The 72089-nt window shown below is 46.1% G+C and overlaps 1 protein-coding gene and 2 pseudogenes across 4 annotated transcripts; 2 read left to right on the forward strand and 1 right to left on the reverse strand.

Annotated features, from left to right (window-relative positions):
- Positions 1-27729: 27729 nt before the first annotated feature.
- Positions 27730-37579, reverse strand: LOC123157728 (pentatricopeptide repeat-containing protein OGR1, mitochondrial-like; annotated as a pseudogene).
- Positions 28203-29817, forward strand: LOC123157727 (probable aldo-keto reductase 1; annotated as a pseudogene).
- A 12206-nt stretch (positions 37580-49785) lies between the features above and the next one.
- LOC123160733 (protein BFR2) lies at positions 49786-52332 on the forward strand. 4 transcript variants are annotated; one of them, XM_044578578.1, is made up of 4 exons: positions 49786-50097; positions 50574-50780; positions 50915-51036; positions 52263-52332. In XM_044578578.1, exons 1-3 carry the CDS (start codon positions 49906-49908, stop codon positions 51017-51019), a joined length of 504 nt encoding a protein of 167 aa, XP_044434513.1. In that variant the 5' UTR covers positions 49786-49905; the 3' UTR covers positions 51020-51036; positions 52263-52332. The 4 variants fall into 4 exon arrangements, with proteins under 4 accessions (XP_044434513.1, XP_044434514.1, XP_044434515.1 ...); XM_044578579.1 differs by having other exon boundaries at positions 49787-50097; positions 50933-51036; XM_044578580.1 differs by having other exon boundaries at positions 49801-50073.
- The last annotated feature ends 19757 nt before the right edge of the window (positions 52333-72089 follow it).

The raw sequence follows: 72089 nt of genomic DNA on the forward strand, positions 1-72089 counted from the left end.
TTCCCATTAGCAATCATATGAAAGAATTGAGTGTTATCCTCTCCTTGGACGATTTTGCGAACCTTAGCTCGCAGCGCCCATTTCAATTCCTCCTCGCGGAGGAGCTCTTTCAGCTGCAACTCAGCCTCCATCTTAGTTTCCAGCTCGCTGGTATCTAAAATAGAAGTTTCAGCTTTTACTTCTACGGTCTGATTAAGTAGAAGGAGTCGTTCCTTCTCCGCCTTATAAATCCCATGCATATGCTTAGCCCATCCACGAAGGAACCTTCGAAGATGACGAATCTTGCATTGCCATCTTTCAATTGGTGACCTTCCTCCTGAGTCTTTAGCCCACTCTCTAGCTAACAACTCGAGGAACCCTTCTCTTTCAAACCATGCAAGTTCAAAAGAGAAAATATTCTTGTTACCCACATGGGTTTGAGCCCCCGAGTCAACTAGTAGTGGCGTGTGATCTGAGATACCTCGTGTCAGCGCCTGCACAGTTATCAGGGGAAACTTTTGTTCCCATTTGACACTAGCTAAAACACGGTCTAGCTTCTCAAAAGTCGGGATTGGTAACGAGTTAGCCCAAGTGAATTTCCTACCCGAGAGCTCTATCTCTCTGAGATCCAAGCTCTCAATGATGGTATTGAACACAAACGACCATCTGCCGTCAAAATTCTCATTATTCTTTCCTCCCTTCTTCGAATAATGTTGAAATCACCCCCCACTAAGATAGGGAGCTGCTCGTTACCGCAGAGACGGACCAGATCGGCCAAGAATTCTGGTTTGAGTTCTGGTTGCGCGGTGCCGTAAACCGCCACCAAAGCCCAATCAAATCCATCGGCCTTAGTTCTGACCCGAAACTTTACCGCAAACTCTCCCAGAACTACACTCCGAACTTCCAATGTATCACACTTCACCCCAAGTAAAACCCAACCGGACAGTGCCAGTCGAAATCTACCCCCCCCCCCCCCGCCTGGATAAAGTGCTAAGAAATTGGGAAGTGAAGTTGTCTCTTCCAGTCTCTGACAAAGCAATAAAATCCAAATGATGTTCAAGAGAAGCATCCACTAGAAACCTTCTTTTAGACAAGTCTTTAAGACCTCTGCTATTCCAGAAAATGCCTCTCATATTTCATCATGAAATTTTTTAGACGTACGGATCCTAGCACTTCTACGCACAGCCGACACTGGATAAATCTTCTGTTTCTAAGTCCGTTTAGGCTTAATGCGATCTTCAGATCAGTCACCACACTCAGGCTCTGCCACAATCACCAAAGGCTCATCTACATTGTTAGAGGTTTCGGGATAGGCCAAACCCTCCTCCTCCTCCGTCTCCGGTAACGCAGGGTCAAGATCGGCACACAAACCATCAAGAACCCTAACCCCAAGAGCATCAATTTCCGACTCATACATAGGTTTAACATCAGCTATGTTACGAATCATTTCCAACGCTCGTTCCGCTTCTAAATCAAGAATGTCATTAACAGACCTAGAGATCTCCATATCATTACTACCAAGTGATACTCCTAGTTGATTTGCATTGTGGACAATCTCATTATTGGTAAAATGCAAAATGGAATTTGATTTATTAACAGACATACCAGTGGAGAACTCGACGTCATGCAGCTTGACCGCCCTCATAGCACACCTCAGCTGCATGTCGTCCATGTATGGCTGCTCCTGCAGCCTCCCACTGATCCGCCTCCCCTCAGAGACAAGATCCGGAATCCCACCAAAAGCGATGATCTCCTCGCGCTAAGCTCTGCTAGGGGAAGGGCCTCATGCCCGTCCCCCAACCGCAGTGACCCGTGTCGGGACCGCCGGTGCAGCCCCAATAGATGACAACAACTCCCGCAGCCTGTCCAAGGGAGTCCCGCCGAAAGCCGGAGCGGCCAAAGGACCCGAGATCGGCGAGGCCAGCCTAGGGGGGCGATTCGGGGAGTGGGCGATAAGAGGGCCACGCCACCCTCCCCGCCCTCCATGGCAGGAAGCGGCCTGGCAGGAAGGGATGCGGCGGCCTCCTGCACGCCCACTGAGGGAGTCCTGGACTAGGGGGTGTCCGGATAGCCGAACTATCATCATCGACCGGACTTCAAGACTATGAAGATACAAGATTGAAGACTTCGTCCCGTGTCCGGATGGGACTTTCCTTGGCGTGGAAGGCAAGCTTGGGATACGGATATGTAGATCTCCTACCATTGTAACCGACTCTGTGTAACCCTAGCCCTCTCCGGTGTCTATATAAACCGGAGGGTTTTAGTCCATAGGACAACAACAATAACAACAATCATACCATAGGCTAGCTTCTAGGGTTTAACCTCCTTGATCTCGTGGTAGATCCACTCTTGTACTACCCATATCATCAATATCAATCAAGCAGGAGTAGGGTTTTACCTCCATCGAGAGGGCCCGAACCTGGGTAAAAACATCGTGTCCCTTGTCTCCTGTTACCATCCGCCTAGACACACAGTTCGGGACCCCCTACCCGAGATCCGCCGGTTTTGACACCGACATTGGTGCTTTCATTGAGAGTTCCTCTGTGCCGTCGCAATCAGGAAGGATGCCTCTTCCCGTCTTTAAAGATGGTACCATTGCCAAAGGAGCTTTGGCCACCGGCCAAACTGTCCGGCTAGGTGGTTTTCTTATGACCGCCTGTTCGGCCGCCGCTCCGACGGTGACCTCTCGGGTCATCAAAAGTGATCTTCACGTCAACTCGGAATTCGCCGAGCAGCTAGATCTGATGGAGCTCTCCTCCGTAAACGAGCTCTTGGATCGCTTCGCCGCCCTGGGAGTCGCTACAGACTACAAGCATATTGGGCTTAAAACCGATCTGAGAGAGATCAACTCTCCCTAGGCTACCCACCACGTTGTTGTGGTGGAAGAACAACGCGGCGACTCCTCACCCATATTAAAGACCAGTTATGTCCGGATTCCGGATCCCTCCATGCCGGACTCCCGTGGAGGGACGGATGCCAATCAAGCACTAAACCTAAAGTCAGGCAGCGGACCAGATCCGTTGGACGACATCCGGCAATCCAAGCTTCCAAATTCAGAAACTTCTTGGCCTTTGAGCCTCAAATTGGGCAGGGTTCCGGACTTAATTCCACCCGCCCACCCAAACATAAGCGATCTATCTCAAATCCGGCAAGAACCCGCTGAAACAGTACATCGTTACTAGGCCAGATTCCTCCTGGTTATGGATAGGATAAAGGACTGCCGTGAGGAAAACGCAATCTCAATTTTCTACAACAATTGCACGGACAAGGGAATCTTGAACGTCGTAAGTCGTCGCGAAATTACACACTTCGCCGACCTAGCATCCATAGTACGAAAGTACTATGCAATGGAGAGTGTCTGGAAAACCGAAACTAAGTTTTGGGACAATCCGGCTTCGAACACAACCCTAGTCCGAAACAAAAGGGTGCATCATGCTCAGGCACCCGGGACAAAAGCCAAAAAGTAAAAACCCCCTAAAGGGCACGGAACCGTACTGGAGGGATGGCTCAGCAGACCCTATAAAATACATAGTACAGAGGGCGCCACTCCAACACATAGCCTTCGAGCATGTTGGATACTGCGGCAGGTAGCAAAAAGTGGTGAGGAGATTCTAGCCCCGGAAACCAGCCTAGCAGTACCAGTACGGTATTAACAGTCTTTGAGACTTTCGCATCAAACAATATGCGGAAACGAACAATCCGTAGCCTCGCCGAAGTCTATCAAGTAGCAACAACAGATCCATGGAACGACACGGCTATCACCTTCAACGCCAGCGACGAACCAAAATTCCGAACAGCCCGAGCACCAGCCGCATTGGTCCTCAGTCCAATAGTGGACGGCTTTCGTCTTACCAAGGTACTCATGGATGGCGGCAGCGGATTAAACCTCATATACGAGGAAACCCTTCGAAAAATGGAAATAGACTGGAGCCGCATTGAGCGAAGTAGCACAACCTTTAGAGGAATAATCCCTAGTCGGGAAGCACGCTGCACAGGAAAAATCACACTGGATGTGGTGTTCGGCGCGCCGGACAATTATAGGTCCGAGGAGGTCACATTCCAAGTGGCCCGTTCAGCAGTGGATATCACGCTATATTAGGGCGAGAGGCATTCACAATTTTTCAAGCTATACCCCATTACGGGTACATGAAGCTTAAAATGCCCGCGCCCAATGGAATCATCACTCTTGTCAGTGATCCGGACATAGCACTCCGCGCCGAAAACAAGACAGCTGCACTAGCCCTAGAGGCACTATCCGAAGCCCTAGCAGTAGAGGAACTCACTACGCTGCGCTCCACGGTGAACAGGGACGATGTGATACTCGATAAGAGATCCAAGTCCACCTCTTTTAAACCAGCGGATGAAATAGTCAAGTTCCAGGTCCATCCAACAGACCCCACAAAGACGGCCTCCATTGGGGCACAATTAAACCCCGATGTAGACGCCGCACTACGAGAATTCCTTCGGGAAAACTGGGACATTTTTGCCTGGCACCCTTCAGATATGCCAGGAATCCCACGCAGGCTGGCAGAACACAGCCTAAACATCCTCAAATGATTCAAGCCAGTCAAACAGGCTCTTCGGTGATTTTTCGAACCCAAAAGACATGCAATGGGAGAGGAGCTAGCCAAGCTTTTAGAAGCCGGATTCATCAGAGATATAAAACATCCGGACTGGCTAGCAAACCTGGTAATGGTACCAAAGAAGGACAAATCCTGGCGCCTTTGTGTCGACTTTAAAGACCTTAACAAGGCCTGTCCAAAGGACCCTTTCCCCCTTCCCCGCATCGACCAAATCATCGATGCTACCGCAGGACACGATTCATTGTGCTTCCTCGACGCATACTCCGGATACCATCAAATCAAGATGGCGGAAGCAGATCAGGACGCAACGGCATTCATTACTCCATATGGACCATTCTGCTTCAACACAATGCCCTTCGGGCTCAAGAACGCCGGCGCAACATATCAGCGCATGATTCAGACATGTCTGGCAACCCAGATCGGCAAAACAGTGGAGGCATACGTAGACAACGTAGTCGTCAAGACAAAGCACGTCGAAACCCTTGTAGACAATTTGAGGCTCACATTCGACAACCTCCGAGCATATGACATTAAGCTCAACCCAGATAAATGCGTTTTCGGCGTACCAGCCGGAAAGCTCTTGGGCTTCATTGTATCCGGTAGAGGAATTGAAGCAAACCCAACCAAGATCCAAGCTCTGTCACAACTGGATATCCCAAAAGATCTCAAACAAATACAAAAATTAACTGGATGCGTGGCAGCTTTAAGCCGCTTTATCTCCCGCTTGGGAGAAAAGGCGTTGCCCCTCTATCGCCTCCTCCGGCGCACCGAACACTTCGAGTGGACGGACGCTGCCACAGCCGGACTCGAAGAAATAAAGGCCATATTGGCAACAAATCCGGTCCTGGCCGCGCCCAACTTGGGCGAACCAATGCTGTTATACATCGCGACAACACATCAAGTTGTAAGCGCGGTGCTCGTCGTCGAACGAGAAACAGAAGGGCACAAATTCCCTCTTCAAAAACCAGTGTACTACGTATCCACTGTCTTAACCCCATGCAAGTCCCGGTACCCACATTATCAAAAGATAGCGTACGTGGTGTTCATGGCATCCCGGAAGCTGCGACACTACTTTCAAGAGTGTTCGATAACAGTGGCCTCCGAAGTACCTCTCAATGACATTATAAACAACCGCGACGCGATGGGCAGGATTGCAAAATGGGCCATTGAGCTCTTACTATTCGACATAAACTACAAACCACGGCGAGCTATAAAGTCACAAGTTTTGGCGGACTTCATTGCTGAATGGACTAAATCCGAACTCCCTAAAGAGTACGGCGCATACTCCAATTGGATTATGCACTTCGACGGCTCTAAAATGTTGGCCGGCTTGGGGGCTGGCGTCGTCTTGACGTCCCCAACCGGAGATACAGTCCAATACGTACTTCAAATAATGTACACGGACTCCAACAACGCAGCCGAATACGAGGCCCTTCTACATGGTCTCCGGATGGCAATCTCCATGGGCATTCAACGCCTAGAGGTCCGCGGGGATTCAAACCTCGCAATATCCCAAGTAAATGGAGATTTTGATGCCAAGGATCCGAAAATGGCAGCTTACCATAACGCCATCTTAAAAATGTCAGCTCGGTTCGAAGGACTCGAATTCCACCATGTAGCCCGGGACAATAACCAGGCGGTCGACGTGTTGGCACGCATCAGCACAAAGCGCGATGCTGTCCCTCCAAACATCTTCCTGGAGCGGCTCTTCAAGCCATCCGTAGTATGGGAAGAGGAGTCCGGAAACAACAATCCGGAAACAACCGCACCGCCCAACACCAAACATTCTGACACAACCGGTGGCTTAGCCAATGAAATAACACCTTCAGCCCACGAAATAATGGCAGTCATTGCCCCATGGACGGAACCATTCCTAGCCTACTTAATTAGGCAGGAACTTCCCGAAGACCAAAATGAGGCCCGCTGCATAGTACGGCGATCTAAAGCCTACAAAGTCCATGAGGGAGAGCTTTATAAGAAAAGCACAACCGGAGTCCTTCAAAGGTGCATCTCCGAAGAGGAAGGGCGAAATCTTCTGGCTGAAATTCACGCCAGACTCGGCGGGCACCACGCTACAGCCCGGGCCCTCATAGGCAAGGCCTTCCGTACAGGATTCTATTGGCCAACAGCTGGGGCAGATGCTTAGGACTTAGTCCAACGATGCGTCGGTTGCCAGCTCTTTGCTAACCAGAGCCACATGCCACCCACCGCCCTCAAAACTATACCCATCACCTGGCCGTTCGCGGTCTGGGGGCTTGACATGCTTGGACCCCTTAAAGGGGGAACCCACAAGCAAAAGTGAAAGGATCGATATGGTTGACTAGAGGGGGGGTGAATAGGCAACTAACAATTTTTAGACTTTTCTTTAACAAATTAAAACTTGTAATGAAATAGGTTGTCTAGATGTGCAACTACGTGGACAACCTATATGATGCAAAGACAATAAGCACACAAGCAAGCAATGGATATAACTCAAGTAAGCTTGCAAAAGTAAAGGGACAAGATAACCAAGAGTGGAGCCCGTGGAGACGAGGATGTGTTACCGAAGTTCCTTCCTTTTAAGGGGAAGTACGTCTCCGTTAGAGCGGTGTGGAGGCACAATGCTCCCCAAGAAGCCACTAGGGCCACCGTAATCTCCTCACGCCCTCACACAATGCGAGATGCCGTGATTCCACTATTGGAGCCCTTTGAAGGCGGCAACCGGACCTTTACAAACAAGATTGGGGCAATCTCCACAACACTTGGAGGCTCCCAACAACACCACGAAGCTTCACCCAATGGAGTATGGCTTCGAGGTGACCTCAACCGTCTAGGGTGCTCAACACCCAAGAGTAACAAGATCCGCTAGGGATAAGTGGGGGGAATCAAATTTCTCTTGGTGGAAGTGTAGATCTGGGCCTTCTCAACCAATCTCGAGCAAATCAACAAGTTTGATTGGCTAGGGAGAGAGATCGGGCGAAAATGGAGCTTGGAGCAACAATGGAGCTTTGGGGGAAGAGGTAGGTCAACTTTGGGGAAGAAGACCCCTTTATATAGTGGGAAGAACAATCCAACTGTTATCCCACTTACCAGCCCCGCACAAAGAGGTACTACCACTGGGGAAGGGCGGTACTGCCGCACTGCCTGGGGCCCTGACCCCAGGGCGGTACTACCGCCAGGGAAGAGCGGTACTACCGCTCCGGGCGGTACTACCGCTTAGACCCAGCGGTACTACCGCGCTGCCCAGGGCCCTGTCACCAGGGCGGTACTACCGCTAGGGAAGGGCGGTACTACCGCTTAGAGCGGTACTACCGCCCCTACTACCTCCCTTAGTGCCGCAAAACCCGACACGAAAAATTCGTTCGAGAATCGAGGCGGAAGTAGCCCAGACGCACAGCGGTACTACGGCCGAAACACCCAAGTGGTACTATCGCTCTGAGAGAGGTACTACTGCTTGGAGTGGTATTACCGCTCTGAGGGCGGTACTGCCGCTGTGGAGTTTCGGCGGTACTACCGCTGTGGACGCGGTACTACCGCTAGGGCAAAGCAGAGCATAGTAAGGGAAAAACAGCAGCTCCAGAGATGCGGAAGGAAAGACGACGGGTGTGATAATGATGTGTGCGTGTGATTCCACCCAAGTCTTACCAAAATGGATCCCCTCTTGATAGTACGGTGACTCCTATGAAACTAGTCCACCAACAACGAAACGAAGGAGCTACACCGTCTTGAATTACAACACCGAGGGGAGGAAATCGTCTCGTGCCAATGGATGAATCTCTGAAAGAACTAACGCACACGATTAGTCTGCACAAGCATTGTCATCAATCACCAAAACATATTGGGAATAAATATTCCCTTACAATCTCCCCCTTTTTGGTGGATTGATGACAATACGGGATTTGCACAATATGAAAGATATAGGATAAGCGCAAAAGTACAACCGTCCTAAAATGTAGAAGGGCTCCCCCTGGATGTGTGCTACCTAGAAAAGTGCTTTGGACTGCACGGCACAGATGCCAGGAACAATGCTCCCCCTACATTTTAGAGACCAACTACCTAAGCATGATATGAGAGCAACATATATATAACAAGATAAGCATGGAACTCATAAGCTAGATAGACATAGATAAAGATACGAAGAGATAAGGTAGCATATGTCTCACACCATATGACTCGAGCTTAGGTCTTACTGACAGAACCAGAACTTAGGTCTCACAGACACAAACCAAATAAAACAACAAGCGAAAGCACAAACACAAACGACGGAAGACACAAAACGCAAATCCCTAAACTCTCTCCCCCTTTGGCATCGAGACACCAAAAAGGAGAGGGAGTGATGCTACGGCTCCAGGTGAAGGTAAACGATGGACACCCATCAGATCTCAGAGGGATCATCTGCGGTGCCATCGTCAGCCGGGAAGTGCTCAGCATCAGAATCAGTCCAGGGGCAGTGCTGCTGAATCCACTCCTCCTCCTCGGTAAGCTGATCCTCAGAACCACTAATCACAATAGCACCCATCTGACGCATGAGCTCCTTGTGGCGACCTCGGGCCTTCTTCTCAGCCACATGAGTCATGTACTGACCATGAGACTCCATGCAGAACAGCTTCTTCACCTTGATCTTGAGCTTCTTGGCCCAAGAGGGCTCTGCCTCAGAAGGCACGTAGTCATCATCTTCATCCTCAGCCTCAGCCCCAAACTCCTCCTCAGTCTCCATGGCAGCAGCAGATGAAGGAACTCCAGTCCTAGGGGCCTGAGTGCCCCAGTTATCCTTCTTCCTCAGACGCTTGACATCGTGAGAAACCAAGTCTCCAATCTCCAGCACCACCTTGGGATAGACACGATCCCAGGCCTTCTCAATGAGCAGCATAATGAACGGACCATAAATCGGGCACTTGCGCTCGGAGATAGCAGAAACCAGCTCAGACCACATAACATGAGAGATATCCAAGGACTCTCCGGTGCTCTGCCCCTTCTCCCGCTGACAGAAGAGAAGCATGTCCACGAGATAAGAGTGAACCTGGTCCAGATTCCCGATGCGAGGGAAAAGAGTTTCTCTGAAGATACGGTGAAGAATGTCCAGATAGGCAGGCAGCTCATAGGTCTCCTTCTTCGTCTCATGGTTGATCCTCAGAGTGCAGTAGGGCCACAGAGCTTGCTTGTGAGTGGCATTGGCTCGACGGTGGGGGCGAAAGCCGACAGCAGACTCAAGTCCAAGATCTTCCACCCCAATCAACTGCATGAAAGCTTTCCACTTGACTGACAGCAACTTGCCATTTGTCATCCAAGTCAGAGTCCTGTCCTCATCGGTCCCAAGGTGAACCGTGGCATAGAATTGGGCCACAATATCAGCATCATAGTCCTTGTTGAATTGCATGATCCCGAGAATGTTCAGCTGAGTGCACATCTGAAGAGCTTCACCAAAGTAGTCAGGATCATTCTCCATATGCTCGGTGTCGATGGAGTGCACGTTGACATAGAGATTCTTCTTGGCTTTGAGGACATCAAAATAGATGGCAAACTGGAACCTGTTCCAGAACGGACGGTTGACCAAAGTGGGATCTTGGTCGACCTCATACAGGTTGCGGCGGCGCCTTGCCCAGAACTCCTTGGGCGGCATTTCTGGCACGGTTTTGCTTGGCTTTGGCTTGACCCCAGGCTTCTTCTGCAGTTGGGAGGAGGTGGAGCACTAGAAGATCCTCCGGCAAGCTCAGTGGGCTCAGTGGTGCGGTAGCGCTTGGACGAAGCACGACCGGGGTTGACACGACGAGCCTGATGCTCAGGAACCTCATCACCTGGAACCACACACACAAACACGCAAACAACCAGAAAGAACAAGCGTAAGCCACAAACACGAACAAAGAGATCACTGATAGGTTGGAGGATGATGGAACTGGGTAGAGGGCGGTAGTACCGTGACCCTTGAGTGGTCAGCGGTAGTACCGCTCTGGGAGAGCGGTAGTACCGCTCGAGGCGGGGAAACAACAGTTTCCAACTACCGTGGTCAGATCCGGTACTACCGTCCTACCAAATTCAAAAATACTCCAACCAAACACTAATCCAAACAGTCTAGAAGCATTCTCCATCCTACTCAAGCCTAGATCTGGACAAAAATCTAGAGATGCAACTGCTATTGCCCCAAGAATGCTAGATTGGAAATCTAGACAAAAGGAAACAGGGAATGGGGGCAATACCGGCATCCATGGCAAGAGGACAAGGTGGGGATCGATTCCACCGAAGGAAACGGAGAGGAGCGCCCCGGAGAGGGAGATCCGCCGGAGCCCTCCCACGGCGCCGGTTGCTGAAGAGAGAGACGAACAGGGCGAAGGGGTGAGCGAATGGGTATGGGGGAGAAGAAACTCCCCCTGCCCCCGATATAACCCCCAGCCCGCGCCTCACAGCGGTAGTACCGCTCTGTAGGGCGGTAGTACCGCTCTGGAGGGCGGTAGTACCGCTTCAGCAACCACGCTGCTTCTAGACCAACAACTAACGCTCAAAAAGAAACGGAAAGCAAAGCCAAAAGAACGAGAGAACCGACGCGACAACACACACACACACAACAAACCAGAAACAACTCAAACACAAACAACCACACGAAACAGAGCAAGCTCTGGCCTCTCTCAGGAGAGGGCGGTGGCCGGAGCCACCTATGTTAGAGTCAAATGGTATGGCACCGCGAAGAATTATCCTTGGGCCCATGACCAAAACTCGTCTTTGAAGCACAAGTACCATCAAAAATGGCTATTGTGAAAGAGTTGATCGTTTTATGCATAATGGGGGGAGGGAAAGTTCATTGAGAGAACAACACTCCCCCTATGTCCATGCCTACATCTAAGCAGGATACCAAGTTGAGTGGGGTGGGGTGTGCCAGGGTTCAAGTCACATTGCTCGAATCAATGATATTTAGCTCATGCCTTAACTCGCGAAATCTTGCTTCATCCAAGGGCTTCATGAAAATATCTGCAAGGTTATCATGAGTGTTGACATACTTGAGCTCGATCTCTCCTCGCCTAATGTGATCCCGGATGAAGTGATACCGAATCTCAATGTGTTTCGTCTTGAAGTGTTGCACCGGGTTGAGAGAAATCTTGATGGCACTTTCGTTGTCACACCAAAGAGGCACTTTGTCACAAATGACACCATATTCCTTTAAAGTTTGCCTCATCCACAAGAGTTGTGCACAACAACTACCGGCCGCCACATATTCTGCTTCGGTGGACGAGAGAGACACACAACTTTGCTTTTTGGAAGACCAACTCACCAAAGAGCACCAAAGAAACTGGCACCCTCCGGAAGTGGACTTCCTATCCACTTTGTCTCCCGCCCAATCGGAATCCGTAAACCCTTCAAGCTTGAAGTTTGCCCCTCTTGGGTACCATAAGCCAAAGTTTGGGGTATGAGCCAAATATCGAAAGATTCACTTGCCGCCACATAGTGACTTTCCTTCGGTGCAGCTTGAAATCGTGCACACATCCCCACACTCAACATGATATCTGGTCTAGATGCACAAAGGTAAAGCAAGGAGCCAATCATGGAGCGATATACCTTTTGATCCACCGCTTTACCATTGGGATCAATGTCAAGTTGGCACTTGGTGGGCATTGGAGTAGAAGCCGGCTTGACATCACTTAACTTGAATCTCTTGAGCATGTCTTGAGTGTATTTGGCTTGGTTGATGAAGGTTCCTTCTCTTTTTTGTTTGATGTCAAAGCCAAGGAAGAACTTCAACTCTCCCATCGAAGACATCTTGAACTTGGAGGTCATGAGAGCGGCAAATTCCTCATTGAAAGCTTTGTTAGGAGAACCAAAGATAATGCCATCAACATATAGTTGGCATACAAACAACTCACCTTTGACCTTCTTAGTAAAAAGAGTGGGATCGATTTGTCCTACTTCAAATCCACGATCTTGTAACAACTCGGTAAGGTGGTCATACCACGCACGTGGGGCTTGTTTAAGGCCATAGAGTGCCTTATCGAGTTGATACACATGATCCGGGAAGTAGGGGTCCTCGAACCCGAGGGGTTGCTTGACATAAACCAACTCATTAATGGGACCATTAAGAAAAGCACTTTTCACATCCATTTGTTGCAACTTAAAGTTGTGATGGGAAGCATAAGCAATCAAAAAACGAATGGATTCAAGACGAGCAACGGGAGCAAAGGTTTCACTGTAGTCGATACCCTCGACTTGGGAGTAGCCTTGTGCTACCAATCTTGCCTTGTTGCGAATGATGTTCCCATGAGCATCTTGCTTGTTCTTGAAGATCCACTTTGTTCCAATGACGTTGTGGTTCCCTGAAGGTCTTGGCACCAATCTCCACACCTTGTTGTATTCGAAGTTGTTGAGTTCTTCATGCATGGCATTGAGCCAATCCGAGTCTTCGAGCGCCTCATAGACCTTATGGGGTTCAACACAAGAGACAAACGCATGATGTTCACAATAGTTTGCTAACTGTCTACGAGTGCTTACCCCCTTTCTTAGGCTTCCAACCACATTCTCCATGAGATGACCTTTGGTGGTGAGTTTGGAAGCAATCTTCGCGGCACGACGCTCCAATTCCTCCTCGGATGTCGAAGGAGGAGGGTTCACTTGATCATCTTGAGCGTCGTCATGAGCTTGTTCTTGATCTTGAGCTTGCTCATGATCTTGAACTTGCTCGAGGGGAAGAACTTGACCTTGGGCATCATGAGGAGGTCCATCACCATCTTGTGATTGATCTTGCCCTTGGTCTTGTTCCTTAGGTTGAGGGCCTTCACTTTGTTCTTCGGAAGCGTGTGGGTCTTGGGGAGGTGATGGCTCCACTTGAGTGGAGCATTGTCCTTCTCCTTCGGCCACAAGGGGTTCCTCAATGGGTAGGATATGACCAATACCCATTCTTCTTATGGCTTGGGGAGGAATTTCATCACCTACATCACAAGTACCACTTTGCTCCACTTGGGAGCCGTTATTTTCATCAAACTCTACGTTACACGTCTCCTCAATGAGTCCGTTGGACTTGTTGAGAACACGGTAAGCATGAGAGTTTGTAGCATAACCAACAAATATGCCCTCATGAGCTCTAGCTTCAAATTTAGACAAACGAACACCTTTCTTGAGAATGAAACACTTACACCCGAACACCCGGAAGTACTTGAGATTAGGCTTGTTCCCGGTGAGTATCTCATATGTAGTCTTGTTCAAGCCTTTGCGGAGATAGAGCCGATTGGATGCATGACAAGCTGTGTTGATGGCTTCGGCCCAAAAGTTGTATGGAGACTTGAACTCCGCCATCATGGTCCTTGCCGCATCATAACATCCGGTTCTTCCTTCCGCAACCATTTGTTGAGGGGTATATGGTGCAGAATATTGATGCTTGATCCCTTCATCACTAAGAAACTCATCCAAGGTGTAGTTCTTGAACTCGGTGCCGTTGTCACTTCTTATTGTCAGATCTTTGCATCGTGTTGACGTTGAGCTTCATTTGCAAAGTCGATGACGGTTTGTTGAGTCTCACTCTTCCTCTTGAAGAAGTATACCCAAGTGTATCTTGAATAATCATCCACTATCACCAAGCAATACTTTCTACCCCCAAGACTATCAAAGGATGGGGGCCCAAAGAGGTCCATGTGGAGGAGCGCCAAGGGTCTCTTCGAGTAGATGATAGTCGTGGGAGGGTGAGCCGTCTCATGAAGCTTTCCTTTGATACAAGCACTGCAAACACGATCTTTGGCAAAACTAACATTCGTTAGTCCATGAACATGGTCCCCCTTGAGAAGACTTTGCAAAGATCTCATATTGACGTGGGCTAAACGGCGATGCCAAAGCCATCCCACATCAACTTTAGCCATTAGGCATGTCGCGGTCTTAGTGGGTTGCTCCGAGAAGTTAACCACATATAGACCGTTCTCGACATGCCCAACAAAGGCTACTTTAAGAGTCTTGCTCCACAAGAGGGCCACAGTATCAATATCAAAGAAGGTGGCAAAACCCATGAGTGCGAGTTGACGAACGGAAAGTAAATTGAACGCAAGGGACTCAACAAGCATGACTTTCTCGATCGTTAGATCATGAGAAATGACAACCTTGCCAAGACCCAATACCTTAGAATGTGAGGCATCACCCCATTCGACATTGGTGGGCATAGATGGGATATTGTGCACGTCCACCACCAAGTCCTTGCTCCCGGTCATATGATTTGTTGCTCCACTATCGAGCAACCATGATCCCCCACCGGAAGCAAACACCTACAAGAGATCAATGCTTGGTTTTAGGTACCCATTGAGTAATGGGTCCTTTGATGTTAGTAACAAGGGTCTTAGGAACCCAAATAGACCATTCAATGTACTCATAAGGAGAACCAACAAATTTAGCATAAACATGTCCATCACTAGCACGGCACAACACATAAGAGGGGTTAAAGTCACCGGCTTTGTTGGGAGAGATGGCGTTGCGCTCTTTGGCTTCACCACTCTTCCCATTGTTCTTCTTCTCCTTAGGAGCACCTTCTCCCTCCTTCACAAAGGTTTGCGTGAGCGGAGGAGGTCGATTTGTCTTGCTCTTCTTCTCCTTGTTCTTCTTCTTGTTCTTGGACTTGGGTGCGAACCCAACTCCCTCCTTGCCCACAACTTCCTTTTGATTGCTCAAAAGGTCATTTAGGTTCTTCTCGCCTTGTATGCATGACACAAGACCTTTCTCGAGTTGTTCCTTCAACTTGGCATTTTCCTCCACAAGATGCACATGCTCACAACATGGGTTAGTAGCATTTGCATTATCAATTAAGACCATGTGAGGAAATGTGGCCTTTTCCTTGGTTAGCTTAACTTGGAGTTGAGCATGAGACTCCTTGAGGGTGGCATGAGCACCTTTCAAGACCTCGTGGGCCTTGTCAAGTACGTCAAACTCCTCCGTGAGTCTAACATGATCAACCCCAAGTTTAGCCTTCTCGGAAGCTAGAACACGAGACACAACAAGAGCATGATCAAGATCTTTCTTTAGTTTAGCATGACCATCGTTGTGTGACTCCTCAAGAGCCAAACGATTCCCACGCTCTTCCTCAAGAGCATTAGAGAGATCCGATATCTCATCGGCATAGTCACGACTATGACTTTCCATCTTAGTGATGGTTTCTTCATGAGCCTCGATCATGTCATTGGCTTCACCAAGTTGTTCCAAGAGAGCAACGAAGTGCTTCTTGGATTTGCCTTTGAGCTTACTCATGAAGGACTCAAATTCATTGATCTCCTCATTAGACCCCTTACCATTATCAAAGTCATCCGTTGAAGGAGGGTTAGGAATAATGGTGGTTTTGATGTTGGGGGTTACCTTGTTGGTGGCCTTAGCCATGAGACACTTGGCGGTGATGTTCTCGTTAGGTGCATCGAAAAGAGACACCCGAGGAGTTGAGACAATGGCAACGGATGCCATGGCCATTGTTTCACCATCTTCATCATCATCGTCATCCTCACGGTATTCTTCTTGAACCACCAACCCGCGAGGAGGAATCTTCTTGGTGAAGTTGTTCTTGTTTGGGAAGGACTTGGCTTTGTCTTTTCGAATGAACTTGCCACCATTGTCTTCCCGCTTCTCGTAAGGACAATCCGCAACGAAATGGCTGACATTGCCACAGTTGAAACAAGTTCTAACTCGTTGCTTCCCCTTGAGGCCACTTGAGTTGTTCTTGTTGAAGTTGGGTCTTGTAGTCTTCTTACTCCAAAACTGTCTTGAGGCAAGAGCCATGTGCTCATGATAATCATACTTCGTGTCCTCGGGGTTTCTCTCCTCATCTTCCTCTTCTTCTTCTTCTTCCACACTAACCTTGGCCTTCAAGGCAAGATTTGGCTTCTTTGCCCTTTGGGAACGGAGCACCGCATTGTCGGCGGTCTTATCCAAGATGTTCATTGCAACAAACTCATCCAACACTTCACCAGAGGTCATGGAGTGGAAGTCCGGTCTTTGGCGGATGACGGACGACATGGCCTTGTTGTAGGGCATCATGGCCTTGAGGAACTTGCGCTTGATCCAGTTGTCATCCGTGTCCTTGCTCCCATGATCTCGGAGTGCGACCGCAAGTTTGGTCACTCTTAGAAAGAGCTCACGAGGTTCTTCATCCTCTTTCATTGCAAACTCATCGGCTTCATCTTGCACCACTTCATAGTTGGAGCGTTGAATGCTAGCACTTCCTCGATACATACGCTCGACACACTTCCATGCTTCTTTAGCCATGACATGAGGTCGAAGATGAGGGAGATCTTCGGGAAGGATAGCATCTTGGATGATGAAGAGAGCACTCTCATTGAATTGATTGTCCACTTCTTCTTGAGGGGTGAAGTTGCTTGGATCATGAGGATAGAAACCTTCTTCAATAATTCTCCAAAGGTTAGTATTCACATGTTTTAAATGACGCTTGAAGCGATAAACCCAAGAATCATAATCTTCATTTTTCACATATTTAGGATGAGGACCGGCATGATTCAAATGAGTAGAGGGGATCGGTCCTCTATACACCGGGGGTTCCACATGGGCATAGATGTCGGTGCCATTTCTACCACTAGTAGACGGACTCTTTTCACTATTAGCTTCCCCCTTGTCGGGGTTAGCATCCGTCACCTTGTTAATGGGATCACCCACTTTCATTGGCGAGGTAGATAGTTTGAGTCCCTCTAGGAATTCAGAAAACATGCTTTTAACCTCGGCCGTCATGGAGGTTTTCAATGTGTCAAAAGCCACATTGAATTCCTCACGAGAGACCGAGGTTCCCCCTTCGGCCGAAGACGAGATGGGATTCAAACCGGAGTGTTCCTCCGCACCGTCGTTGACGTCAACCATACTCTTCGGACGGCAAAGTCCTTAATAAAGAGACGAGGCTCTGATACCAACTGAAAGGATCGATATGGTTGACTAGAGGGGGGTGAATAGGCAACTAACAATTTTTAGACTTTTCTTTAACAAATTAAAACTTGCAATGAAATAGGTTGTCTAGATGTGCAACTACGTGGACAACCTATATGATGCAAAGACAATAAGCACACAAGCAAGCAATGGATATAACTCAAGTAAGCTTGCAAAAGTAAAGGGACAAGATAACCAAGAGTGGAGCCGGTGGAGACGAGGATGTGTTACCGAAGTTCCTTCCTTTCAAGGGGAAGTACGTCTCCGTTAGAGCGGTGTGGAGGCACAATGCTCCCAAAGAAGCCACTAGGGCCACCGTAATCTCCTCACGCCCTCACACAATGCGAGATGTCGTGATTCCACTATTGGAGCCCTTTGAAGGCGGCAACCGGACCTTTACAAACAAGATTGGGGCAATCTCCACAACACTTGGAGGCTCCCAACAACACCACGAAGCTTCACCACAATGGAGTATGGCTTCGAGGTGACCTCAACCGTCTAGGGTGCTCAACACCCAAGAGTAACAAGATCCGCTAGGGATAAGTGGGGGGAATCAAATTTCTCTTGGTGGAAGTGTAGATCTGGGCCTTCTCAACCAATCCCGAGCAAATCAACAAGTTTGATTGGCTAGGGAGAGAGATCGGGCGAAAATGGAGCTTGGAGCAACAATGGAGCTTTGGGGGAAGAGGTAGGTCAACTTTGGGGAAGAAGACCCCTTTACATAGTGGGAAGAACAATCCAACCGTTATCCCACTTACCAGCCCCGCATAGAGCGGTACGGGCGGTACTACCGCTCGACCCAGCGGTACTGCCGCGCTGCCTGGGGCCCTGACCCCAGGGTGGTACTACCGCCAGGGAAGAGCGGTACTACCGCTCCGGGCAGTACTACCGCTTAGACCCAGCGGTACTGCCGCGCTGCCCAGGGCCCTGTCACCAGGGCGGTACTACCGCTAGGGAAGGGCGGTACTACCGCTTAGAGCGGTACTACCTCCCTTAGTGCCGCAAAACCCGACACAAAAAATTCGTTCAAGAATCGAGGCGGAAGTAGCCCAGACGCACAGCGGTACTACGGCCGAAACACCCAAGCGGTACTACCGCTCTGAGAGCGGTACTACCGCTGTGGAGTTTCGGCGGTACTACCGCTGTGGACGCGGTACTACCGCTAGGGCAAAGCAGAGCATAGTAAGGGGAAAACAGCAGCTCCAGAGATGCGGAAGGAAAGACGACAGGTGTGATAATGATGTGTACGTGTGATTCCACCCAAGTCTTACCAAAACGGATCCCCTCTTGATAGTACGGTGACTCCTACGAAACTAGTCCACCAACAACAAAACGAAGGAGCTACACTGTCTTGAATTACAACACCGAGGGGAGGAAATCGTCTCGTGCCAATGGATGAATCTCTGAAAGAACTAACGCACACGATTAGTCTGCACAAGCATTGTCATCAATCACCAAAACATATTGGGAATAAATATGCCCTTACAAAAAGTATCTATTGGTCATGGTGGACAAATTCACCAAATGGATAGAGGCCAAGCCAGTTAAAACGGCCGAATCCGGACCTGTGATAGACTTCATATCCGGGGTAGTACACCGTTACGGCGTCCCCCACAGCATCATCACCGATAACGGCACGAACTTCACGGCCGACGAGGTTAAACTCTGGTGCAAAAACATGGGCATCAAGCTCGACTACGCTTAAATCTATCACCCTCAAACCAACGGTCAAGTCGAACGAGCAAATGGTCAATCATGAGCGGCATTAAACCCAGGTTAGTACGATCCCTTAAGGAATCTAACATACACTGGGTGGAGGAGCTCGACTCCGTACTCTGGGGGCTGCGGACCACGCCAAATCGTACTACCGGATTCACGCCATTCTTTATGGTATACGGCGCAGAGGCAGTCTTGTCCTGTGATATAATTCATGACTCACCTCGAGTGCGCATGTACGAAGAAAGAGAAGCCGAGTTGGATCGGCAAGACAGTTTGGACGCATTGGAGGAGGAGCGCGACGTGGCAAAGGCCCGTTCCGCATTCTATCAGCAGCAGGCTCGAAGATATCAAAGTAGAGAAGTACGGGCCAAAACTTACAATGTTGGCGAACTAGTTCTACGCCTGCCGGACAAGAAAAAGGACAAACTCAAGCCCAAATGGGAAGGTCCCTTCATCACCGACCAAGTCCTGACCGGCGGAGCATACCATCTGCGAAACGCATCGGACAACCGACTCAAGCCGAACCCATGGAACGCAGCCCGCCTCCGACGATTCTACGCCTAGCGCCGGACTCAGAGTTCGTCTCCTTCCTCCGTCCACATTTTATACTTCAGATGTCTCTTGTTTCTCTATTTTCTCCTCCCCTTTTCATAGAGCCTTTGAGGGCTGATCTGCACATTGTTCGCACACACTTGACGTGCTATCCGCACTCATTGTACCTGGGGGCTTCTTTAACAGAAGCTTATTTATACGGGCTTTATACCCAACACATGCGTCAAACTTTCGCATGAACCTTTTATTCACCACTATATGCATCGATATGACTTAAGTTTTGGCCAAGCTGGGTTGCCTGGCTCCTGTGCTTACCCCTACATTCCTGATTGTTCGGCTAGGAGGTAAAGGGAGCACCTCTGCGATTGTTACTGTCGGGTCAGCCGGATGTGTACCTCAGACTGGGTGAAGCCGAAAGCTAGCGTTCTTAAGGGAATATTCGGTCGGTGACTTGAAAGATGATTTCTTATTTATTTATTTATCTGCCCCCAGATGCTTTTCTGCTCTTTTCGCAGTCCGAACATGCACTTTAGGGCATGCCTCCCAGGGAAAGGAACCCCTAACGGAACTATTCTCCCTGGAAGATGTTTCTTACTAACCATGTAATATAACATAACTAGTTGGGCACTTGTCTGATAAAGCCCTAATGACCCCTACGCCTGGTCTCCATGCATGCCCCGGTTTTTTCATAACCGAGAAGGTATTCGGACACACTCCGGACTCTAGGGTCCCGAGGTTAAAGCGAAAAGGTCGGCAAAGACAAATGATCTACAATCCGGCTAGAAGGCATTTTACATGTCATTTTAAAATACATCGTCAGATTGACTGACTGTACTCCTCTTCAATCCCGTCTAACAGGCTGTCTAACTTACAGTCCCGTTGGGAATACTTAGCGGCCAACTCTACTTGGCCGTACACTAAGCTCACAGGGATCTCCTTCCCATCGGGCCCTACAGGTCCGACCTCGGCCATGTGGTTCGGATCCGCCTTCTTGTACCATGTCTTCACCATGGCCCAGGCCTCCCTGACGCCTTGACGGCAGGCCGATATCTTCCACAGACGGAAGCGCTACCGTGCTCCCTGAAGCTTCTCCGCAAGCCCTCCAAGGCCCTCGGGCAGGAAGACGGACGGCCATAAGGCCTGGGCGACGCCACTCATCGCCTGCCGAACACGTTCGTGCAGCTGCACCAGCTCGGGAAGTTGGTCACCCGTTGAACCGGGCATTTCCTCCGCAGGGCGACCTGTGAGCACACCTAAAGACACATTTCTGTCAATCGACTTCCTCGCCGAACTCTTCTTTTCAAAGGGGTTTTCTCAAGCACTTACTATAAATGCCGCGACGAAGCCGCTGATTCTCCTTCACGGAGCCAGACAGCTGGGCCCGAACACCTTTCAGCTCTTCTCCCAGCTGGGTGTGGGCATCTTGGAGTTTGTTCCTCTCCTGCTGCACCTTCATAAGAACCCTCTTGCCGGCCTTCAGCTGGCGCAGTATTTGTTGCTTGTCTGGATCAAGTCCGGCAACATCTGCAATATTATTGTCAGATTCATACGCATGTCGCACGCTATAAACTGCTCATCCTTTTGAAATATGCGTTACCTGTGGGGGTCTCTGCGCCTCCTCCTGCAGCTAGTGCGGCCTCCAGTTGGGCCTTGCACTCTTGAAGCTCCTGGGACAGTTGGGTATTCTTCTCCGTCAGATCCTGCATATCATATGATCCTTAAATCAGTTATTCTAACAATTTTAAGTCTCGGGGGCTACTGGCATATATAACTGTTAAAATTCCTTACCCGTATGTCTTTCACATACTGCTCCGTGGCTCTGGTTAAACCATCTTGAGCGGCACGGAGGTGCGCGTCTCCCCCATTGAAGGCATTCAACGCCTCCGGGGAGAAACACGCGTCACGAAGAACTGTCCGGCGGCGCCTGTGATTCATGGCGCTCTCCACCTCAGACCTGGTGGCGGATAGCCTGTGGGCATCCTCCGTTGGAGGAGCATCCGACTCGCGCCTCGCGCTCGCCTCCCCCTCTGGTCCAGGCGCTGGAGCCTGGCTGGCAGAGGCTTGAGCGGCGACCTCTCCGGGCACAGTCCGGCGGGCGCTCTTTTTCCTAAAAGAATCAGGAGTGTTAATACACCTCCCAGAAATCTTTTCCTTAAATACGGTGGTGCTCCATACCGTTGCGGCGACGTTTCGATTCGCGCCGCACTCCTCTTCCGCCTGCTGGACCGAACTGACCCTTGTTGGTCAGCCGCCGCAGATCCATCTTCCCGCCCTAAAGGTATCTCCTGCGGGACACCGTTGGTATACAGTGTTCAGAAATAGGCATGGATGAGTAATGGTGTTAGGGCTCCGGTCATAGTTACCTGGGGAGCCGGAGATAAACCGGGGTAGTCGGCCGTAATGGCGACTAGAGCATTGTCCATGCTAAGTTGGTGGAACACCCCATCAATCAGCTCCACCTTTATGTCCGGGTCCTCTTCGGAGGCCAGATCAAGGGATCTTCCCGGATCCTCGGGTTGTGGAGCCGGACTGTGTATGCCCTCCACATCCCGGCGCAGTTCCTGCGTCAAAATCATAAAGTAAGACATTTAATTTTGAAAGCGCGGATCAGATGAATGAACCTCCGCTTACCCAGCTCCGAGGGTTGTTCATGGAGAATCCATTCAATGGGCTCGTGCGGAGGAAGTCCTCTTTCTCCCCCTTGAACAAACCGGACAGGATCTTCACCAGATCGTCAGCCGATCCCGGTCCTTTGCGGCCATGACGGGTGGTGTCATTCTCCCCGTTGAAATCCCACATGGGGTGGCCCCTATATTGGAGCGGCTGCACCCCTCGCATAATGCACGTGGCCATGACTCCAATCGTGGTCAATCCGGAATGGGCCAGTAACTTTATCCGGCCCATCAGATAATGGACGCTCCTGTCATCTTCCCGTTGAGGGCTCCGCGGGCGCCGACTCAGGCGTTTCTTCAGAGGAGCGTAGCTGAACTCCGGGAGGCCGATCCGAACTGGGTCCGGCAGTGGAGCATCTTCCACATAAAACCATTCCGAAGGCCAGTCTTCGGATGCCTTCTTTGGGGTTCCGGATAGATATCCGGTCCCGGCGATGCGCCATATTTCGGCTCCGCCCACTTGATATATCGACCCCTCGTGAGAACGGGGTACGAGGCAAAATAGCCTCTTCCACAGTGCGAAATGGGGCTCGATGCCCAAGAACAGCTCGCAGAGAGCTACGAAACCCGCGATGTGCAAAATGGAGGCGGGTGTAAGGTGATGGAGCTGGAGGCCGTAGAACTCCAAGAGCCCCCGGGGAAACGGATGTATGGGAAATCCAAGCCCCCTTATTAGATAAGGGACGAAACACACTCGCTCTCCTTTGGAGGGACTGGGGGTGCTCTCCGCCTGCTTCCCACCTTTGTAGGTGGCTAGTCCGGCTCGAACCGGGACCATGAAGGCCGGAGGGAGGTATCCCTCCGCTTGGAGCGTCACCAGCTCGCTGTGCGGAACTGAACACCTCCTCCAATCTCCTGGCTGAGGGCTGGGAGCGCGAGAGGAGGAGCCGCGTCGACTGTCCATGGTGGAATGGGATTTTGTCAGGGGCGCTCCGATGAGTACTCGCGGAAGGAGGATGGTGTGATTTGGATCTAGATCCTTGCCTCTCTTATAGGCAGCCTATCCGTGCAGCTTGGGGGTAAAATGTAAAAATACCCTGGCTTTTCACATTCGTGCGACACGTGGAAGAGGGCCATTATTGGGCGTAGAAGCCAAGGAGCGCAACATTTATAAGGAAGCCGGACACTATTCGGCAAGCACATGGAATTTGGAGGAGAACCCGCCTTGCAATGCCGAAGACAATATGCGCGCCGGACTCGTCGTCACTGAAGCCTGGTTCAGGGGCTACTGAGGGAGTCCTGGACTAGGGGGTGTCCGGATAGCCGAACTATCATCATCGGCCGGACTCCAAGACTATGAAGATACAAGATTGAAGACTTCGTCCCATGTCCGGATGGTACTTTCCTTGGCGTGGAAGGCAAGCTTGGCGATACGGATATGTAGATCTCCTACCATTGTAACCGACTCTATGTAACCCTAGCCCTCTCCGGTGTCTATATAAATCGGAGGGTTTTAGTCCGTAGGACAACAACAATAACAACAATCATACCATAGGCTAGCTTCTAGGGTTTAGCCTCCTTGATCTCGTGGTAGATCCACTCTTGTACTACCCATATCATCAATATCAATCAAGCAGGAGTAGGGTTTTACCTCCATCGAGAGGGCCTGAACCTGGGTAAAAACTTCGTGTCCCTTGTCTCCTGTTACCATCCGCCTAGACACACAGTTCGGGACCCCCTACCCGAGATCCGCCGGTTTTGACACCGACACCCACCCCTCCGCATACAGCCGGCCTCAAGGGAAGGAGCGCAGAGCTCGCCCTCGGCGTCGACGATGATGACGACGCGAGGCGCCGGGCCTCCTGCCCGCCACCTCCAGCCGAGACCACCGGCGCAGCCACCTCCTCCATCGCCGGAGAAAGTGCAAGAGAAGAGGGAGGGGCCTCCTGCCCCTCAGCACCTCCCACCTCAATAGGCAACGAAACACACGGACTCACCACAGGGCTCACAGGATCAACTCGGTCACACCAAAGCCTAGGCGGAGCCGAGAACCCCCCCAAGGAACCAAGCTGCAAAGTGCTCATCGGGACCGTACCAGTTGACCTAACAGGATCGGTGTCACCAGAATCAGACGGACCCGAAGGCCCCTTGGCCTTATCATCAGCATTCTTAGCACTATCATCCTGGTGCCTCGAAGCACCTCCTCCCTTGGATGTGTCCATGGGATTATCATCCTCAAGCTCACTAAAAAGGTTAGGATCCTCATACTCAACATCCAACTGATACAAAACGCCTTCATGCATCCAGGGCACCACGTCCGGCAGGAACTCAATGTTAGCAACACTGACAAGTAAGCGCGCCACCCCGTGAGCACGCGTGAACTGCATATCCACACGTGTGTGCATAAACACGCAACAGTACGTGCAAACATGTGAAAATTATAATATAGCTCCACGAGAAGATTGCCCATACATGCAGTGGAGCCCATATAGTGGGCAATTCTAATATGGGCTCAGACACATACACATATTCTCCCTTGGAGATCCTGCACTAAAAAAACTCAGACTTTCAAAATAGATTATGTGGGCTCCATAAGAAAACCCAACAAACAATAGTATAATAATTATTAATAAAGATGATATAAAAAAAATCATCAAACAGCATGCGTGCACAAACATACCATATGAGGGGGGAAGAGGGTATTTTCAAGTGTCATTTAGGCTCAAAATGGACAGAAGTGTCATAAAAGGCATAAAAATTAGACTCGTTATTAGATAAGGAAGAAATTATTTGTCGATGTCAAATAGGCAATAAAATTTAAACATGGTGTTAAATAAGGAATTCTCTCTAAATAATGTGCTGATGTGCCGGGCGATGACCTAGGCCCTCTTTGTGTGGTACTTGTCTCATATGAATGTATGGTTGTGCCATATGCAAGCATCCGCAATGCAGTTGTGCACTTATGATCCCACAACAACCTTCTTCAAGATGTAGTCATTGTAGCCCTGGACATCATCATACCTCGCCAAAAAAATGAGGAGATCGGACATATTTTCCGTAGGCTGACAAAAAAATCGTGAATAGGGCATCAGGGGTAAAGTAGTCATCCATCGGCGGGCATGGCCTCCGTGCCCTGTTTCGACTGAGTACTCGATGACCCTTGAACGATCCCTTGAAATTGAGAACATACTCTTCCGCACGTTCTGCGTCTGCAAGGACCGTCTGCATCATCATCGTTTCATCCGCATAATCCTCCTCGTCGGATGTCTCAACATAATTCTCATACAAGTATTTCATGTCCGAATCCATTGCTTAAAAAAACATTAAAAAAGCATTGATATTTCATCAAACACTTATCGGGCATGGTGAACCCACATATGGCATCCATAGGTGCGGACGGTACCTGCGCGGCGGATGGACGATAGGTGAAATGATGGCATAGGCAAAGCGTCATGGCGACCGGGTGAAGCGGTGGATCAGAAGTCCGACAAGGAGTTCGAGGGCGACCGGGGTGGTATAGCGGCGGCGGCGGCCAGGGAGGTAGTGTATGCAGAGCAAAGAAGAGTAAGGGGGAAGGGATGGAGACATAGGCTCCAGTGTGATTTTGGGTGGCCCGAGGTTGTTGGAGTCCTACGTGACGGAGACACAGACTCTCGCAAAGCCCTCCCAATTTGCTTTTAGTTTGCAGGAGAATGGACACGCGGGCACGTCTACGGGCACGTCTACTAGTCCATGTTGGATGACAAAGTATGTATGAACAACTTGATTCGGACATAAATGAGTGTTTTGCGGGTGATTTGAGGGTCAGCTTTGAGCGTTAATATAGTGATCGGCGTGCCCATTTTATTCTTCGTGTTTACCCGTGTCGTCACTTTTCAAGTTGACTATTAGCAGGCCAGTTTGCCTGACGTGGTAGGCTAGAACACCAGAAGGCAGCAGCTTATTAGCAACAGCGGTATATCGTTCAGATAAACGAATGGACCAACATATCCATAGGCCGATTGGCTGATGAATTCCGATCTGCTTGAATTCTAGTGTAGCAACAGCGACATGTCGTTCAAAGAGTACGGAGAGAAGATGACTTCTTATTAACACAAGCCAATACGTGCCACGGATGCTAGGAATGACATTCAAAAAACGTATTAGCAACCATGTCATTCCGTGTAAACAGAAGAACGAAACGGATATTCAGGCCACAGCCGTTTACACAGTTGTTGTAACTTCTGCCTCTGTAGCTCCTTCCTTAATTTGTTTCTTTGTTGTTGTTTTGTTTGTTTGTTTGTTTTTTTCGAGAAAACTTTCAATCTATTTATCTTCAATCATGGCAATACAACGAACACCAGAAATAATAAAAATTACATCCAGGTCCGTAGACCACCTAGCGACGACTACAAGCACTGAAGCGAGCCGAAGACGCGCCGCCGTCATCGCCCCTCCCTCGCCAGAGTCGGGCAAAACTTGTTGTAGTAGACAGTCGAGAAGTCGTCGTGCTAAGGTCCCATGAGACCAGCGCAGCAGAACAGCAACCGCCGCCGATGAAGAGTAGCGTAGATCGGAAGCATCTAACCTCAAGAAACACAAACGTAGACGAACTACGACCAGATTCGAGCAAATCCACCAAGGATAGATCCGCCGGAGACACACCTCCACACGCCCACCGACGATGCTAGACACACCACCGGAACGGGGACTAGGCGGGGAGAACCTTATTCCATCTCCAGGGAGCCGCCGACGTCTCGTCTTCCTGAGCAAGACACAAACCCGATCAAAAGTTGAAGAAACATCTAAAAACGGAGCCCTCCTGCCGGCAAGGGCCGAGATCCACCGCGCCGCCATGGCCCTAAGACCACCGGAGACGAGGCGGACCAGCGCCGGCGCCGACGGGAGGCAAAGGAACCCTAAGTTTTCTTGGGGAGGAGGCCGAGCTAAACGTAGTTTGTGCCAGGTTTCTTCGTGTTGTTGTTTTGTTTTAGTTTTGTTGACTTTGGTTTCAAGACTTCTCTTTTGTACTTTATTATCTGAAAATCAATAAAAATACGTAGCAGTCTTGTTGTTTCTTTAAAAAAAATGCATAACATCACCTAAGAGTATTTAAGTAATTAAGTTATACATACCCGACAGGCAATGGAAAGGAGGTTATTTGCCAACTCCAAAATTTAATTGGTAGCCGGTTGTTGTGATTTGAATAGTAAGAGTTTGTAGCAAGCGGTAACTTTTCTTTCATTTGAGAACCAAAGTATCAGCAGGTAGCACCTAAGTCTTCTTCAAGTAGTGTTGCAATAAAATAAAATAAACTTGCATGTGCCACCAACGGTCCTAGTGAGGTTATCAATCTCGCTAGCTTTGCTAGTTGCGGTAAGTAATAAGCAGATAATATGGTATGGAGTATTTGCTTTTTAGTATAAACAAATATTGTAAATAAAAACGCATATAATGGTGTTTGGAGAGTTTCTTATGAAGGAAATTAGACCGGGTTCACGTTGTTGATAATTTTGTGTATAAACTTGATCAAACTTTACATCATCTGGGTTGATAAAAACGTATATGACTGTTTTTAAACGTGGAGGGAGTACTTCGTATCCAAGTTGACGAGCCCTCTATAAAACACTCCGAAGTTTAGCTAACCATCTATGCTCACCGAACCACTCGTCTGCTCACTCACTGCTGCTATCCTGCAAGTTCCGGCAATATTCACGACTGCTCATCCGTTTATGTCGTCCCCGCCAGTGAGCTCGCTCGTCGGCGCGATGGAGAAAATCCCAGTGATTCCTCGCGTCGGTCTCGGCACCCAGGGACTGGAGGTGAGTCGGCCGATCAGTCATCTTTTCCTCTTGTCGGTCTCGCTAGCACGTACTGAACCGAACGATCCAACAACGTAACAAAGGTGTCTAAGCTGGGGTTGGGGTGCATGGGGCTGACGGGCTCGTACAACTCCCCGCTCGACGACGACGCCGGCGCCGCCATCATCGCGCACGCCTTCCGCCGCGGCATCACCTTCTTCGACACCTCCGACTTCTACGGGGCCCACGCCAACGAGATACTCCTCGGCAAGGTATGGTCTCTTTGTGCCCGTCGCTTCATTGATTTCTTCTTTGTAAAGGAGAGAGACTAAACTGATTAAGGGCAAGTCTTGAACAGGCGCTGAAGCAGCTGCCGAGGGAGCAGGTGCAGGTGGCCACCAAGTTCGGGATCCAGCTGCAGGCCGGGGGCACCAGCTTGTGCGGCCAGCCGGAGTATGTGCGCGAAGCCTGCGCCGCCTCGGCGTCGACTACATCGACCTCTACTACCAGCACCGGGTAGACACTACCACCCCCATCGAAGACACGGTCTGCATGCCCTCTTCCTTCTTGATTAGTGCTAACTGCATACACGAGTGTTTGACACTGCAATTCCTGTGCTGAAACGTGCTTCTTCTGTAGGTCGGTGAGCTCAAGAAGCTAGTGGAGGAGGGGAAGGTCAAGTACATCGGGTTATCAGAGGCGAGCCCCGACACTGTCAGGCGTGCTCACGCTGTGCACCCGATCTCTGCAGTGCAGATGGAGTGGTCTCTCTGGGCTCGTGACATCGAGCCCGACATTGTGCCGCTCTGCAGGTGAATTTTCTACATCACAAATTCCACTTGTGAGCTACTCCCTCGGTTCCATAATTCTTGTTGAACTAAAACCACGACAAGAATTGAGGAACGGAGGGACTACGTTCCAGAATGGCAGTCCCAAGCTACTGATCATATAATGGAATTGATTCTTCTGCTGTCTATGGACCCCAGAGAACTGGGGATTGGAATTGTTCCTTACAGCCCGATTGGCCGCGGGTTCTTCGGCGGAAGAGGAGTCACGGAACAAGTCTCTGATGAATCCAATCTGGTACCGAGACAGTCAGTTGCAGTAGTCAACTATTTTTCACAGAAAGGGCACCCACGGTTTTCAGCAGAAAATCTGGAGAAGAACAAGCATCTTTATTTGAAGATGGAAGAACTAGCTAGGAGGCACAAGTGCAGCCATGCTCAGCTAGCTTTAGCTTGGGTTCTGCATCAAGGGGGTGATGTGGTTCCCATACCAGGTAAATGTTGTGTATTGGTGCAGTTTCCTCTTTGAGAAACTTATCCAGCTTTATTTGGCCGTGAAACAGGGCAGGCGAACATATCATTGTGGTTGTTTGCTCTACCGTTTGTACCCTCGTGTTGATTTTGAACCGTAAACAGTTTTGACGCCTCCGAAAATGGCCTAATTTATCCTCAAAGAAAACTCTTGCGTTTGTTGCCGCTTCCAAGATCCAAACGAGTGCATCCATAATCAAGCTCATTTTTCCAGTAGGCACAACTGAAAAATATGCTCCTTAATTTCTCAGGAACAACCAAGATCAAGAATCTGGACTCCAACATTGACTCCTTAAAGATAAAGCTCGCGGAAGATGACCTGAAAGAAATTAGCAATCAGATACGTGAAGAAGATGTGGCCGGTGGAAGGAGTTATACTTCCTTTGCACATGCCAACTGGAACCATGCAGACACACCAAAGAATTGAACTATGAAAAAAAAAACGGTGATATGTGAGCCATGCCATGCTATCTGCTGTTGTGCTGAATGGTGCTGCCTGTACCTTGTGAATCTTCTGTGCTAAATAATGTACTGCAAATAAGAACATGTGCACTGCCTCCAGGAATCATGTCTTCCATAAAGACTGAATGTTACAAATATATGAGAAGATTGAAAGGATAGAGATCGCGAGATCTTATGGGTTTCACCTCTAGCCTACCCCAACTTCTTTGGGACTAAAGGCTTTGTTGTTGTTGTTATTGAAAGGATAGAAACAACTGTGCCATGATATCTGATGTTGTGCTGAATGTGCAGCTTGTACCTTGTGAATCTACCGTACAAAATAATGTACTGCAAATAAGAAGCATGTAAATTTCTGTCTGCATGTGTAAAAGAGGACTGAGACTTTAAGATGTGATTTGCCATACCCCTCCATCTTGGGTGAGAATATTAGAAACATTTGACGAAGACTGAACGTTACAAAAGAAGATTGAGCAGATAGAATAGCAGCACCTGAATTTACGGGTGTGGTAGATTGTTTAAAGTTGAATGGATAAAATGGTGGCACCTGAATATAGGGGTGGGGAAGAACGGTGTAGCGGCACATAACCTGAATAAGCATCAAACATTCGCTGCCCGCGGAGGTCCATGGTCCAGCCAAACATTTCTCTCTGTAGAATTTGCAGGATCTTATCAGGTTTAGTGTCCTGAACTCAAACTTGATGCACATCTGATGTGGTCAACATGCTCCAGGCTCTCTTCCATTGAAGTAGAGGAGCTGCATTAGCTTTCAGGGACAGATGGTTTCAGCCCAGTAACATAAGACCCCAAACTTCATTTAACGTACTTTTACAATTTCTTCATAACTGAATACACAAGGGCAGAATGCACTGCATAACCAGTAGCCCTGGTGACAGGGAGAGTGGCGATATGGTGGACGAGCTCGCCTGCTCCTGCTTTGTGGACCAATGAGACAGCGCGATGCTGGAGATGGCATTTACTGCTCGCAGAGACGCAGGTGAGTTTGCACAGCAGAAAACGCATGCATACAGGTGTGGGGCCGTACGTGGAAACGACGGCCTGTGCAGGCGCCGTAACGGAGAGCTGACGAAGACGTCAGTGGAACGGACATCTCAGTGGGCTGTTCGTGAGTAGTACTGTATTTTTCTTTTCGTGAGTAAAACGAAGGCCACCACAAAAAAAAAAGAGTAAAACGAAGGCTAGTAACCCACTTCCTCTAATCTAAGCAGAAAAAGCTAGCAACGCAGTTTGTAAAAGATCTTGTGGAGAGAACGCTCTATTATTATCTTTATCCGGTTGTATTTACATTTTATTTTCAGTTTGTCTATTCTTTTGGGTAAAATACACGTGCTAAAAAATATAAATGTTCATGTACATCAAGGAAATGTTTGTGGATGTAGAAAAAGTTCATGTGTACTCAATAAATACTTTTACATGTCTGTTAAAAAATGTTCTTCGTGTTCAAAAGATCATTGCATATTTAGTACTACCTCCGCCATGGTTTTTTGGCCCTTTTCCCTTCCTCGTTGTCATCGGCTACCGCGGACGATGTAATATAAATTTGCCAGGGTATCCACAAATAATTTCATCGTGCTATGTTAAATAAATTTTTTATGGTATATACAATGAAAGTGCCATAGTCCAAATACCAAAAATTACATACGCTAAAAAAATGGTATCATCGTCACATGGAATATTTATTAAAAAAAAACTGTACTGTTCACATGGCAAAATCGAAAAACAAAAATTATGTTTTATGAAATGAAGTAACCGACAAAAAATGCCATGGTTCACCACAGAAAATGGAAAATGTGTATGCGACAAACTGACATAGTAACTAAAAAAGAACAACCCTCTACATGAATTTGACATGGCCCAGAACAGAATAAAAATACGTATACGGCAAACATTGCATAGTAATCTAAAATAAAACTACAGGAAATTGCCATGGTCCAGTACAAGGCAATGTATTTTAACTTGACATGGCCGTGTAATTTAAGTTCCATGGCAATAGAAACCAAGTTGCCATGTCACCGAAGTTTTAAGTTGTCGCTAAAAATCATGCAAAACTGAAAAATGTTTGTCATGATCTAAACAATAAAATTGTCATGCCATAAAATAGCAAAATTGTTACTATGCTCCAAAAGATAAAAATGTCATGCTCTAAAATACTAACTAGCGTGTGATTTAAGTTTCCATGGCAATATATTTTTAAGTTACCACGGTACAATGCCCAAAAAAACACATGCATTACAGAAATTGGCATGGTCTGATGGCAACTTTAAGAAAAGAAATGTTTTCTTGATAATGGCACGTTTAGAAAATTTTGTAGTGTGCAAATGGAAAATTTAGAAAATTATTTGCTTCCTGGCAGTCTTGGGAAAGAAATCTGGGAATGCAAACTCGCCTATTTTTTTTTCTTCTGTTGTGCTATCTTTCAGGACGTTAATTTTCTTCCAATTGTGGGACTGGTTTTCACAAAAATCGTCCAAGGATCCATGGTTGATGGTTCCACTTGTTGCATTGGGCTGGACAGGAGAGTGGGAAGTACGTAGATTGGAATTCAAATGTTTGATTTTTCGAACCTCATTGGGAGGGAAAAGCGGCAGACAGATGAACTGCTGTGTTGTTTCATGCATATAAGAGCTACCATCACCCCCACAAAAATAAAATAAAAATAAGAGCTACCATCGTGATGGGCATAGACGACCAGGCGAGCAATGGCCCCTCCAAGCTCCAGCTATAGCTCCAGCTCGTTCATAACTAACGGATGGTGCATGACGAGATCCTTCCCCTAGGGTGGAACTGGGCCACGGGTACAAGACGGAGCTGGCCGTCAGGTCCAGCATCACAGCGACGAAGTTATGGTTCCATCTGGGCCAACTCGGTGCAACATTAAATCAAGCTCTGCTCCACAAACTTACAATATGTCTAATCCAGATGACAAAGGAACGGTAGAGGATACCGTGACCAGGCGAGGACGAGCGCTCCTTTGCATTTCCGTGGTGACAGGGGATAAGCTTAAAATTGACGACACCTATGTTGATTATGGTAGATGTTAAGCGGTCTAGTTAAGAGCCAATGGGGAGCTCTGACAACCCAAAGCGATAGGTGGCACTCGATCCATGTGAACGTGATACGACTCAAATTGCTTTGAGACGATTTTATGGGGTGGCCCTGATCTTTCACTCGTGCAAACAACTAAATATTTGTAGAGGAAATAATTTGTGGAGGAAGGTATGATCGTAGGAGTTAGGGCTAGAAAGACCAAAGATATATATAACCTAACCTGACATTGGACGAAGCCTCCCGTTATATAGGGCGCACCTGAGCTACGGACTCGACAGACGTATCTAAACTTGACTCTATCAAAAAAATTATTCCTATAAAAAAGACTCCAATTAAAAATAGGATATCTGTGTGTTTATTGGCACACGTGATTTCCATTACAAAGACTCATGTTTCCTTAGTTAAGCTCTACCAAAATAATTTGGTGCTACTCTAGACGGCACGAGTCTCGTACTGCATGGCATTCTAAAGCAAGGCTCCGCTTCATCCAAAGAAATTAGCTTAATAGGCATGTCACCAATCATAACCGTGGTGATCCTTGGAGTCTTGAATAAAATATCTGATTTTTGACTTCCCTGGTTAGTACGTGAGCAAGGCATGGAGCCTAATATACCTCTTTGATTTGTTGAGTGCAACATCTTCCTTTGACGTAAAGCAGGCACCATATATTTTGGCATATTTTTCTCACAATCAAGGTCTCGTTTGGAAGGTATCTTACTTGGCACTAATGGTGGAACAGAAATATTACCTAGGATGATCGCATCAGAATGTCTTTGAAAGCATTTCGGTTGCGCCATTTCTGGACAACCAAGACTTCAGAGAAAGAGCAGGAGCATGGTAGACCAGAGGCTTTGCATTAACTCTGAATGTTGAAGCTTTGAAAGTGATCATCCTTTCCTCACATTCATTTCATTCTTGCCACTTTAACCTCTATTCTCCCCCACTGCAAGAGTAATCCAGCCCCATGCAACATTAGTTCTGATATTATCAAATGTCCAAACACTATCTGAATTTGCATAGATAAATACAGTACACAGAAAGAAATTCAGTACAAATGTGCATACCTTCTTAAATGAACAGTTTGTGTTCATGTTGTTTCCATGAAGGAATACAAATACATGATAAACTTCATTACTTTATCTTTAGAGTATGGCTGACTCGATTCACATTCACAAGCGAAATGGAACTATCGTAATACATGGAATAGCTGGCTTACCTTTACAATAGCAGAATGCTTCTGGTTGGACGCATCATATCTACAGATCTACTCATTTCTCAATGAATTCCTCCCATTCTTCCTTAAGGCTGTTTTTGTGCAGCCAACAACAAAACAATGAATGCCTCACCAGCGGCATCTTTGAATTGAATTAGCCGTCTACAAAGTGCTGCAAAGAGTTTCTGGACGTATCAGCATGGAAAAAGTTATTGAAAACAAGACCAAACTATGAGACACGAAAAATGCGATTCATGCTTGGATGAAAGGGACAATCAAACAAAGTGCATACTGAAAGCAGTTGGAACATACATAGGAAAAATAAGTCAAGGAAGGAGGTTGGATTCTTTTTTTTGCGATAAGAGGAAAGAGGTTCCTTGATAAACTTAAATCTCCAGAAATATTCAAAGAAAACAATATCTTGTGGGTGTTAATAAATTTGTATCTGCTGCTAATAAATTTGGTTTAAAAAATGACATGTCAACAGTGACATTTCTGAGAAACATTATGTATTTTTAAAACTGTGCAGCCACGACTGTACAGAGCAAAATGGAGAAAGGAGCAAAAGGTTGTGTTCATAACAACCTGAAGCTATTTTGACTCCATTAAACACTATAGTCTTATGGCAGACAGTCTTCCACAAAAAAGAGTGTGAAGACTTATTCTGCAGACACAAAGACTTTGTAAAATAATTGCATCCTCAAAAGGTTGGACATTTTGATATCAGATGAAGTCAATGGACATTTAATATAAATAAGAACCATGAGTATAGTATGGCACTGTAAGATTGTTGGGAGGAACAAGAAAGCAATGTAAAGGAAAATATTTTCCGCAAATACGAAAATTTCTCTGGGCTCCCAGAACGGAAAAATATCATGACCCCTATCCCACACACACCTGATTGCTCGCTCTAATAGCACACTAGAATAACACTAGTGCAAAGCTATTATCTGTTTACATCTTGTAGGTGTAATATCTGATGGCCTCTCAGTGATCATACACTTTGATGGATTGTGAACACTAATGTAGTATCACAAACACAGAGTAAAGTTCAAGCTAGTGGGGTTGAGTTCACTTGCAAGATTCTTCTCAAATGGAAGTTGAATCATATGAAGCCACACTAGTAAGCTGGGTTTGTATGAACTCCTGACAAACCTGCAGTCTGTTGATCCTGTGAAGTCAGTGGCTCGTTATCAACTCCATCAGCCCCTGTAAATCACCGAACACACCAGTATTTTACCAGTAATCGCTGCAAGAGCACTGCTCATCTTCAAACCGATGGAATCTTGCTCTATCCCGGATGATAATCACTCGGCCATAGGCTTTAGATATTAGCTTTGCCACTACATGACAGTCCCCACAGATACGCAGATTTTTTTATCACCCGCAGGGTCTCCCCGGGTGGTGTGGCAATCAACCCAAATGCAATGGCCAGTTTTTCGCTATGATAGGACAGTGCATACTGCTTCTCCTCCTCCCCGATGTCATGAAGCACATTGCTTGTTTCCGGCTCATATCCCAGCTCACCTATTCTTGACATAATTTCCTCTAGCGCTCTGTAAATCTCCTGCAACCTTGGGTGCTCTTTATCACCATTAATGAACTTATGCATTACACCACTTATCTCTGTGTAGCTGAAACCAGGTACTTTCCGCACATCATTGCTTCGCATGGTATCACGGACTCGACCAACATCTGCCCACCATGCCTTGGACACATATACATTGGAGAGGAGCACATAGTCACCATCAACATTTGAACCAAGCTCAGCAAGCTTTGTAGCAGCTAGCTCCGCGAGCTCAAGATCACCATGCGTCTTGGACGCACCAAGCAATGTCTGCCAGAGGACAATATCTACCGGAAACGGCATAGACTTAATGGTACCATATGCCTCAGCAAGGCGGCCTGCACGGCCAAGAAGGTCCACAACAGTGCCATAGTGCTTTACATTAGGAGGAACCCTCATGCCGTGAAAAACCCTAAGGCCGTCGTCCACAAGCCCAGCATGGTTGCATCCGCACAAAACAGCAATGTAAGTCACTTCGTCCGGCTCAATACATGTCGGCATTTCATCAAACAACTTCAGTGCATCGCCCCCATGCCCATGCATGGAAATTGCTTGTATCGCAGTATTGTATGACACAAGTTTCCGGTCTTCTCGTTTGATGGAGTGGAACACTTCCAGCGCCTGGGCCAATGAACCGCACTTGGAGTACATGTCGATCAGCGCATCGCAAACACGACGATCAGTACATGCAATCCGTCCTGTAACGAGCCAATATGTGCGCACGCAGAAAGCGCCGCAATGATGGTCACCTCATTGGGTTCCTCCCTTGGTGGCAACTCCCCGAAGCTCCCTACCAGTCTGTGGAACAGCCTCAGGGCCAGGCTAGGCTCAGTCCCCTGAGCCAGCCCAGCAAGCAGCGCATTCCACGAGGCAACGTCGCGCACGGTCATTTCGTCGAACACCTTCCGTGCGGACGCGAGGTCGTCGCATTTCGCATAGGGGTCGAGCAGCGCGGTGATCAGCCGGACGTCGGCCGTGCAGCCGAGACGGAGGACGAGCGCGTGGAGCTGCAGGGTGGCGGGCCCGTCGGAGCACCGGGCGGAGGCCTTCAGCGCGAAGGAGAGGGAGAGCGCGTCGAGGCGGGGCCGCGGCGGGGATGGCGAGGGGCGGTCGGCGAGGAGGAGCAGCGAGCGCGCGGGGTGCGAGGAGGCGGCGAGGCCACGGAGGGCGGCGTTGAGGTCGTTGGTGGCGGGGGAGGGGAGGGAGCGGAGGAGGAGGAGGGCGTGCGGCAGCGCGGTGGCGTGCGCGGAGAGCGCGAGGCGGTCGAGGAAGCGGGCTCGGAGGGAGGGTTCGAACTTCGAAGTAGAGGCGGGCCGATGCGATGAGCTGCGCGTGGAACTGCTTGTAGTGTGAGAGTGTAGTCAGGCGCGGGAGGATGGACTCCAAGTGCAGGGCCGATCGGAGAGGCTATTGCCTTAGCAAACGATCTATATGTTCACGAATTTGAAAATGTTTGCAATTTTTTTTGAATACCCGTGAATTCAAGAAATCACGGATTCAAAAAAACACAATTTGAAAATGACCATGAGTTCAAAAAATCATGAATAAAAAATGCTTCATGAATTTTAAAATGATTGCTGATTCAAAAAAAACATGAATTTGAAAAAGGTTTGTCGGAAAAGATTCCGATAGATCCCTCGTAAGGGTATCCCGGCGTGGCGATTTGATCAGAGGGGAAACAAGAGACAGATTTACGCAGGTTCAGATCTCCTTACGAGGTGAATCACTACTGTTGCTCGTGTATATTGCGATTGGGGTGTACAATGTACACATAATACTGAGCGATTTTAATGTGCTTTATCGACCACCTTGCCCCCGTTTATATAAGATACGGGGCCACTAGGGTTACACAACCTAGCCACCTACAGTAGTCCTGGCCATTTCCGGCTCGGCCTTGTTGGCCCACCCAGGCCCGGCCCTAAAATCCAGGGCCTAGGCCCAATGGGCTTGCCTGTGGGCCGGGCTTGGGCCTGAGTTTTGAGCCCACCAGCAGGGCCTAGACGGGGTTGGGCTTGGCATATTGGCATTTTAGGGAAGAGGCCTGGCCCACGGCCCTAAGCCCTAAGGGCTTTTCAGGGCTTTTTACCAGATGGGCTGGGCTTGGGCTTGAAAAGTAGGCCCGATGGTAGGGCCTGGGATGGCATGGGACTCAATTTTCTGCCGTGGGCTTTTTCATGCCCGGCCCAAGCCCGGACCGGTGCGGCCCATGGCCAGGTATAACCTACAACGATGGAGAGAGTTCTCCACGAATCCGGCTTCCTGGTCTTGAGCAGCAGGGCTTCAAAGTCTTCATTTCATACAGCTCATGGGCCAACGTGATGCCTCAGGACGGAAACAACCTAGGGGCCTCGGGCCGCCCTAATTGGGTTGGAAACCGACAAGGTGACGCACCCTTGGGTCGTTACACCATCAAAGTTCATGAATTTAAAACAAGTTCAAGAACTTAAAAAATATTCGGGAATTTTAAAAAATGTTTGAGTTTTTAAGAAAAGGAAAAAGAAAGACATACAATAAAAATGAACAAAAAGAAAAATAAAGAACAAATAAGAAATACAATAAATAAAAAACTGGCAAGATACCTAGAAAACCAGCACAGAAATACAAAGAAGGAAAACGACATAAGCTTCCAAAACCAACGGAATAACTACCCAAAACCGCTACAGCACCTCCCACTCTCGCTAATGGGTCGGCGTGCCACGAATGCATGTGGTGAGCGAGCACTATCATATGTGTTGCTATAAGAGAAACATATCATTTGTGTTGTGGTTGTACCAATTCAGCAGTTTCACTCGGCTAAACCAGGAGAATATGTGGTGCACCGATGCGTGTAGTGCTACCGATGCACCAATCTCACGTTGCACATTTTAAAATGTTCAAAAAAATTTAGAAATAATTAGGACATTCACACAACATCAATATAGGTTGCCACAAAGTTTCAAGTTAAAATTTGAAACATAGCTCTATTTTTTTTTGAAAATTCAACATTGAATAGTACATAACATAAAATTGAGCTTTAGATTTGGCCCATTACCACCTTGATGTCAAATTTCTTATTTTTGTATCTGAAGAAATGTTTCAAATTTGATACGAAATTTTGTCACAATATATATTGATGTTGTGTCAATGTGCTAGATTTTTTATAGATTTTTCTAAAATGTTCTACGACATCCGGTTTACCGGTGTACCGCTTTGATATGTTTTGTTGTCTGACCTCCACCATATTATTACCATCTGGGCCTTACTCATCTTTCATCGGGCCTAATAGTACTATAAATGCTTGTAAGCCCAACACTAGTATTTGTTGGGGAACGCTGCATGGGAAACAAAAAAATTCCTACGTTCACCAAGATCAATCTAGGAGATGAACATCTACGGGAGGAGAGATTGCATCTACATACCCTTGTAGATTGCTAAGCTGAAGCGTTAAGAAACGCGGTTGATGTAGTCGAGCATCTTCGCGATCCAATCATGATCCGTCTCGCAATCTCCCGATCCAAGCGCTGAACGGACGACACCTCCGCGTTTAACACACCTACGAATTGATGAGCCTTCACCTCCTCGATCCCATCTAGGGGGCGGCGGCCAAGGCAGATGGAGGCGCCCCCTAGGGAAACCCTAGGGTGACTTGCCCCCCAAGCTAGGTGGAGGGAACCCTAGACGGGGCGCCCCACCTCTCCTGGTTACGTGGGAAAGCGTGAGGGGGTGCACAGCCCCTTAGTGGGCTGGTTTGACCCCTCCCCTTGGCCCATGGGGCCCCCCAACACTTGCCCCCCCCCCCCGAAACCCCTTTCGATGATGCTGGTCATCACCCGGTACCCCCGGAGCAATTCCGGACTCCAATACCCTTCGTCCAATATATCAATCTTCACCTTCGGACCATTCCGGAGTTCCTCGTCACGTCCGGGATCTCATTCGAGACTCCGAACAACCTTCGGTAACCACCATAACGACTTAACTATACTTATATCGTCACCAAACGTTAAGTGTGCAGACCCTGCGGGTTCGAGAACTATGTAGACATGACCGAGACACCTCTATGGTCAATAACCAATAGCGGGACCTGGATGCCCATATTGGTTCATACATATTCTACGAATATCTTATTAGTCGAACCTCGATGTCAAGGATTCAGCTAATCCTGTATGTAGTTCCCTTTGTCTATCGGTATGTTACTTGCCCGAGATTTGATCGTCGGTATCTCCATGCCTAGTTCAATGTCGTTACTGGCAAGTCTCTTTACTCATTCCATAATACAAGATTTCATGACTAACTCATTGGTCACATTGCTTGCAAGCTTATTGTGATGTTGTATTACCAAGTAGGCCCTGAGATACCTCTCCATCATACGGAGTGACAAATCTCAGTCTTGATCCATGCCAACTCAACAGACACCCTCAAAGATACATGTAGAGCACCTTTATAATCACTCAATTACGTTGCGACGTCTGGTACACACAAGGTACTCCTCCGGTGTGAGTGAGTTGCATGATCTCATGGTCATAGGAACATATACTTTGACATGCAGAAAACGATAGCAATAAACTTGATACGATCATATGCTACGTTTATAGTTTGGGTCTTGTCCATCACATCATTCTCCCAATGATGTGATCCCGTTATCAAATGAAAACTCATGTCTATGAATAGGAAATCATAGCCATCTTTGATCAACGAGCTAGTCCAGAAGAGGCTTACTAGGGACATGTTGTTGTCTATGTATCCACACATGTATTTGAGTTTCCGATCAATACAATTCTAGCATGGATAATAAACGATTATCATGAACAGGGAAATAAGATAATAACCAATTTTATATTGCCTCTAGGGCATATTTCCAATAGTCTCCCACTTGCACTAGAGTCAATAATCTAGTTCACATCACCATGTGATTAACACCCAATTAGTTTCAGGATTTGATCATGTTTTGCTTGTGAGAGAGGTTTTAGTCAACGGGTCTGCAACATTCAGATCCGCGTGTACTTCGTAAATTTTATGTCATACTGTAGATGTTGCTACCATGCTCCACTTGGAGCTATTCCAAACGGCTGCTCCACTATACGTATCTGGTTTGTTACTCAGAGTCATCTAGATTGGTGTTAAAGCTTGCATCGATGTAACCCTTTACGTCGAACTCTTTATCACCACCATAACTGAGAAACTCTACTCAGAGTCATCCGGATTAGTGTTAAAGCTTGCATCAACGTAACCCTTTACGCCGAACTCTTTATCACCTCCATAACCAAGAAACATTTCCTTATTCTTCTAAGGATAATTTTGAAGGAAATATGCCCTAGAGGCAATAATAAAGTTGTTGTTTTATATTTCCTTATTCATGATAAAGGTTTATTATTCATGCTAGAATTGTATTGATCGGAAACTTAAATACATGTGTGAATACATAAACAAATAATGTGTCCCTAGTATGCCTCTACTTGACTAGCTCATTGATCAAAGATGGTTAAGGTTTCCTAACCATAGACATGTGTTGTCATTTGATAATGGTATCACATCATTAGGACAATGATGTGATGGACAAGACCCATCCGTTAGCTTAGCATAATGATCGTTCAGTTTATTGCTATTGCTTTCTCCATATCAAATACATATTCCTTCGAGTATGAGATTATGCAACTCCCGGATACCGGAGGAATACCTTATGTGCTATCAAACGTCACAACATTACTGGGTGATCATTAAGATGCTCTACAGGTATCTCCGAAAGTTTTTATTGAGTTGGCATAGATCAAGATCAGGATTTGTCACTCCGAGTTTTGGAGAGGTATCTCTGGGCCCGCTCACACATCATAAGCTTGCAATAAAATGACTAAGGAGTTAGGCACGAGGTGATGTATTACAAAATGAGTAAAGAGACTTGTCAGTAACGAGATTGAATGAGGTATAGAGATACCGACGATCGAATCTCGGGCAAGTAACATACCGATGGACAAAGGGAATTACGTATGTTGTCATAATGGTTCGTCCGATAAAGATCTTCGTAGAATATGTAGGATCCAATATGTGCATCCAGGTTCCGCTATTGGGTATTGACTGGAGAGGTGCCTCGGTCATGTCTATATAGTTCTCGAACCCGTAGGGTCCGCACGCTTAACGTTAGATGACGATATAGTGTTATATGAGTTATGTGATTTGGTGACCGAATATTGTTCGGAGTCTCGGATGAGATCACAGACATGACGGGGAGTCTCAAAATGGCCGAGAGGTAAAGATTGATATATAGGATGATGGTATTTAGACACCGGAAGTGTTTCGGGGGGTACCGTGTACTTATCGGGTCACCGGAAGGGGTTCCGGGGACCCCCGGCAAAAGATATGGGCCTTATGGCCAAGAGGGGAAACACACCAGCCACAAGGGGCTGGTGAGCCTCCCATATGGGCCAGCCTAAAGAGGAGAAGGAAAGGGGAGAAGGGAAAGGAAAGTGTGGATTATGACTTCCTTCCCTCTCCCCCCTCTTTCCTTCCCCCTCCAACAAACATGGCAGGGGGGCGCGGCCAAGTGCAGGAGCCCAAGTAGGATTCGGACCTACTTGGGCAATTCCTTGGCCTCTCCCCTCTCCCTCCCACCTATATATATGAGGAGGGGGCGCCTAGCACACCCCAGACAATTGTTAGCCGTGTGCGGCGCCCCCCTCCATCGTTTACACCCCGGTCATATTTTCGTCGTGCTTAGGCGAAGCCCTGCGGAGATCACTTCACCATCACCGTCACCAGCCATCGTGATGACGGAACTCATCTACTACCTTAGCGTCTTGCTGGATCAAGAAGGCAAGGGACGTCACCAAGCTGAACATGTGCATAACGTGGAGGTGTCGTGCGTTCGGTACTTGATCGGTTGAAGCGCGAAGAAGTTCGGCTACATCAACCGCGTTGTGAAACGCTTTCGCTTGTGGTCTACAAGGGTACGTAGACACACTTTTCCCCTCGTTGTTATGCATCTCCATGGATAGATCATTGCGTGTGCATAGAATTTTTTTTTGTTTTCCATGCAATGATTCCCAAGAGTGGCATCATGAGCCAGGTCTATGCGTAGATGATATGTACGAGTTAAACACAAAGATTTGTGGGCGGTGATAGTCATACTGCTTACCACCAACATCTTATTTTGATTCGGCGGTATTGTGGGATGAAGCAGCCTGGACCAACCTTACATGTTCACGCACATGAGACAGGTTCCGCCGACTGACATGCAACTAGTTTTGCATAAAGGTGGTTGCCGGGTGTCTGTTTCTCCTACTTTAGTTGAATCGAATTTGACTATAGCCGGTCCTTGAAGAAGGTTAAAACAACAAACTTGATGAATCACCGTTGTGGTTTTTGCGTAGGTAAGAACGGTTCTTGCTAGAAACCTGTAGCAGCCACGTAAAACTTGCAACAACAAAGTAGAGGACGTCTAACTTGTTTTTGCAGGGTATGTTGTGATGTGATATGGCCAAGACATGATGTGATATACGTTATTGTATGAGATGATCATATTTTGTAAGTTATCGGCAACTGGCAGGAGCCTTATGGTTGTCTCTTTATTGTATGAAATGCAAATGCCATGTAATTGCTTTAATTTATCACTATGCGTTAGCGATAGTTGTAGAAGCAATAGTTGGCGAGATGACCACGACGCAACGATGGAGATCAAGGTGTCGAGCCGGTGAGGTGGAGATCGTGACGATGCTTTAGAGATGGAGATCAAAAGCACAAGATGATGATGGCCATATCATGTCACATATTTTAATTGCATGTGATGTTTATCTTTTATGCATCTTATTTTGCTTAGAACGACGGTAGCATTACAAGATGATCCCTTCACTAAATTTCAAGATATAAGTGTTTTCCCCGAGTATGCACCGTTCCGGAAGTTCATCGTATCAAAACACCATGTGATGATCGGGTGTATTAGACTCTACATTCACATACAACGGGTGTAAGATAGTTTTGCACATGCAGAATACTTGGGTTAAACTTGACGAGCCTAGCATGTACAAACATGGTCTCGGAACACTGGAGACCAAAAGGTCGAATGTGAGTCATATAGTAGATATGATCAACATAGAGATTTGGATCAAACGTGATGATCGGACATGGATTAGTAGATTTGGATCACGTATGACTTAGATGACTTGAGGGATGTCTATTTAAGTGGGAGTTCTTAAGTAATTTGATTAATTGAACTTAAAATTTACCATGAACTTAGTCGTGTTAGTATTTGCAAATTATGTTGTAGATCAATAGCTTGCATTGTAGCTTCCCTATTTTTGATATGTTCCTAGAGAAAACTAAGTTGAAAGTTGATAGTAGCAATAATGCGGACTGGGTCCATGATCTAAGGATTATGCTCATTACTACACAGAAGAATTATGTTCTTGATGCACCGCTAGGTGACAGGCCTATTGCAGGAGCAGATGCAGATGTTATGAATGTTTGGCAAGCTCGATATGATGACTACTTAATAGTTTGGTGCGCCATGCTTTACGGCTTAGAACCGGGACTTCAAAACATTTTGAACGCCACGGAGCATATGAGATGTTCCAAAAGTTGAAATTGGTATTTCAGACTCATCCCATGTCAGGAGGTATGAGACCTCTGACAAGTACTTTGCCTACAAGATGGAGGAGAATAGCCCAGCTAGTGAGCATATGCTTAGAATGTCTGGGTAGTACAATCGCTTGAATCAAGTGGGAGTTAATCTTCCAGATAAGATAGTGATTGACAAGAGTTCTCTAGTCACTATCACCAAGCTACTAGAACTTCGTGATGAACTATAATGTGCAAAGGATGACGAAAACGATTCTCGAGCTCTTCGCGATGTTGAAATCAGCGAAGGTAGAAATCAAGAAAGGGCATCAAGTGTTGATGGCTAACAAGACCACTAGTTTCAAGAAAAAGGGCAAAGGGAAAAGAAAGGAAACTTCAAAAAGAATGGCAAACAAGTTGCCACTCCCGTGAAGAAGCCCGAAGTTGGACCTAAGCCTGAAACTGAGTGTTTATAGTACAAAAGGAATGGTCACTAGAAGCGGAACTACCCCAAATACTTGGAAGATAAGAAGGATGGCAAAGTGAACGAAAGTATATTTGATATACATGTTATTGATGTGTACCTTACTAGTGTTCGTAGTAGCCCCTAGTGAAGGAAATATGCCCTAGAGGAAATAATAAAGTTGTTATTTTATATTTTCTTATTCGTGATAAATGTTTATTATTCATGCTAGAATTGTATTAACCGAAAACTTGATACATGTGAGAATACATAGACAAAACACTGTGTCCCTAGTATGTCTCTACTTGACTAGCCCGTTGATCAAAGATGGTTAAGTTTCCTAGCCATGGACATGTGTTGTCATTTTATGAATGGGATCACATCATTAGGAGAATTATGTGATGAACAAGACCCATCCGTTAGCTTAGCATAATGATCGTTCAGTTTTATTGCTGCTGCTTTCTTCATGTCAAATATATATTCCTCCGACTATGAGATTATGCAACTCCCAGACATCGGAGGAATGCCTTCTGTGCTATCAAATGTCACAACGTAACTGGGTGATTATAAAGATGCTCTACAGGTATCTCCGAAGGTGTTTGTTGGGTTGGCATAGATCGAGATTAGGATTTGTCACTCCGAGTATCGGAGAGGTATCTCTGGGCCCTCTCGGTAATGCGCATGATATGAAGCCTTGCAAGCAATGTGTCTAATGAGTTAGTTGTGGGATGATGCATTACATAATGAGTAAAGAGACTTGTCGGTAACGCGATTGAACTAGGTATGAAGATACTGAAGATCGAATCTCGGGCAAGTAACATACCGATGACAAAGGGAATAACATATGTTGACATAGCAGTTCAACCGATAAAGATCTTCGTAGAATATGTGGGAACCAATATGAGCATATAGGTTACGCTATTGGTTATTGACTGAAGAGGTGTCTCGGCCATGTCTACATAGTTCTCGAACCCGTAGAGTCCGCACGCTTAATGTTCGATGACGATATGTATTATATGAGTTATGTGTTTTGGTGACCGAAGGTTGTTTGGAGTCCCGGATGAGATCACGAACGTGAAAAGGAGTCTCAAAATGGTCGAGAGGTAAAGATTGATATATTGGAAGGTAGTATTCGGACACCGGAAGGGTTCCGGAATGTATCGGGTACATATCGAAGTATCAGAGAGGTTACCGGAACCCCCCGAGGAAAGATATGGACCATATGGGCCATAGGAGGGAGGCACACCAGCCCACAAACTGGTGGCGCCCCCCATAGGGAAGGAGGCCGAATTGGACTAGGGGAGGGGGCGGCGCCCCCTTTCCTTCTCCTACTCCCTTTCCTTCCCCCTTTCCCCCTCCGGTAAAAGGAAGGGGGGCAAATCCTACTAGGAGCCCAAGTGGGACTCCTCCCACTTGGGGCACGCCTAGGGCCGGCGTCCTCTCCCTCCCACCTTTATATACGGGGGGACGCCCCTAGAAGACACACCAATTGCTCCAAGCCGTGTGCGCCCCCCCCACGGTTTGCGCCTCCGGTCATATTCTCGCGGTGCTTAGGTGAAGCTCTGTGCGGATCACATCACCATCACCGCCACCACACTGTCGTGCTGACGGAACTCATCTACTCCTTTGACCCTCTGTTGGATCAAGAGCTCGAGGGACGTCATCACGCTGAATGTGTGCACAACTCGGAGGTGCCATACATTTGGTACTCGATCGATCGGAACGAGAAGACGTTCGACTACATCAATCACGTTAAGCAAATGCTTCCGCTTTTAGTCTACGAGGGTACGTGGACACACTCTCCCCCTCTCATTGCTATGCATCTCCTAGATAGATCTTGCGTGAGCGTAGGATTTTTTTTTGAAATTGCATGCTATGTTTCCCAACAGTGGCATCCGAGCCAGGTCTATGTGTAGATGATATGCACGAGTAGAACACAAAGAGTTGTGGGCAGTGATCATCATACTGCTTACCACCAATGTCTTATTTTGATTCGGTAGTATTGTTGGATGAAGCGGCCCGGACCAACCTTACATGATCACGTTCATGAGACCGGTCCCACCGGCAGACATGCAACTAGTTTTGCATAAAGGTGGTTGGCGGGTGTCTATTTCTCCAACTTTAGTTGAATCGAATTTGACTACGTCCGGTCCTTGTGAACGTTAAAACAGCAAACTTGATAAATGTGAGGGCCCGGATTTCCAGGACATAAATCCCAGCAAATGACCCTTGTGTCATCACCAGCCAAGGATTACTGTTCGCTGGTGGACACTTCCTTGATACAGAATTCCAAGCAATTACAAGAATTTGAGTACAAGACCACAAAAGTCCAATGAAAATAACAAGGCTTTCTAGTTGTGGATGATGGAAGCGGCTCGTGGATCTCCAACGTCAATGGGACTCCATTCCCACAGGAACAGCCGACCTGGATAACTCCTATCTTGCGTGGCTGCTATCTTCAAATCCTACGTTGTGGGGATATCTTCGCAGTACTCCACTCTGAATCATGATCTGGCCAAGACAATAGCCAGGGACAACCCAGTGAGTGTGTTTGAATGTACCCGCATACGTCAAGAATAAAAGATATACTGGATGCATATGATTATGATGAATTAAATTATATGCATGTGCTGATTGAAAATTAAAGCATAGCATGACAAAAATTCATATGGTGCGGAAGGATAAGTGAACCATGTCAGAAGTAAACCAAAGTAATGAAATGGAGCATCGGGCGTTGGACTGCCCGAAGAATTCCAAGAAAAATGCCAAGCGGGTGTCTAAAGCGACGCCTCGGGAGGTCTTAAAAAGAAATGCCAAATGGGTGTCTAAAAGGAGAATCAGGCAAGACATGACCGCTTGAGAATCCAAGCGACACCACGAGAGGTCTTGAAAAGAAATGCCAAACGGGTGTCTAAAAGGAGAATCGGGCAAGACAGGACCGCCCGAGAATCCAAGCGACGCCACGAGAGGTCTTGAAAATAAAAACTAAAAGCCCGGGGTAGTCTAGCCAGCCCCTGAGACCCTCAAAAAATAAAATAAGGGAAACAGGTTAGTCCACAGTAGTATTTAATCAGCAAGAATATTCCCATCAATAGTAATCATGATAATAAAAATGTTCATGACAGCATTAGTAATGACAATCATATCCTGCAAAAATGAATCATGCTGAGCTTAATTATTTCCTCCGGCGACTGACACTAAGACCGACACTTGACCAACCCAGACTGTAGTCCTTAACCATGGACACGGCTATTCGAATAGATATAACTTTGCAAAGGGTGTACTCTTTATCCACAAGTAAAGGATTTCTTTAGTCAGCACCGAGACGCTGACTAATTCCCATTACAGCCTTTGGGTTGAAAACACACCTGACCAGCAGATTAACTTTCCGGATGCCAGGAATCACCCAAAGCATCATTCAAGAAAAACTCTAAGGCGGGGAGACCATTGTCTCGAGTAGCATGGGATCACTATTAACACGCGCGGCTTACAAGGGGTGCCCCCCTCTCGGCCTAGCCGGATACACCCATGCCCCCCGACTCGATGACTGGCATTGCAGTCGGTACCTGGAAACCTCATCGTGGCCTCTTTGTACGACATGTGCAGGGAAAGGGGTTAACAACTTACTGAACCATACCCTACATGTGGCAGGGACATGTGGCAACATGATTCAAGTATGGGGGTTACCGGAACAAGACTCGATCTATGGTCAACTCAGGAGGTTTAAGTTTTCTTGCAGTGGTTAGCACAATACCATCCCTTGGCAGTACCCCAACAGGGTCACCACTTGGTATGTCTCAACATACCCTTACTGATCACTGTTGTCACAACGAGATCTTAGTCTCACAGTCACTTTTCTCGTGACCGATTTTCCTGCAAATTAACCTGGACCAACACAGGCACATATGGCACATGAAAATATCCATACTTACTCATGCTTCAAGGTTTAACTAAAGATAAAACAACATCAAAGTGATCATGCATGTATGACTAGTGTTTTGCAAATTCTATACAAATTCAACATATTCATAATTCAATTCTACATGCAAGCAAACAAATATGCATTCACCATATCACGTGCTCAAGATGCTTGCCTTGAGCATGTAGAAGTGTTGGGTGCATTCCAAAAATTTGAAAATCTTATCTTCCCTCCATTTTCTATTTTTCAAAATATTACAATTACCACATAATTTCAAAACAGACCAAAAAGTTGTTTGGAAATTTTTGAAATAGATACTAAGATAAACTAGATGAAATTTGAGGAATGACAGAAAAACAATCAAGTCATTTGGAGTTGTGGTTTAAAAACTAGAGCCAGTCAAAGTTAGGGTCAAATCTGGATTTAAATTAAAACAAAAAAAGAAAACGGTTCGGTGGGGAATACGCTTTCAGAATAGGAAGACGTACTCCCGTGTTTACGCTTCCATCGATTACGCGTTCAGAACAGGGAAGACATATTGTCCAGAGTACGCTTCCACTTAGGACGAGCCGGCGTGGTGCTGGGTCACTGATAGTGGGCCCACCTGACCCCCTGGTCAAGCCACGCCTCATCCGGAACCTGCTCCTCTACCGTGCCGCTGGGCACGGCAGAAGGCACCAGCGTGCCCATTGGTATGGGCTAGAAAGGCCTCACTCCATCCCCTAAAAAAAGGCCTCCCTCCTGGCCATAAAATCTATCTTAACCAGCCTAGCCGTTCACCTGATGCATCACACGGTTGCACAAGTCAACTAATTAATGGTTTCCTTGTGTTCAAATTTTTTAACGATTTTCTTGATTCTAAAAAAACGATTTCCATCAACTAAAAATACCAATTGATGATTTGTACTGCTAAAAAACTAATTAACTATTTTCAACCCCTAAAAAAACTATTTCCCTACAAAATACTAATTTACTATTATTGATGATTTGTGACAATAATAATAAATTAGTATTTTATAGGGGAAATATTTTATTGAGGGGTTGGGAAATAGGTAGGAAAATAGTTAATTTTTCTTTCTACCTGTCCAGCCGCGTGATGCATCAGTTTTGAACGTCTGGGCTAGTTAAGCTAGACTTTCGGTTAGGAGGTAAGCCTTTCTGGCCCATATCAATGTGCACGCTGGTGGTGCATAAGAAGGCACGGCACTCTGCCGTGCCCAGCGGCACGGTAGACGAGCCGGTTCCGCCTCATCCCATCCTCTCCGCCGCCGACGCATCCGCCGCCGCCGATCCAAGGCAAGCATGGTAGGTAGCCAACCAGGCGAAAGCAACGGCGGTGCCATGGATTCCATCCTTACCGTTGCCGGACAGATGAAGCAGTTGCCTGCGTACGCTATTAGCCTGTTCCGCGACTACGACGTCAAGGGCGTCGCGGCCGCGTTGGCCGAAGTTGTAAATTTCTCGTACGAGGTACAGATGGAAGTCTTCACTAAAGTGCGTTCAATTTCTATCCTGTTTGGGGTAAGATTTGGTTCATCCGATTTGATCCTTCAGTCGACGAGTCTGTTTGGGGAAATCAGTGACCAGTCGGTGGCTAGGGCAGTGATTAGTGTTAGGGGTTAACCGGATGCCTAGTCTTAAAGTTCTGGTGGTGGAAGACTGAGGTAGTGGGCCGTTCCAACATCGGCGTGTATGCGGCAGAGGTAGCCGCTGGAGAAGATGGTGATCTCGGCTGTGAGCCGAGGGAGAGGGTTCTGTTGGAGGGGATGACCAGATGGCGCCGTGCTGAGGACAGAAGGCAATCATGTGGTGGAGGCCGGTGTCTGAAATGTCTGTTGTTATCAGTCATTTGAACTGCATTCGGAATCCAACCCTAATCCTTGTTTTACCTTTAGTTGGTCACTCGTTTATTCAGAGTCTGGACTCTGGAATAAAAAATATTAACATACAACCCTGTAATACGTATTCAGGCTCTGGAACAGTCCAAGTATTCTGGTGCCATTGGAGCATTCCCCAACGAAGGCAAGGCCAAGGACGAGGAAGAGGATGATGGGGTGGATGAAGATGAGGAGGGCGTGGTGGATGAAGATGAGGAGGGCGTGGTGGATGAAGATGAGGAGGGCGTGGTGGATGAAGATGAGGAGGACTGTGAAGGTGAAGATGATGAGATACTGACGGTAATTAAAGTTTTTGAAATTTCATATGTTGAAAAATACTGATTTAGTCCTGGCAGAACTTATTAGATTGCATTTAATTTGCCCTGTTGTTATACTTACTTCTTCTGATTAAGTTGATGGTTGATCACAATAAGCCTGCTACTGATGGACAGCTTCAAGTCCCTTATGAAGGCGAACGAGAGCGCAAGAAGCCAAGACTAGCAGAAGGCTTTGGGCGCCAGGCTGAGGCTGACGTTTAGTCAGTAATGATTTATGTGTAAGCACTTGTTCATTGTTGTGGTAACCTTGTTTCTTCCAGATCTAATTACGTTCTCCAAACTAGTGATTTTAGAGTTTGATCTTGCATCATGCTAGAAAAAAAAATTGATCTTGCATACAACAGTAAAGAGTCGATATCTCACTAATACTTTAGTTGCATAGATTCAGTTGAACATTCACTTCTCAATTGCGTTAATGCTGCACATCATATTCATCACCTCACCTAGGACAAAGCAGTTAGGTTATGTTGCGTACTACAAGAGGACCTTAAAAGTGATGTCTTGTTATAGAATAGCTAGACTCAGTGTGTTTATTGAAACAACATCAGCAAAGTCCAATGTGTAGTATGGTGATAGTTTTGAGCCCCTACATGTAGCTTTCATGCCAGAAGCTTAATCTGGTTCTCTAGTTTTTATGGGCCTCAGTTATCATGCTTGAAGTCCAATGTGTAGTATGGTGATAGTTTTGATCCCTGGGATGCTATGTGGAAATAACTCTGTCCGATTGTGAGCTCACCGATTATGCGAGCCTATTATATTGAATCACAATTTCATTTTTCAGAAAAGGAGTTAACTTCGTACCATAATTCCAAGTGTGAGTAAGCTATCTGAGCAATGACAAGTGATGCTTATTCATTGAGCATGGTTCACTGGAACATATAATAGTAGACTTAGTTGTAGAAGGGTTTAGTAAAGAAGTTGTAGAATGCGAGGTCCAGAATCTTTAATATATATCTATTCATTTATTATATGCATTGAGGTTTATCCTTTCTACCTGTTGGTGCGGACGTGTGGTTAAAATACATTGACAAAAACTCGTTTAGTTACTTTGTCTTGCCAAACTGCAGTAGGAAAACTATATGGTAGTGCCATTGTGGTAAGCCCTAATGCTATAGAGTTTGGATCTTCCAATTGTTATTAGTATTTGGCCTATATCAGGAAATTTGTGGAACATGATGGCTGAATCTTTACCATGAATTTATATTATATTGTCAAAGAACTAATCCCAATCAAAGTGTTGGTTTCTCTGTTGTTTTAAATGAAAAAACAAGTGTGATCGTTGTTCTTGGTTCTTGTTTTCTTTACCATTTACCATGAATCAAATGTCTTCTTCCTGGTGCAAAGAAATGTCAATTCGTTTAATCCAGAGTAGTCACACCTAGTAATTTATAGAGCAAGTGTTTTAAAATCTATACTTACACAGCTTTTTTCGTTGTTCTGACAGGGTCCGTTGATTGAAGCAACAAGAGGCATTTCGACAGTGACTGCGTTGTTGTTTCCCCTGTAGATGTCTTGAAAAATGGGCCTTAGTTATCATTTGCCATCTGTAAACAAGATCTATTATATGACTGCATCCTTAAGAACATGTTTCATCCTGAATAACATGATCGTCATTCGTATTGTTGGCATGCTTGGTACCTATGGTGCTTTTTTATGTCTGCACAACTTGTAATAACTTCACATCATCGTTTGCGCCAGGGGTTATTCTTTCGCTCGAGTCAAACCTGAGCAGCTTCACTGATGAAAATCACTAAACATAGAAAACAGTGGAATCTCTACTACCTTATACAGTATAAAAGAAGCACCACACGGTGCAGTAACAAAACATCCCAGCCGTCAAAAAATAACGATCCAAATCAGCACCAAATACGGCTGAGCACTAACCTATCGTCCTAGCTTAGTCGTCCAAATCAGCACCAAATACGGCTGAGCACTAATCTACCGTCCTAGCTTAGTCACCGCTTGTCATTGCATAATCATCCATGCATCATGTTCAAATTCAAATGAATGTTGAACATCACTCTTGATAGAGAGGGAGGATCTGCCTTTTTAGATTTCTTTTTCTATTTATTTTTCCATCTAGGATTAGAACCGTATACTTGGTAATAATAGCAATGACACATTATGGCAAAAGAAGTTTGATTCAGAGGGAGAAGAAGCGGCAGAAATACCATTTGATTCGTCAATCTTTTTTTTAAAAAGATAAGAAGCAAAGTTTCTCCCTTGAGTTTGAGTGAAAAAACGAAAATGCGAGAAAAACTGCAATTCCTACAGCGTAATAGTGCATCTACACGCCTTCATCGACGTTGTTTTTTGAATGTTCAAATTCAAATTAATGTTGAAATGGGGATGATCAAAACCCTAGCAGATAATTTTCCAACTAGGTTCAACTGTAATTTTTTTCAATGAACCCAAAATGCCCTTCAAAAAAGTTCATCATTTTTGAAATGGGTGAAAACTTCTGCCAAAAATGATGCACACATTTCTAGAACATATCTGGATTTTTTAATTAACTCATATTGTATTTGAATTGGGACAATTAAATACTATAAATATTTTAAATGCTCCATTAATTATGAAATTTACCGCGGGGCTTTGGAATTATTCCGCCACAAAATAATTTTGAGAAGCAAGAAAAATGATTTAGTATTTCTACTAAATGAAAACAGAAGAGAAAAACTAGAAAATAGTAAAATAAAAGAGAAAGGCAGAAGGAAAGGAAACTTACATGGCACAGCCCACCTGCCCAGCGCTGGCGGCCCAGCCCACCTCCACTTGCGAGTCGTCTTCAACCTCTGCCTACTGACAAAGGCGAGACAGCGCACGACGCCCGCCCGCACGCCACACCACACCTCCCCGCCTCCCTGCTACGCTGGTGAGCAGGACAAGCTCGCGGAAGACGTCTGGATCGAGCAGACGTCCCCCACCCCCTAGCTCCTCCTCGTTCGATCCCCGCCATGGCCGAGACCACCATAAACATGACATCGCCGTTCCCGTACCCACCACCTCCCACTCGTCCCCTCGACATGCCCATGAGCTTCGCCTCAAAGCCCTTGTCCTCTACGTCGAGCCACGCACCGCTGGACGCCCCCGAACGTCCTCACTGCCGTCGTCTTCAAGCTCGGGCGCCGGAGATCTATCCAGCATGCATCTAGAGTATTAAGTTCATAAAGAACGGAGTAACGCCTTAAGCAAGATGACATGATGTAGACAAAGTAAACTCAATCAGTATGAATAAACCCCATCATTTTACCCTTAATGGCAACAATACAAATATGTGTCTTGTCACCTTCTGTCACTAGGATATAGATCACCGCAAGATTGAACCCATCACAAAGCACCTCTCCAATTGAAAGATAGATCAATCTAGTTGGCCAAACCAAGTCAATAGATCGGAGAGAAATACAAATCTATAATAATCATGCATAAAAGAGTTCAGAGAAGACTCAAATAATATTCATGGATAATCTGATCATAAACTCACAATTCATCGGATCCCAACAAACACACCGCGGAAAAGGATTACATAGAATAGATCTCCAAGAACATCATGGAGAACATTGTATTGAACATCAAAGAGATAGAAGAAGCCATCTAGCTACTAGTTATGGACCCGTAGGTCTGTGGTAAACTACTCACGCATCATCGAAAGGGCAGCAAGGTTGATGTAGAGCCCCTCCGTGGTCGATTCCCCCTCCAGCAGAGTGCCGAAAAATGCCTTTAGATGGGATCTCACGAGAACAAAAACTTGCGGCGACGGAAAAAGTATTTCGGGTGGCTCTCTAATGTATGGGGAATATTTGAGAATTTATAGAGGTGAAATTAGGTCAAGAAGTGCCATGAGGGGCCCACAAGCCCGGGTGCGCCTCCCGATCTTGTCGCTCCCTCATGGCTCATCAGGTCTTCTCCCGAACCTTCTAGGGTCCCTTCTGGTCCAAAAAAAATAATCCAAAGTTTTTTCTCTGTCCAGACTCTGTTTGATATTAATTTCCCGAAAAGCCAAAAATAAGCAAAAAAAACAACCAACACCGTGCACGAGGTTAATAGGTTGGTCCAAAATAATGATATATAACTGCATAACAAACATCCAAGATTGATACTATAATAACATGGAACAATAAAAAAATTATAGGTACGTTGGAGACGTATTAAGTATCCCCAAGCTTAATTCCTGCTCGTCCTCGAGTAGCTAAATGATAAAAACAGAATTTTTGATGTGGAATGCTACCTATCATATTCATCATTTAATCTCTGTTTTGTGGCATGAATATCAAGTTTCGAATGATTCAAATCAATAGTCAATAACTTGACATAAAGACATAAATACTCAGGCATCCCGACAAACAATCATGTCTTTCAAAATATCAATGCTAAAGAACAGTATCCCTACAAAATCATATAGCCTTGTCATGCTCCATCTTCTTAACACAAAGTATTTATTATGCACAACCTCGATGGCAAGCCGAGCAATTGGTTCATACTTTTTAACGTGCTTCAGCTTTTTCAACCCTCACGCAATACATGAGCGCAAGCATTGGATATATCACTATGGGTGGAATAGAGTACGGTGGTAGATATGATATGGAGAGGACAAAAAGGAGAAAGTCTCATGTCGACGAGGTTAATCAATGGGCTATGGAGATGCCCATCAATTGATGTCAATGCAAGGAGTAGGGTTTGCCATGCAACAGATGCACTAAGAGCTACAAGTGTATGAAAGCTCAAAAAAAACTAAGTGGGTGTGCATCCAACTTGCTTACTCATGAAGACCTCGGGCATTTGAGGAAGCTCATCATTGGAATATACAAGCCAAGCTCTATAATGAAAATTCCCACTAGTTAGATGAAAGTGAAAGCATAGGAGACTCTCCATATAAAAAACATGGTGCTACTTTGAAGCACAAGTGTCGAAAGGATAGTAACATTGCCCCTTCTCTATTTTTCTCTAATTTCTTCTTTTCTCTTTTTCCTTTTTTTCTTTTTCTTTCCTTTTTTTCTTGGGCTCTTTTTGGCCTCTTTTTTTTCGTCCGGAGTCTCACCCCGAGGGAATCATAGTCTCCATCACCCTTTCCTAACTTGGGACAATGCTCTAATAATGAATAATGATGATCATCACACTTTTGTTTACTTAGAACTCAAAATTACAACTCGATACTAGAACATAATATGACTATATGAATGCCTCTGGTGGTGTACCAGGATGTGCAATGATCTAGTGTAACATGTATAAAAAATGATGAAAGGTGGTTGAGCCACAAATACTATGTCAGCTATATGATCTTGCAAAGCAACATGACAATGATAATGTGTGTCATAAAAATGGAACGGTGAAAGTTGCATAGCAATATATCTCAGAATGGCTATGGAAATGCCATAATAGGTAGGTATGATGGCTGTTTTGAGGAAGATATAAGGAGGCTCATGTGTGATAGAGCGTATCATATCACGGGGTTTGGATGCACCGAAAAATTTTGCACCACATCTCAAGGTGAGAAAGGGCAATGCACGGTGCGTATAATCCATGGACTCACATTAGTCATAAAGAATTCACATACTTATTGCAAAAGTTTATTAGCCCTCGAAGAAAAATACTACTACGCATGCCCCTAGGGGGATAGATTGGTAGGAAAAGACCATCGCTCGTCCCCGACCGCCACTCATAAGGAAGACAATCAATAATAAATCATGCTCCAACTTCTTAGCATAACAAGAGACTATACATGCATGCTTCAGGAATCACAAACCTTAACACCAATATTCTTACTAAACAACAATCATTCACTAGTACCTCCCACATATCACCATCTTTATATCGTAAAACTATTGCAAGGAATCAAACTTATCATATCCAGTGATCTACATGAAAGTTTTTATTATATCCCTCTTGAATACCTATCATATTAGGACCAAATTCACAACCCGTGCTAATTGCCACTACTGTTATCAAATCTCAAAAATATATAAGTGAAGCATGAGAGTGCAACTATTTCTTTAAAATATAACCACCGCCGTGCTCTAAAAAATATAAGTGAAGCACTAGAGCAACTGCCTAGCTCAAAAGATATAAGTGAAGCGCATAGAGTATTATAACAAATCACGAATAATGTGTGTCCCCCTCAAAAAGGTGTGTCCAACAAAGATGATTGTGGTAAACTAAAAATAAAACAAAGCAAAGACTCATATAATACACGACACTCCAAGCAAAACTCATATCATGTGATGAATAAAAATATAGCTCCAAGTAATATTACCCATAGTTAGTAGAAGAAAGAGGGGATGCCATCTGGGGAATCCCCAAGCTTAGATGCTTGGGAGTCCTTGAATATTACCTTGGGGCGCCTCAGGCATCCCCAATCTTAGGCTCTTGCCGCTCCTTATTCCTTCATCCGTCGTGATCTCACTCAAAACTCGAAAACTTCAACACACAAAATTCAACAAAAACCTTCGTGAGATCCATTAGTATAACAAGCAAATCACCACTTTAGGTACTGTTGTAAACCCATTCATATTTTAATATTGCATAATACCTACTGTATTCTAATTTCATCATGGCTTATACCCCCCGATACAATCCATAGATTCATCAAAACAAGCAAACAATGCAACAAAAACAGAATCTGTCAAAAATAGAACAGTGTGTAGTAATCTGAACCATGACCGTACGTCTGTAACTCCACAAATTCTGAAAAATTAGAAAACATGCAAAATTTGTATATCAATCATGTGTAAAAAATTCAGAATTTTATCATGCTCCTGTGAATTTAGATAATTCTGTTACTGGGTGCAAAAGTTTCTGTTTTCCCATAGAATCAAAGCAACTATCACCCAAATCATCCCAAAGGCTTTACTTGCCACAACCACTAATTAAAACACAAAAACACAACCATAACAGTAGCATAATTTTGTGCACACAAAAAATAAGGAAAAGAATCAAGAAAAATAAAGATAACTATTGGGTTGCCTCCGAGCTAGCGCTATTGTTTTACACTGCTAGGGGTAATGCATAGGTTCAAGTGTTGTCATCCTTCAAGTTAATCCCATAGGTGACCCTCATAATAGATCCATATAGTGGCTTAATTGTTTTTCTAGGGAACTGTTCATCCCCTTCTTTAACAAAAATTTAAATCTTATATTCCCTTCTTTCATATCAATAATAGCACCTATGATACGTAAGAATGGCCTACCAAGTGTTATGAGACAATACGGATTGCAATCAATATCAAGCACGATGAAATCAACGGGCACATAATTCGTATTTGCAAGAATAAGAACATCATTTATTCTACCAAAAGGTTTCTTAATAGTGGAATCCGCTAAGTACAAATTAAGAGAACATTCATTCATATTGATCAAACCTAGCACGTCACATAAATATTTTGGTATTGTGGAAATGCTAGCACCCAAATCACATAAAGCATTACACTCATAATTTTTAATTTTGACTTTAATGGTAGGTTCCCATTCATGATATAATTTTTTAGGTATTGAAACCTCTGAAACATCATGGGCGTCATCGAGAGGGGGGGGGGGGTGAATAGGCGCTTTAAAATAATTACAATTGATGCTCGAATAAATTCAAAACAAAACTAGCGTTTAATTTGTCAAGCTCAAAACATAAAACAACTAGGATCACCTATGTGCACCAACAACTTGTGCTAAGCAATATAAACAACTATCTGATAGCAAGATATAACATGAAATACTATGGTGCTACCTCTTGAGTTGCGTTGGTTTTTCCCTTGAAGAGGAAAGGGTGATGCAGCAAAGTAGAGTAAGTATTTCCCTCAGTTTGAGAACCAAGGTATCAATCCAGTAGGAGACAATGCACAAGTCACCGAATACCTGCAAAAACAATCAAACAAACTTGCACCCAACACAATAAAGGGGTTGTCAATCCCTTCACGGTTACTTGCAAAAGTGAGATCTGATAGAGATAGATAAACAGTAAAGTAAATATTTTTGGTTTATAGATCGGTAAGTAAAAGATTGCAAGATAGTAGATCAGAAACTTATATGATGGAAAATATACTTTATATGACGGAAAAGAGATCCAGGGGCCATAGGTTTCACTGGTGGATTCTATCAAGATAGCAAATAATACAGTGGGTGAACAAATTACTGCCGAGCAATTGATAGAAGAGCGCATAATTATGACGATATCTAAGGCAATGATCATGAACATAGGCATCACGTCCGTGTCAAGTAGACCGACTCCTGCCTACATCTACTACTATTACTCCACACATCGACCGCTATCCAGCATGCATCTAGAGTATTAAGTTCATAAAGAACGGAATAACGCATTAAGTAAGATGACATGATGTAGAGCAATTAACTCAAGCAATATGATGAAAAACCCATCTTTTTATCCTCGAGACAACAATACAATGCGTGCCTTGTTGCCCCTACTATCACTGGGAAAGGATACCGCAAGATCGAACCCAAAGCTAAGCACTTCTCCAATTGCAAAAAAAACCAATCTAGTAGGCCAAACTAAACCGATAATTCGAAGAGACTTGCAAAGATATCAAATCATGCATATAAGAATTTAGAGAAGATTCAAATAATATTCATAGATAATCTGATCATAAATCCACAAATCATCGGATCTCGGCTAACACACCGCAAAAGAGTATTACATCGAATAGATCTCCAAGAACATCGAAGAGAACATGGTATTGAGAATCAAAGAGAGAGAAGAACCCATCTAGTTACTAGCTATGGACCCGTAGGTCTGTGGTAAACTACTCACGCTTCATCGGAAGGGCAATGGTGTTGATGTAGAAGCCCTCCATGATGGAATCCCCCTCCGACAGGATGCCGTAAAAGGTCCCTAGATGGGATCTCATGGGTACAGAAGGTTGCGGCAGTGGAAAAGTGTTTTCGTGGTTCCCCCTGATTGTTTTGGGGTATGAGTATATATGGGCGAAATAATTAGGTCAAGAGACCCACGAGGGGCCCACAAGACAGGGTGACGTGCCCTACCCCCTGGGTGCGCCCTCCACCCTTATGGCCGCCTCGTGGCTCCTCCGACTTCATCTCCAAGTCTCCTGGTTTGCTTCTGGTCCAAGAAAGATCATCGCGAAAGTTTTATTCCGTTTGGTATTCCTTTTCTGTGAAACTCAAAAATAGGCAAAAAACAGAAACTGGCAGTGGGATCTAGGTTAATAGGTTAGTCCCAAAAATAATATAAAATAGCATATTAATGCATATAAAACATCCAAAACAGATAATATAATAGCATGGAACAATCAAAAATTGTAGATACGTTGGAGACGTATCAAGCATCCCCAAGCTTAATTCCTGCTCGTCCTCGAGTAGGTAAATGATAAAAACCGAATTTTTGATATGGAATGCTACCTAACATATTTATCAATGTAATCTTCTTTATTGTGGCATGAATGTTGAGATCCATAAGATTCAAAACAGAAGTTTAATATTGACATAAAAACAATAATACTTCAAGCATTCTAATAAAGCAATCATGTCTTCTCAAAATAATATGGCCAAAGAAAGCTATCCCTACAAAATCATATAGTCTCGCTATGCTCCATCTTCATCACACAACATATTTACATCATGCACAACCCCGATGACAAGCCAAGCAATTGTTTCATACTTTGGATGTTCTCAAACTTTTTCAACTTTCACGCAATACATGAGCATGAGCCATGGATATAACACTATGGTGGAAGAGAATATGGTGGTTGTGGAGAAGACAAAAAGAGGGAGATAGTTTCACATCAACTAGGCATATCAACGGGCTATGGAGATGCCCATTAATAGATATCAATGTGAATGAGTAGGGATTGCCATGCAATGGATGCACTAGAGCTATAAGTGTATGAAAGCTCAAAAAGAAACTAAGTGTATTGCATCCAACTCGCTTGCTCACAAAGACCTAGGGAAATTTGAGGAAGCCCATCATTGGAATATACAAGCCAAGTTCTACAATGAATAATTCCCACCAGTATATGAAAGTGAGATCATAGGAGACTCTCTATGAAAGTGATATCATGAAGATCATGGTGCTACTTTGAAGCACAAGTGTGGAAAAAGGATAGTAACAATGCCCCTTCTCTCTTTTTCTCTCATTTATTTTTTTATTTGGGCCTTTCTCATTTTTTGGCCTCTTTTTTTCGTTCGGAGTCTCATCCCAACTTGTGGGGGAATCATAGCCTCCATCATCCTTTACTCACATGGGACAATGCTCTAATAATGAAGATCATCACACTTTTATTTACTTACAACTCAAGAATTACAACTCGATATTTAGAACAAAATATGACTCTATATGAATGCCTCTGGCGGTGTACAGGGATGTGCAATGAATCAAGAGCGACGTGTATGAAATAATTATGAAGGGTGGCTTTGCAACAAATACAATGTCAACTACATGATCATGCAAAGCAATATGCCAATGATGAAGTGTGTCATAATAAACGGAATGGTGGAAAGTTGCATGGCAATATATGTCGGAATGGCTATGGAAATGCCATAATAGGTAGGTATGGTGGCTGTTTTGAGGAAGGTATATGGTGGGTGTATGGTACTGGAAAAAGTTGCACGGCACAAGAGAGGCTAGCAATGGTGGAAGGGTGAGAGTGCGTATAATCCATGGAGTCACATTAGTCATAAAGAACTCACATACTTATTGCAAAAAATCTATTAGTTATCGAAACAAAGTACTACGTGCATGCTCCTAGGGGGATAGATTGGTAGGAAAAGACCATCGCTCATCCCCAACCGCCACTCATAAGGAAGACAATCAAAAAATAAAGCATGCTCCGACTTCATCACATAACGGTTCACAATACGTGCATGCTACGGGAATCACAAACTTTAACACAAGTATCTCTCAAATTCACAATTACTCACTAGCATGACTCTAATATCACCATCTTCATATCTCAAAACAATCATAAAGATCAAACTTCTCATAGTATTCAATGCACTTTATATGCAAATTTTTATTATATCCGTCTTGGATGCCTATTATATTAGGACTAAATTATAACCAAAGCAAATTACCATGCTGTTCTAAAGACTCTCAAAATAATATAAGTGAAGCATGAGAGTTCATCAATTTCTGTAAAATAAAACCACCACCGTGCTCTAAAAATATATAAGTGAAGCACTAGAGCAAAATTGCCTAGCTCAAAAGATATAAGTGAAGCACATAGAGTATTCTAATAAATCATGATTCATGCGTGTCTATCTCAAAAGGTGTGTAAAGCAAGGATGATTGTGACAAACTAAAAAGCAAAGACTCAAATAATACAAGATGCTCCAACCAAAACACATATCATGTGGTGAATAAAAATATAGCCTCAAGTAAAGTTACCGATAGATGAACACGAAAGAGGGGATGCCTTCCGGGGCATCCCCAAGCTTAGGATTTTGGCTATCCTTGAATATTACCTTAGGGTGCCTTGGGCAACCCGAAGCTTAGGCTCTTGCCACTCCTTATTCCATAGTCCATCAAATCCTTACCCAAAACTTGAAAACTTCAGAACACAAAACTCAACAGAAAATCTTATAAGCTGCGTTAGTATAAGAAAATAAATCACCACTTTAAGGTACTGTTGCAAACTCATTCTTTAATTATATTGGTGTAATATCTACTGTATTACAACTTTTCCATGGTTCATACCCCCCCAATACTACCCATAGATTCATCAAAATAAGCAAACAACACATAGAAAACAGAATGTGTCAAAAACAGAACAATATGTAGTAATCTGTAACTCTCGAATACTTCTGTAACTCCAAAAATTCTGAAAAATTAGGACAACCTGAGAAATTTGTGCACCAATCCAGAGCAAAAAGAATCAGATCAAAAACATGTTTGAATAAAATCCTGGAAATTATTTACTGGGCGCAAAAGTTTCTGTTTTTCAGCAGGACCAATACAACTATCAACGTAAGCTATCCTAAAGGTTTAACTTGGCACAAACACTAATTAAAGCACAAAACCACATCTAACCAGAGGCTAGATGAATTATTTATTACTAAACAGGAACAAAAAGTAAAATTGGGTTGCCTCCCAACAAACGCTATTGTTTAACGCCCTTAGCTAGGCATTGATAATTTCAATGATGCTCACGTAAAAGAGAAGAACTGAAGCACCAAGAGAGCATCATAAAATAAGTGACAACCACATCTAAGTCTAACATACTTCCTATGCATAGGAATTTTATAAGCAAACAAATTATCAAGGCAAGCAAAAACTAGCATATGTAAGGAAGCAGAAAGAGACGATAGCAATCTCAACATGAAGAGAGGTAATTTAGTAACATCAAAATTTCTACAACCATATTTTCCTCTCTCATAATAATTACATGTAGGATCATAAGCAAATTCAAGAATATAGCTATCACAAAACATATTCCTAACAAGATCCACATGCATGCGAAGTTGACACTCTTCCAAAATAGTGGGATTAACATTAACTAAAGTCATGACCTCTCCAAACCCACTTTTATCAAAAATTTCAGAAGATTGAACATTCTCCAAATATGTGGGATCTAAAGTTGACACTCTTCCAAACCAACTTTCAATATTATTGCAACCATTATTATCAATCTCATATTCATCATGGAGCTTAAATAAATTTTCAAGATCATAAAAAGAATCACCCCAATCATGATCATTGCAACAAGTAGTAGACATAGCAAAACTAGCATCCCCAAGCTTAGGGTTTTACATATTATTAACACAATTGACATTAATAGAATTTATAATAACATCATTGCAATCATGATTTTGATTCAAGGAACTATCATGTATGGGTGCAATAGCAATAATCTCATGTTTAACATAAGGAACTATAGCAAATTCATCTCCATAAATATTGGCATCATGGCCATAAGAACAACAAGGATCATGTTCACCAAGGGATATTTCAATCAAATCATTGGAATCATAATTATCTATAGATTCATGCATATCATTATTTTTTTCCAAAGCAACGGTGGAAGATCGTGGATGTCGCCTAGAGGGGGGGGGGGTTGAATAGGCGCTTTTAAAATAATTACTGTTTAGGCTTGAACAAATACGGAATAAACCTAACGGTTAATTTGTCAAGCACAAAACCTACAACAACTAGGCTCACCTATGTGCACCAACAACTTATGCTAAGAAAGATAAACAACTAAGTGATAGCAACATATATGACAAGAAACAATATGCTATCACAAAGTAAAGTGCATAAGTAAAGGGCTCGGGTAAGAGATAACCGAGGCACGCAGAGACGATGATGTATCCCAAAGTTCACACCCTTGTGGATGCTAATCTATGTTTGGAGCGGTGTGGAGGCACAATGCTCCCCAAGAAGCCACTAGGGCCACCGTAATCTCCTCATGCCCTTGCACAATGCAAGATGTCGTGATTCCACTAAGGGACCCTTGAGGGCGGTCACCGAACCCGTACAAATGGCAACCCTTGGGGGCGGTCACCGAACCCGTACACTTTGGCAACCCTTGGGGGCGGTCACCGGTACCCGTCAAATTGCTCGGAGCGATCTCCACAACCTAATTGGAGACCCCGAAGCTTGCCCGGAGCTTTACACCACAATGATTGAGCTCTAAACACCACCAACCGTCTAGGGCGCCCAAGCACCCAAGAGGAACAAGCTCAAGGGTACCAAGCACCCAAGAGTAATAAGCTTCTCAACTTGTAACTTCCACGTATCACCGTGGAGAGCTCAAACCGATGCACCAAATGCAATGGCAAGGGCACACGGAGTGCCCAAGTCCTTCTCTCTCAAATCCCACCGAAGCAACTAATGCTAGGGAAGAAAATGAGAGGAAGAACAAGAAGGAGAACACCAAGAACTCAAAGATCTAGATCCAAGGGGTTCCCCTCACATAGAGGAGAAAATGATTGGTGGAAATGTGGATCAAGATCTCCTCTCCCTTTTCCCTCAAAACTAGTAAGAATCCATGGAGGGATTGAGAGTTAGCAAGCTTGAAGAAGGTCAACAATGGGGGAAGAACTCGAGCTCAAAGGATAAGGTTCATTGGGGAAGAAGACCCCCTTTTATAGGAGGGGAAAATCCAACCGTTATGCTCACAGCCCGCACAGAGCGGTACTACTACTCCTACAAGCGGTACTACCGCTAGGGCGTCAGAAGCCCAATGAAACAACACTGCAGAGGGGAAATAGGGCGATACTACTGTAGGAGCGGTACTACGCCTGCCCTTGCGGTACTACCGCGCGACCATGGATGTAAAAAATAACTGCTGTGCCTACAACCGCTGGATCTAGCTATGAGAAAAAGTCGGCACGGTACTACCGCTCATAGGGAGCGGTACTACCGCATAGGGGCGGATGTAAAAAATTACATCCGTGCCTACTACTGCACGAAACAGTGCCAGGACACGAGGCAATGGTACTACCGCTCACCAGGAGCGGTACTACCACGTAGGGCGTGGAAGTAAAAAATTACTTCCGCACCTACTTCCGTGCATGCCAGCGTTCTGGGCTAGAGGCAGCGGTACTACCGCTCACCAGGAGTGGTACTACCGCTGGCCCCTGCGGTACTACCACTCCCTTGAGTAGTACTACCGCACGCCACAGAGGCTTTAGCACTTGGATGCCTACAAAACGTAGCTAAAGACAACAGACAGATCCAAAAACCAGAACTGCCATAACTTCTGCAAATGAGCTCTGAATTGAGCAAACTCAAGCTTGTTGGATACAAGACAATGAGTAGCATCAAAACAGCCTAACATCGAAAGAGGAGAGAAACCTCCAACAGAGAAGAACTGGCAGAACCTCCAACATCGAAAACATCATAGAAGAAGCATGTGAACTCCGTTTTTGATGAACTCGAGCTTGTCATCAAGATGACCATAACCTCCAAATCTCACAAAGAGAACCAAACAAGAACCAAGAAAGATGATGCAAGGATGCAATGGTTTGAGCTCTCTACGAATGATACGATCAAGCTACTCATCGAGAGCCCCCCTTGATAGTATGACAATCGATCCTAAAACCCGGTCTCCCAACTACCACCACGAGACCGGTAAAATAGAAAACCTATCAAGGGCAAACCTTTGCCTTGCACATGGTCCACTTGAGCTAGATGATGACGATCTTGTCCTCCTCAAATGGACCACCTTTCTTGATTGCGTTGGGTCGATGAAGACTGGATTATTGCTCCCCCACACTCCACTATGGGTGAGGCACTCTTCGGCACATCTTCACAAGTCCATTGACACCAAAATAGACGACAAGCTTCAAGCATTTGATCTCTTCGTGATTGTCGGTGTCAAAACCGGTGGATCTCGGGTAGGGGGTCCCGAACTGTGCATCTAGGCGGATGGTAACAGGAGACAAGGGACACAATGTTTTACCCAGGTTTGGGCCCTCTTGATGGAGGTAAAACCCTACGTCCTGCTTGATTGATATTGATGATGTGGGTATTACAAGAGTAGATCTACCATGAGATCAAGGAGGCTAAACCCTAGAAGCTAGCCTATGGTATGATTGTTGTTCGTCCTATGGACTAAAACCATCCGGTTTATATAGACACCGGAGAGGGCTAGGGTTACACAGAGTCGGTTACAATGGTAGGAGATCTACATATCCGTATCGCCAAGCTTGCCTTCCACGCCAAGGAAAGTCCCATCCGGACACGGGACGAAGTCTTCAATCTTGTATCTTCATAGTCTTGGAGTCCGGCCGATGATGATAGTTCGGCTATCCGGACACCCCCTAATCCAGGACTCCCTCAGTAGCCCCTGAACCAGGCTTCAATGACGACGAGTCCGGCGCGCATATTGTCTTCGGCATTGCAAGGCGGGTTCCTCCTCCGAATAATTTATAGAAGAATGTGAACACCAGGATAGTGTCCGGCTCTGCAAAATAAATTCCACATTCCACCGTAGAGAGAATAATATTTACACAAGTTCAATCTGCTGACGTATTTCGTGGCGTGACGTCACACCACAACCAAGCCTTTACTTGAATCGTTTTTATCATACCACCTCAGCGCGTTTAGCGAAGCGGTTTCCTTGGCACATCTTGTCGAAGCAGAGATCGTGTTCCCCTTATCCCGGGATTCTCATCAATACGGACGTGGGTAACCCAACCGCGCCCGTTGCCACGCCCCCTCCATCGAAGGCGAGTTCCAAACGGTCACGGGGACGGCTCTTGGTATTCTCCCTCTTTATAATGAGACCAAGGCCCGTTCCTTTTCTTCAATCCTCAATCGAATCTGCCCCTCGCCCCGAGTTCCAACACCCAGGGCTCCAGATTCGGGCACTTCGGACCTTCAACAATGTCTGGCTCCGACCTACAGGGTGGGTGGATGCCCTCCTCCATCATGGAAGAGAACGTGCTAAAGCTGAGAGACGCCAGGTACTTAACCTACGAGATTTCGCATAGGTTGCCTGCCCAAGGGCAAGTCATTCCTACTCCTGAGCCTGGCGAGAGTGTCGTGTTCGTGTCTCACCTCCGTCGGGGTTTAGGCTTCCCGATGGATCCTTTCGTGAGGGGGCTCCTGTTTTACTATGGGCTGGAATTCCACGAATTGGCTCCGAAGTCTATCCTCCACATCTCATCATTTATTGTCGTCTGCGAAGCCTTCCTCCGCACTACCCCTCACTTCGGTTTGTGGCTCAAAACCTTCAATGTGGAGCCGAAGATGATTGAGGGGCGTCAGGCAGAGTGCGGCGGGGCGGTTATAAGCAAGAGGGCCGATGCTCCATGGCCCGAGGGCTCTTTTCAGGAGGAGCTCGGCTTGTGGCAATAGGAGTGGTTCTATATCACCGCTCCCAGGGGCAGCAGGCAGAGGCCGCCGCCCGCCTTTCGCTCGGGCCCTCCACAACGGCTGACGTCGTGGGTCAACAAAGGGTTTGACTAGGGACCGTCCAAGGACGTACCCCTATTGCAGGGCCGGATTCGAGACCTCCAAGAAAGGGAGATCACTCTGGTCGTAGTGACGCAGGTTATGCTGATTCGGCGTCTTCTGCCCTGCAAGCGTCGCCCCCTCCGCCTGTGGGAATTCAATCCGGAGGGACCACGAGCTCTCCAACACTTCATGGGCACAAAACCCGTGGAGATGTACAAACTGTTCTTCGGATCACAAGAAATGTGTCCGGACTTGACCGAGGACGCTGGCCTAAGCTGCAATCGCCCGGATACTCAAGTAAGTAGCCCTGTGTCCGGACATATCATCCATTTATTTATCATGGATTTGCCTTTTAACCGGCTATCCCTTGAACAGGAGTGGATAGCGCAAGCAAAACTGATACGGTGTCCGGCCCCCCTCCCTGAGACCACGCCGGATCCCGTGTTAATCAAAATGTTGGAGGTAGCGCCTTCGGAGGAGGGCGAAGGGGGGAACAGGGAAACTACCACCTCTGTTAAGGAGGCTCTCAGTAAGGGGGGAATCAAGAATCCCTCCCTCCAGGGGGAGAAGAGGACCGCTTCCGAAAACCCGGAGGCCAAAGCCTCGAAGCGGGGAAAGAAATCTGCACCGGAAGGTCCTGTGCCGGGAGGAGTCCCGGCCGCACAGTCTCCCCAAAGGAATCAGCCCTCCAGCGAGCCGTAAGTAGAAAAAAGGGAAGTTTTATAATAAGGGACATCCCTATTTTATTTCTAAGGATAACCGAAGTTTTTACCTTGTAGTTCGGATCTCAGCCCTTCTCAGCAGAGCTCATCCTCGGGGGACCTTCGTCCGGAGATGATGGAGAGCGAAACGCCTCCATTTGCCGCCCCGTCAGGCGGGGCGGACGACCCTGAGGTGTCGTCACGGAGGGTCTCCCCGAGTCCGGCGGGGCCGGGGAGTTCGGCACCCACTGGAGTACGGCCGGTGGAGCTGCAGGGTTTGCTCGAGAGGGCGTCTCTCTCAGAAGATCACCGCGCATTAATGAGTACGGTGATTGAAAGGATCTCATCCGCCGAGAGCGGGTTGCATGAGGCCGTCGGAAGTTTACTGACGGGGTTTGAGGTACGCAAAAAATGACATACCTTTTGACAGTTTTGCACATAGAGTGCGCCCTGTATAGATAGTAGCCCCTGAGACTCGGTATGTTGTCGAAAGCGACAGCGTGCCGAGGATCATAATCTCAGTTACAAAATGTCGCCTTTCCTATGCAGGTGGCGGAACGTTCGGTGGCCAGCCGGACTGATAGAGTTGCCGAGCTGAAGCGGCAACTCGACGTTGCGGATGCGGACATCGCGCTGGTCAATAAACGACTTGACGAGTCGCAAGGTAGGTGGTTTTTCCGCGGTCACCTGGTAAGGGAGCTGATGCCCACTCCTTACAACATGTATGCTTGATGCAGATGGTGCCGCTGCTGTGGAAGACCTTCGGGCGGAGCTTGCTCGAGCCAAGGACCAAGCCAGAAAAAGTGATGCGGCTGCCTCGAAGGCAGCGGAGGAGCTAAAAGCCGAAAAGGCTGCTCACTGCCGAAGCAGGGAGGAAATGGCCGTAATGGCCGTGAAATTAAAAGATGCTACCGACCGCTATGAGGTTCTTGAAAGAGAACGCCAAGCGGAGCAGGAGGGCCTGAAGAAGGCCACCGCCGAAGCCAAGGATGCCCGTTCTGCAATGCGGGCTATGAAGGAGGAACTGCGTCAGGCCGGAGACATTGCGGCTGGAAAGCCCTTTCTGTTGCGTAGGAAGTTCACGGATCCGAAGTATGCTCAGTTGGGCCAGTTGTGGGGTGCGGAGGATCCTTATCTGGATTTGGCGGCGAGTGCGGCGGACGCAGTTGTGCATTTCCGAAGTCAGAAGGATCATGAAATGGAAGAGCTTTTTTGGTCTCAATTCCATAGTCCGGAGCGTCCACTTCCGTTGACCGATCGGTTGGCTGAGTGGGCTGAGATGAATAGATTGTCCGGACTTGCCATGACGGATGTGGTGGCTCATCTGTGGCCGGAAAGGCCCAAGCCGAAGAGTTATTTTGGCTTATTGCAGCAATTCCTTGGGGCGGTGCCGCATATCAAGGCGATGAAGCGGTCGGCATGCATAGAGGGTGCACGGATGGCTCTTGCCCGTGTTAAGACATATTGGGCGGATATGAATGCCACCGATGTTGCGTCCCGGGGTTCGGACGAGAGTCGATTACCCGCCGAGCACTATTTTGAGGAAGTCCTGCAGGGCGCTCGTTTAATAGAGTCGCAGTGCTCGAAAAATGTCATGTTCAAATGACATGTATGATTTGTGAGATCATATTTATAATGTAACGGCTTTTTATACTTGTGCGTTCAAGTATTGAAGTATCTCCTGTGCGGCCGTTAATATATATGTATTTATAACCTGAAAGATGGCAGTCTTTGGCTTCAGCCCCCACGCACATGGTGCGGGGGTGTTTGCAAAAAAAGCGCATTTTCACACTTAATCCAACGTCTTGGTCCTTTGAAGGAGGTGATAGCATAGCAAACTAGGCAACCGGACTATAATGCTTTATCACTTTCACTTAGCCATAGGAGCTCGATGGTGGGGCTACTATATAGCCCCTAGAGGCACCGCGCTCTCCGAACTCGGGGCGCGTGTGTGCCTGACCGGGAAGCGGTCCTTCGTCAAAGCGGAGGAATTCTAAACATTCCAGTAGTCGATCGAGTGGTTGACCAGTCTCTCGCTATATCATGACAGTCAGTTTTCGGCTTTCTCTACTGAGGTGCTCGCCCGGCCGAACCGGGGCACAATCGCAGTAGTTCTCCTGGTGCCGCGTTAGCCGATGGAGCGGAACGTAAGGCAGCAAAACACAGGAGCTGGGCAAACCCAACATTTGACCAAAGACATGATTCGGAGCTGATGCATATAAGGCCTAACTCGAGACGCCGAACACTCCCTAAGGTATTCGGACTTTATGATAACGGGCAGAACGATGCCCTAAGCCCCTAGTGTCCAGGTACAGGCGAGAACTTCTGACGCGGCCGATGCCAAAACGCCAGCCTCCTCCTCGGTTATGGTAGGAAACCGGGGGATGAGTATCAACAAGAGACAGTAAGAAAGGTTTACGCAGGGTCTTAATCTGAAAAGAATCCTTGCAACGGGTCCCTGCTGCACGTCTGCGCCTGTGTCTCCGTTGTGCTGTATCCTGGACGGGTGTAGCACGTGGTTCATCTGTAAAAGAGAAGAACTTAGTTTGGAAAAAATATCGTGCAAAAAATGTATTTAAAATAGAGTATGATTTGGAAGATGAATAAGATTGAGCTTTATTGGCTCTTATTGTTTATACGTGCAGCCCCTTGTAAAGAGGTATGCGGCTGGGAAGCCCCTTGTTTATTTATGCCGGACTCGCCTAACCGTGTCCGAGGTCTAAATGACCTGTTTTTGGGGCTTTGATCAGCAAGGTTGGATTAGTGTGTGGCTGTCAAGGCAGTCTCACGTTTTCCGTGGTCGAGGAACACTCGGAGTTACCCTTTAATGAGATTATGCCGCGTGGACCGGGCATTTTGAGTGTAAGAGACGCGTAATGCGGTATCGCGTTAAAGCGGGCGAAAGCTTCGCGTCCCAGTAGTGCTTGATGGCTACTTTTGAATGGGGCGATGTGGAAGATTAGCTTTTCGCGACGGAAGTTGTCAGATGAACCGAACACAACCTTTAGTAGTACAGAGCCTGTACAATTGGCATAAAGGCCTGGCGTCACTCCTTTGAAGGAAGTGTTGCTATGGCGAATTTTGGTAGGGTCTATCCCCATTCTGCGGATGGTGTCCTGGTATAGCAGGTTTATATCGCTGCTGCCATCCATTAGGACTTGTGTGAATTGTAGTCCGTCGATTATGGGATCCAATATCAAAGCAATCCCTCCTGCGTTTCGAATGCTTCTGGAGTAATCCTGATAGTCGAAAGTAATTGGGTTTGACATCCAATTTCGGGGCTCCGCTTGGGTGGATCGTGCGGCGCGTGTTTTAGTAGTTGCCGCACTGTTTATCACATGAAGTGAGTTCACTGTTTTGACTTCTAGTGGGAAAGTCTTCTGTTTTCCGGCCTGCTGCTTGTGGGATTCGTCATCGTCTTCACTTGGTGTGTCGAGCCCCTTGTGTTCGGCGTTAAGTCGGCCGGACTGCTTGAAGACCCAACAATCTCTGTGGGTATGGTTTGCAGGCCTCCCGGGGGTACTGTGGATTTGACATATCCTATCCAAGATTTTGTTTAGGTTGGATAGCTCGTCACTGTTGTCCTTAAGGGGCAGTGTTTTGTTATTCGGCCGAGAGCTTTTGAACCCGGCGTTGACCGCCGTGCTATTTGGGCCGTTTTCCTTATTCCGGCGCTGATCTTTTCTGCGTCGTGATTTCCCATTTCCATCCCT

Source organism: Triticum aestivum, chromosome 7B (genome assembly GCF_018294505.1).
Source record: "Triticum aestivum cultivar Chinese Spring chromosome 7B, IWGSC CS RefSeq v2.1, whole genome shotgun sequence".
In the NCBI taxonomy this organism is placed as follows: Eukaryota; Viridiplantae; Streptophyta; class Magnoliopsida; order Poales; family Poaceae; genus Triticum; species Triticum aestivum.

Coding starts and splice junctions, on each gene's coding strand:
- LOC123160733 (XM_044578578.1), top strand. CDS start 49,906: ATGGTAGGTAGCCAACCAGGCGAAAGCAACGGCGGTGCCATGGATTCC. Junction 50,098..50,573: donor AGATGGAAGTCTTCACTAAA/GTGCGTTCAATT, acceptor ATACGTATTCAG/GCTCTGGAACAGTCCAAGTA. Junction 50,781..50,914: donor AAGATGATGAGATACTGACG/GTAATTAAAGTT, acceptor GATCACAATAAG/CCTGCTACTGATGGACAGCT.